Below are 72,089 nucleotides of genomic sequence, written 5' to 3'. Positions count from 1 at the left end.
CCAAATAATGTAGGGTAGAGACGCCGCATCTCCTCTTCGGGTTCCCAAGTAGTGTCTGACCCCTTTCTGTGGTCCCACTTAACCTTGACTTGATTTATCACTTTGTTCCTCAAGCTTTTCTCTTTACGATCTAAAATCGCAATCGGTTTCACTGCATAGTTGAGACTGTTATCCACCTCTATATCATCGTAGTGGACATGAGCGGTCTCGTCGGCCAAACATTTCCGGAGATGTGATACGTGAAATGTGTTACGAATCCCACTCAACTCTTCGGGTAATTCAAGTCGATAAGCTACCTTACCAACTCGTTCAATGATTCTAAATGGCCCAATGAATCTCGGGCTTAACTTCCCCCTTTTTCTGAATCTGATAATACCCTTCCATGGGGAAACCTTTAGCATGACCATCTCGCCAACCTGAAACTCGATTGGCCTATTTCTTTTGTCTGCGTATGCCTTTTGTCGGTCTTGAGCCGCTTTCAAATGTGTCCGAACTATGTCAATTTTCGCATTTGTAGCTCGGATTACATCAGTTGGTGCTAGCCCTCGAGGGCCCACCTCTCCCCAACATACCGGAGTCCGACACTTTCTGCCATATAATAGCTCATACGGGGCCATTTTAATGCTCGCGTGATAGCTATTATTATATGCGAATTCGACCAAGGGTAAATGGACATCCCAACTACCCCCAAAGTCAATAATGCAAGCCCGTAGCATATCACCCAATGTTTGTATTGTTCTTTCGCTCTGCCCATCCGTTTGTGGATGATAAGCAGTGCTAAGGAACAATTTAGTTCCCATCTGTTCTTGGAATTCACGCCAGAATTTCGAGGTAAACTGAGTATCTTTGTCTGATACAATGGATATCGGTACCCCATGCCTTGCTATGATTTCATTGGTGTATACCTCCGACATTTTCTCAGATGTATAAGTTTCACGAATCGGAATAAAGTGGGCGCTTTTAGTTAACCTATCCACGACCACCCAAATAGCATCAAAACCACGACTTGTTTTAGGTAGTTTAGTCAATAGGTCCATCGTGATTTGCTCCCATTTCCAAACCGGAATTTCTAACGGTTGGATTTTACCATACGGCTTTTGGTGTTCCGCCTTGACTTGTAGGCATGTCAAGCATTTTTCCACGTATTTCACAGTGTCTCGCTTCATTCCGGGCCACCAATAGTTTTGCTTCAAATCATGATACATTTTGGTCGCCCCCGGGTGAACGGAATAACGGGATTTATGAGCTTCATCAAGCAGAAGCTTCTTAACACCACATGTGTTAGGAACCCAGATTCTATTAAAACGAGTTCTTAGGCCGTGACTGCCCACTTCAAGGTCTTTAACTTGACCAATAATTCTTTCCTTTTTCCAGTTTCCCGCCTTTACAGCTTCATCTTGTGCTTCTCGAATTCGTTCTAGTAAACTTGAAGTCACAACCAGTTGCATTGATCGTACCCGTATCGGGGCATAATCTGTTTTGCGACTCAGCGCATCGGCAACTACATTGGCCTTACCGGGGTGGTAATGTATTTCGCAGTCATAGTCCTTGACGGTTTCTAACCACCGCCTTTGCCGCATGTTTAATTCCTTCTGGTCGAAGAAATATTTCAAGCTTTTATGGTCGGTAAAGATTGTAAACTTTACTCCGTACAAGTAATGTCTCCATATCTTTAAGGCAAACACCACCGCCGCCAATTCTAAGTCGTGAACCGGATATTTATTTTCATGAATCTTCAATTGCCTCGAGGCGTAGGCGATAACCTTGCCTCGTTGCATTAACATGCATCCGAGCCCCAATTGAGAAGCGTTCGAGTAAACCACCATGTCTTCAGTCCCTTCCGGTAAGGTCAGTACCGGAGCGTGTGTCAACTTTTCCTTGAGTGTTTGGAAAGCTTCCTCTTGCTTAATGCCCCACACAAACTTTTCCTCCTTACGAGTTAATTTGGTCAAGGGTAAGGCAATTTTGGAGAAATCCTGTATGAATCTCCGATAATATCCCGCAAGCCCTAAAAAGCTTCGGATTTCCGAGGGATTTCTTGGAGGGCTCCATTTTGTCACAGCTTCTATCTTTGACGGATCTACTAGTACTCCATCAGCACTAATAAGATGCCCAAGAAACTGTACTTCCCGTAACCAGAAAGCACACTTCGTGAATTTTGCATACAGCTTCTCTCGTCTAAGTGTGTCTAATATTTCCCGCAAATGACACACGTGCTCGGCTTCACTCTTTGAATATACCAGAATGTCGTCGATAAATACAATTACCGACTTATCTAGCATGGGTTTGCAAACCCGGTTCATGAGGTCCATGAAAGCCGCGGGCGCATTGGTCAATCCGAAAGGCATTACGAGGAATTCATAATGCCCGTACCTCGTACGGAAAGCCGTTTTGGGTACGTCCTCCTCCTTGACTTTCAATTGGTGATAACCGGATCGGAGACCAATTTTGGAAAACCAACTTGCTCCTTGCAGTTGGTCGAATAAATCGTCAATTCTTGGAAGTGGGTATCGATTCTTCACCGTGAGTTTGTTTAACTCCCGGTAATCGATACACATGCGCATACTGCCATCTTTCTTTTTCACGAATAAGACTGGTGCGCCCCACGGAGACACACTCGGTCGGATAAATCCCTTGTCAAGAAATTCCTGAATTTGAGACATCAATTCTTGTAACTCCGACAGTGCAAGTCGGTATGGCGCCTTGGCCACGGGTTTCGCGCCCGGAATCAACTCGATTCCGAACTCTACCTCCCGTTCTGGCGGTATCCCCGGTAGTTCTTCCAGAAACACGTCTTCATAATCTCGCACGACTGGTACATCCCCAATTTTGAGGAGTTCCTTTTCCGTTTCGCTCGCATATACCATAAAGGCCTTGCATCCATGTTTCATGAGTTTGCGAGCTTCTAGCATTGAGCATATCACCGGGTTACCTCCCTTTTCTCCATATATTGTAACTTGCTTTCCGCTAGGAGAAGTTAGTTTTATTTCCTTTCGGAAACAAACCACTTTTGCGTGGTAACGGGATAGCCAATCCATTCCCACTACCACTTGGAATTCTCCCATCGACATCGGGATCAAGTCTATTGCATATTCCTCGTCATCAATATTCATCGTGCAGTTTTTACATACATCACAGACAATAAAGCTTTTATTATTACCTATCTCTACCTCTAAAGGCATAGGTAATTTTGTTAGAACAAATGAGGGGTGTCGAATAAACCCATATGAAACAAAGGATTTATTCACACCAGTATCAAATAACACACGTGCGGGAATTGAATTTATAGTGAATATACCTGAGACCACGTCAGGTTCGACCTTTGCTTCAGCAGCGGTCAATTGAAAGGATCTTGCTTTGGCTTTTGCGGCTTCACCTTTTGAGTCTTGCCCTTCTTTCTTTCCCGCCAATTCTGGGCACTCTGATCTTTTGTGACCCGTTCGGTAACAGTTATAACAAACGGTCACTTTTTCCGGGCATGATATAGCCATATGTCCCGTTTTTCGACATATAGGACATGGCTTATCCTTGAAGCGACATTCACCTTTGTGATTCTTGCCGCAGATTTTGCAACTTGGTGTACCGCTCTTTGCGTCTGATTTCTTTGACGTTTCATTCGTTCTTGCTTTCTTGGTAGGGCTTGGATTTATATCCTGTGCCCTTCGTTCACCCCGCTCTATACTCTTCTTCAACTCAATCTCCCTTTCCCGAGCAGCATTGACAATCTCGGTAAGGGTCTCATACTTTGAAGGGGTTATGAACTCCCTATATTCAGCGCTCAGCATGTTATGGTAGTAATAGACTTTTTGTTCTTCGTTCGTGATCAGATCGTCACAGAACTTCATTTTGTCCATAAACACCCCCGTGATCTTGTCTATGGATTCACCCTTGTGTCTGAGTTGCATGAACTCTTCCTTGATCTTGTTTATAACCGCTTTGGGGCTATGGTGTTTAAGAAACGGCGTCTTAAACTCCTCCCACGTCATGGCCTTAGCCGCTTCGTTTCCAATCTCTTTCTTCTTATTATCCCACCAATCCTTCGCTTGACCTCTTAACTGACCCGTACCATAAGCTACGTAGTCATTTTCATCACAATGTGTTCTCTCGAACACTCCCTCGATATCGCCTATCCATCGCTGACACACGATTGGATCAACTTCCCCATTATAGATAGGCGGTTTACAAGCTATGAATTCCTTGTATGAACAAGGTTTTCGTTCCCCGGATTTTTCCTTTGCTAGATTTGAATTATCTTCTAGCTTCTTGATTCTTTCTTCTACCACTGATAAAACCGTATTTTGGATTTTATCAATGAAGTTCGACAAGCTGTTTTCGATCGCCTTTCCAACTTCTTCGGCAATCACTATTCTCATCTGTTCGGTGACTCTTGGCACCGCATCTCCGTCACCTCCGCTTGCCATCTTTGATACTGAAATGTTTACATATATTGTTAAACATTTCATTTGTAATACATGTTTTACTTGTTTTGATTTGATCAAGTTCGCAACTTGACTCAATCATTCTTGTCTCATGCTTTTCTCGTGTTTGAGTGTGCTTACACACTCTTGATTCTATTATTCTTGTTTCATGCTTTTCTTGTGTTTGAGTGTGTTTATACACTCTTTTCCATGTATATTCGTTCGTGAATTATTTCTATACTTCTAAATTTTACTTAAGCAATAACTCTTACCGGATGTTGATCAAGCTTGAACCGAACTCTTATTGGCAACCTTAAGCTCTGATTACCAACTTGTAAGACCCAGCTTATATTACCAAATTTAATAACCTAAGAACCTTGCGTTTAACGCCAAAATGACGACTTTACAATAACTTTCATAGTTTAAACCCAAAATTAACACAACCTTCTTGTATTGTTGTTACAAACCACATTCAAGACAGTAACTACCATTAATTTACATAGTTTTTAACACAAAGTTTGGATGCGGAAGCGTTCTAAAAATGTGTGTGTTCGGTTCGACTCGCTTGCTTGATCTTTATCCTTTTTCTTGGTACCTGAGAACTAACATTTAAAACAAGCATTAGTACTAACACTCTTGGAAATTACGTATTCGAATCAGGTCCGAACACAGATTCAAGAAAATGATCAAAACAACTTTTGTCAAACAGGGCTCCACCGTAATTTACGGTGTCACCGTAAATTACGGTGGCTTCTGGTCACTTGGGGTCTACCGTAACACAGTAGAGACTCACCGTAAAGAATTTCAGGCCACCGTAAATTACGGTTCTACCGTAATTTACGGTAGACTCTGCACATCACCCCCTTGTTTAAAATGCAGTTTTCTTGCTGATTCGCTATGAGTCGAAACAGCACAAATTCGCATAAATTGCTGCGCGGCTGGGCTAGTACTTCATACTTGTTTTGTTTATAACATTACTCAACTATTCTTGAGCGGGCATGCTTACGAAATCAACTTACACACTAGATTACAAGATATAATATTTGGTTGTTTATACTATTTTCATGCATCGGATATGCACCTTAGCTCCTATATTAAGAACAAGATTTCTTAATTTGGGTATGGTGTTCGTTACACGGCATACTTATCATGTAATTCACGCATTATGTAATAATGTCATACTTCGTGCTTATTACCATAACTTGTTTGACCCGTTTGGGTGTTAAACTTACACACCATTTCGGATATGTAAGATTTCATGCATTTTCACTTGTTTTGACCCATTTACTTGTTTAAGACACTAATCATATTCGTGACGTATTGGTAAATCTTGGTCGTCGTGTTTCAAAATTGACTACATAAAACTAACAATAAGGTATAATGTAACGAAACAATAAATTTCGTACCTTTAAAGCGCGCCTTTTCCCCGTGGATTCTCTCTGGCTTGTCCGCTTGATGATCCGGACTCTTTGCCTAATAAATTCAGTTTTTAACTTGTTTAGAATTCTTTTTACGACCATAATCACATCATTTATAAGACATGGTCAAATTCTGCGTTTTCATCAAATTTAGCATAAAAACCCTCACTTAGGCATTTCAACAAACACCTAACGGGTCGGATTTTCCTACCATCATTTCCAAGTTCGTGACTTGCAATTAAACCTCAAATTTCACTTTAATTAGTAAACCTTGCACACATCTTAGCATCAATTTCACAGGAATTACTTCCTATAATGAAGTTTATACTAGAATTATCATTCAAATCCTAGTGTTCATCATCATCTTATAAAACCCAAAACCTAGCTTCCATGGATTCATGAAATTTCCTGAATTTGGGCATAAATTCACATGTAGTTGTCTAGGTTTTACTCCTAGACACTATATCATCATTATTCTAACTAATTTACCATCATGCATCAGCAATCAAACTAAATTTCTCATGTTTCACAATTAACCTAGAATTTGTGATGTAACAAAATCACTGAATTTCACATACCTTTTGATCCTCACAATGAGGTGTTTACTTCTATGGCTTACCAACATACATTAATTATTCAAAATTGACCCGTTTGATCTATTGAGTGAACTTCGTCACTTCAATGATACATCGAACACTTTTATCAAACTACGACATTGCTACCAAGCTATAACTAAACATTTTAGTAAAATTAACGAAACTAATAGTTACGTGCTTGCCTATTTTATCATCATTGATTGCTAACTATAATTACCCATTCCCGGGCTTGTTCATCTTAGCGTATCACTCCCATTCCATGGTTTACGCTTTCATAACTCAAATTTAACGAGTGACGTTCTAGTCACTTCGAACACTACCATTTCGACCATTATTTTTAACCCGTTCTTTAACTAGTGAGTTACATCACTTATTATACATTCCAAACATGACTAATTAAACAATAATATTAATAAACATACATAACCAACTATTTATTTTGACCCGTTTGGTTTATCGAGTGAATTCCATCACTTCTTAGACTTACCAACGATTTCAATTTTCACTATAACAGCATTAAGCATATCTAACCAACCATTTATTTTGACCCGTTTGGTTTGTCGAGTGAATTCCATCACTTCTTAGACTTACCAAACGATACAATTTTTCCCTATAACAACATTAAACATATCTATGACTAGACTTGTCTACATAAATGTAAAGAGACGACAAGTCGCGTACCTTATAGCTTATCCTTCAAGCGCGCGTCTTTCCCAACTTGGCTGCTTGAAGATTCACCCGCTTTGCCTATAGAGTTCAAATCAAATATTGTTTAGAACTCCTTTCACAACATATCACGCATAATTTGCCATATTATTTAAACATGCGTTTTTTACCCCAAATTCACTATGTTAGCTTTCTCTTAGGCATTTTAACAAACACCTTAAGAGCATTGTTTTTAAATAGCCATTAGCAAGTTCATGACTCTACTATTTAGCCGAACTTTTACACTTTTTGCAAGTTCATTACTTCTAGCATGCATATTAATGTCAGATTCGCTTCATGCAACCCGTTAATATCCGTTTTCTGATTACATTATTGGGGTTCCCTATTATTCACAATAACCCATTTAACTCTTAGATGGGTAAACATGAATCTTCATAATCTAAGCATCAATTTCACAAATTATTAGCTTGAATTTACATCTAAACATGTTTCCAACACTAATTTCATCTAAACATCAACATATCAAGTTTAGATTTCAATTTCACCATTTATCAAGAATCTGAGATGGAACTAAATGATGGAATTTAGCATACCTTATGATCACTTCACTGAGATGATCACTAATTTATGCTTGGAAATCGATTTGGAACCTATTGGAGCCCTCAATTTGATCAATTGTTGAAGCTAGGGTTTGAAGGTGGTTTGGTCGCCCCCTTCCTGCGTTCTTTTCGATCCACACACAAAAAGTGTGTTTTGATTTTTAATTTTTTTGTTTTTATTAAAACTAGTTTGATCTTTAACATTTTTATTCAAACTCCCATATTACTATAGGATAATTAACTAACTAGGTTATTTTATTACTAGTTAGTTTACTTCGTTTATTGCCACTTTAAAGTTATAATCACAGATTTATATTTTCGGGGTGTTACAAGTGCACCCCCCTTAAAAAGGGTTTCGTCCCTGAAACCATATTTAAGTAGTCTGTAGGATCGTTTTTAGACCCGAATGAGTCGATCAGAAGAGTTTTACTCAGTTTGAACGGCGGAAACAGATAAACTGAGGTCAATTCAGCAACAATACACTTTAAACTGTCGATTTTATTAATAAGATGACGTTTTACAGTGAGTCGACACTTCGGCAGCACTTCGTGGCAAAACCGGAAAGAATCATATGTGATTTCGCTTGGGAGGTCCTATATATAGCCTCCTGATTCCACTTGAACATGTGCATGTTCATTTCAAGCGGAATCAGAACATTAAACTCAAGCGGAATCAGCTAGATACACTCGAGCGAGATTAGAACATTATGATTTCGCTTGAAATTGTCCTGATGACATTTCAAGCGTAATCACCCTAATATCCACTTTCTCGTTTTTCGTGCCCTGATCTAACTAGTTCTATACAAGATTCGATACAAGACGAAGTTGACAGACGGATGCACCAACAAACTCCCCCTCGGATGTTGACGGAGTCTTCAGTGTCGAGTCTTCGCATCTTCAGTATTTAACAGTCTTTGGGCTTCTCTTCGAAATATCTGACGCTGTAAGGCATCCTTCAATCTTCTCTCTTCTCTTCCTATCACCAACAAACTCCTTTCGAACAAATACTCTCCTCCTCGAATGTTGAATCTTTATATTCATCAGCATCAGCAATCTCAGGATCAGAACCTGACTCTTTGTCATTCAGACTCCCCCTCTCGATCAGCTGGGATCACAGTCTGGCTTTCACAAGTTCAAGATTGTTGCCTGGCTCATACTTTTCTCAGAATCGAACCCTGACTCTCTTCAATCACGAGCTTTTCAGGATCGATTAACCCATCTTTCAATCTTTTATCCCAAGATCACCTAGCTCTTATCCTGCACAAATCTCTACCCCAAACATAAGTTTTCACTTTTATAAATTTATACTCTGCTTACCACTTGTAGAGCATATCACACAATGATCTAACATTTATAGTCTCTGATGAACCACTTGCATGAATACAGAACTTAATTCAAATATCTTTTCTCATTTCATTTCAAAACATCTTAAACAGCTTCACCCAAACCATTTGTTCATCATGTTTAGCCCTTAGAATTTTGAACATCAGCTCTCCAACATCAGTTGTCGAAAATCTTTTTGAATTTTTCAAAATTTATGCTAAAACACACTAAAATCTTTTTGGATTTTTGAATAATATGAAATGCAGTAAAGCAATATTTACAGACAATATTTTTGTGAGTTTGTGTAAGAGGATCATATCAGTTTATGAGACAAATCACTAACACCGTTAAGCTTCATTTCATTTTAAGTTTTAAACAATTCGCCTAGATTGTCAGTATACTGGTCCACTTTTAAATTTTCACACAATGTTCAACTGATTCGAGATACGAATTAGTGTTTTAATGACTTAAACTTATCCGCGTGTCCCACCACTTGAATATACTCTCGTATCCAGATCCCAATATTCAGTCTTACAGGTAAGTATACCACAGATGATATCTGTAAAGGGGTTAGATGCGAAACCGTGAGAGCTCAGGTCAGAACTTCCGTTCAGCAGAGAGATGACGGCTCGACTTTTGGTGTGTCCCCTTTAGAGGATCTTTTCTTCAACAGCAATGATTATCAATTTTATTGTTTCATCAGTTTTGCTAAGGGCGGCGCTTATATTTCAAAGCGTTTGCAGAAAGTATTATACGGGGACTAGGTCAGAATTTCCATTCAGCAGAAGTCCCGAGATAATACCCCAGATATCACTGAGTATAAAGACCTAGTATCTCAGAAAGAGAGACCTTTCAAACAAGATTTCGGGGGTTACCCATATATCCAAGAATTGTTCCCCACGAGATAAGCAAGTTTGAATTTAGTTTATATCTCATCACAATCTACTAAATGTGTAAAAACCTACTGGCATATCATCAGTGAGATTGTTTATCACATTTTTAACTTTCCATTTCTTTAGCATGTTATGACAGTCCACTGATGTACTATCATTTCCTCTTTTTCACAACAAAACTCATTTTTGATTTTTATCATGTTTTTTATTTTTTTCAAATTTTCTAATGTTTTTAGATCTTCTGAAATTTTTACTCCCCCTAAAATGCAAACACATTTAAAGAAATTTGAAAACAAACTATACAGAAACTGACAACTATTTATTCAAGCCTCAATTCGCCCTCCACTTGGCATAAACAATCAGAACTCCCCCTCACAACAAACTGTTTTCCCATTAAGATTTCAAAACACTTAAGTTTGTTTTAATCAAAATGGTTTTTCTGAAAAATAAGTTTTGTTGATTTTACCACTTGTAAGTATGGGGATCAAATCATCATCTTGTTTTCAACCAGCCTCTGTACCACTTTTACGTAAAACAATCAAATACAAGTCAGGTTTTTCTATTCAAAGAATATATCCCACCCAAGCCTGACCAGCCTTGGGTATTACCGAGCTACCAACACTTGATTTCTTACCTCCCATATTCTTCTCATAGAACTCTTTAACCCCTTTGACTTTTCTATCAATCATTTTTCCAAAGATGTGTTTTACTTTGGGGTTAAAAGCCTTTTCAACATTAAATTCCTTTTTATCAGAATAGAATTGATTTGAAATCTCAATTTTACCAATTTTCTTCTTAAAATTTTCAGCCCGAAGTGGTGGAAAGTTATCATCATCCACAGTCGGAACTGATTCTTCACCATTTTCGTTAACCTGTGGCTCCTCTGATTTTGTGGAATCAGATTCATCGCCAGAAGATAGCTCCTCTGATTTTGACCTATCAGAATCATCGCTAGAACTATCAACAGACTTTTTAACAACCCATTTCTGGTTGTCAGATTTAGCTCTTTTCTTGTAAAATCTATTTGAACATTCACTAATTTCAAATGTTGAATTTTTGAATAGTTTGATTCTATCAATTGGTGGTTCAAAATCAACCACTTTTTCTTTCAGTTTAGAAACTCCCTGTTTGGTTTGAACTGCCTGTGAACAATTCATGGCAATATGACCAGTTTTTCCACACTTGAAACAGGTTCGAGTTTTCTTCTTCTGATCCATAGTCTGCATTTCTTCTTGCTTCTTTGCAAGGAAATCTTTGTTTGACTGCTTTCTGAATATCTTTTCTTTCTCTTCTTCAGAAGATGTGCCTGAAACAAATATCATCTTTGATTTAAAAACTCGAACATATTTTTCATTTTTCTGTTTTTCTGTTGGAGTAAAACCAAGACCTTTCTTTTTGAAATTACCGTTATGATTTGGTTTCTTTTGAAAACCAGAACCAGAACCGTAACCCTTTTTCTTGTTTAATCTTTGTTGCACTCTTGAGATGTATTTTTTAGGTTTATCAGTAAGATTTAAATTTTTTATTTCAGAGATATTGATTTCTGTTAGTTTGAAAACCTTTTTTATCATCTCAGTTTTCACACCTCTTATTGGAAATTCCTCATCAGAATATAATTTGTCAGAATCATTCAAAGTATATGCCACTTTAAATGTTTCATTATTCAAATTAGATTTTGATAACAGAAATTCTTTATCATAAACTCTTTTGCCCTGTTGTTCTGTTTGACTCGAAGTGCTGGACTCAGACTTTGACTCTGACATTGACTCCGATTTTGACTCCTCAGTTCATCGTTATCTAACACACGGTCCACCACTTTCTTCATCAATTGAGATTGTTGATCAGTGTCAGACAATGTAAACGTGACATCAATACTTTCTGGCAAATTGACTGAGGACTCTGACTCCCACTGTAAGTTTGTAGCCTTTTGAACTCTTTCAGAATTTGGATTTCTAGGCAAATATCCATTGTCCAGCGGGGGTGGACACTTATTGTAACTGACACCTTGTTTCTTACCAGAATTCTTCTTGTCAGTCTTTTTCTTTGTGTCATTCTTCTTTTCATTCTTCTTCTCAGGAGTCTTTTCATCAGTAATCTTTTGCTCTTCAGTTACTTCATCATCTTCAAATGCCTTCATTCCTTCAACAGTTGGATAAATCCTGTCAATGACATAAGAAGTACATGAGTAACTTTTCAACAAACGATTAACTCTTTCAGTGTCAATTCTTTGAGCCTCCAGTTTCTGTTCTAAAACAACACACTTCTCGATGTAGTTGTTCACAACTTTCTGTTTGATCATGAAAGCTCCTTGAAGTGTCTTCATTGTTGTTGCCTGTTCTTCACTTGTGTCATTGTACATATTCATGGCTTTGTTCAGCACATCATAAGACTCCTTTAATCTGTTCATGTTGTGAATCAATGAACTGTTTTGTTTCTTCATTGCTTCACAATTTTCACACATCACTGGACTCTTCTTTGCAACAGCTTCTTCATCAATCTTGAAATCTGGAACTTCCTTTACTTTTCTTCTCACCACTGGAACATCCTCATCATCGCTGCTGACCGGTGTTTTGATTTTTTTCTTTTTCTGCTTAGCTTTCTCATCTTCACTGTCACTTTCAGCCATCATCTTCAAGTGTTGTGCCATTCTTTTTGCATAATACTCAGTATCATCATCACTATCTTCTTCATTCGAGCAACAAAAGCTATGTGAACTGGAGCTTTGTTAGTATCATAATCATCCCAATTGAAATTCTCCCAGCTAAACCCTTCAGGTAATTTTTCATCATCTTGATCAATCACACATGCTTTAGCATCAGATGGAACATATTTATCCTAGTTGAACCCTGTTGATGACTTCTTCTCATCTTGATTCACCACACAAGCTCTCTTTGAAGAGTCCTCAATCACATTCCTTCCATGTGCCGTTTGTGCCTGATGTTGAGTTGGTTGTTTAGCAACTTGATGGTAGATGGCCTTCCGGTAGTAATCATTGTTGTTGAACGGATTTTGAGCTCCACTTGCCTCGCGATTGGTGCACTCCCTCTTGAAGTGTCCTTTTTCCCTGCAACGAAAACAAGTGACTTTAGATTTATCAAAACCTAAAGTAGAAACATTAGCCTCACGGAGATCATCTCTTCCTGTGATCTGCTTGAATTTCTCAGCTCTCCTCAACACACTCGCCAAACACCATTTTATGTCCATTAGCTCCATCTCTTCAGCATCGATCTGATTGTCATCCTCTTTAGTCAACATTGGATTCCCGATTCGACCTGCAACAAAACTACCATAAGATTCTAAAACAGTTCCCAACAAAGACATGTGGCTTTTTGCAATTTCTTCTGTGTAATCTTGATCATCCTCAAGATTCAAAACAATGTTGCACTGTATTTTCCTGCCATTCTTTGTTGTTGACAAATTCGGATCAGATGATGGATATGATAAAAAAACTTGTTTTGCTGCTTGATCCTTTGGATGAACCACTTGATGAACCCTTTGCATTGAATGTAGTTTCAACTTTTGGTGACATATTTGTTGTTTAATCATTCAACCCTGCTTTGTAGTACAAACTGATGTCTTGTTCACCATCAAACACTTTCATTCTTGACATCTTTATTTTCTCCATTTCCTGGGCTTCAAGCTTCTCAATGAATTTGCTAAGTGTCAGATTGCTAAAACCTTTCTTGTTCCTTAGCATCATCAAGTACGTACCCTAAGTCTCATGTGGCAATGCATCAGCCAATTTCTCAATCAACTCTTCATTTTCTTTGATAATGCTAGCCCTCTTCATGTTCACCAATAAATTGCAGTATCTTTCAATTATCTGCTTTGTACTTTCATTTTTTAAACCACGGAATAAATCAAACTCTTTCTTCAAAAGTGATTTCTTGTTTTTGATCATCTCTTGGCTTCCAACAAACTTAGATCGCAATGCTTTCCAAATCGAATATGCACTCCCAGTGTGTTGCAATAAAACCATGATATCCTCTTTAACTGCCTGTTGCAATAAGCTGAACATCATCTTTTCGTTTTTGTATTTCTTTTTATCATCAGCATTCATATCCTTGATAGCGATCAACTCATCATCATCATTTATTGGTCTAACGTATTTTGTTTCAATACATTCCCAAGCATCAAGATAGTTTGCTTGCACCCAGTTCTCAAAACGTTCTTCCCAACTCTTATACTCCTTGATGTTCATGAGTTTGGGTGGTTTTTGCATAGTTCCCGTTTCGTTCTCCAACATCGTCTGCTGAGCAACTGTGATCGGGGTAGCAAAGGCATTGTAAAATTCCTCGTCCATGTTTCGGTTTTTCAAAATTTTCAAAACTGACTTTTCAAGCGAAATCTCTTTTTCAAGCGAGATAACACTTTCAAGCGAAATAGTACTTTGAAGCGGAACCTCAGTTCAAGCGGAATCACTAAACACCTTTCAAGCGAAATATAATTTCGAACGGAATCAACAAGATTTTCAAGCAGGATCTGTTTTTCAAGCGAAATCAACTGAACTTCTCAAGCGGAATACCGGTTCAAGCGGAATCAACCAGTATTTTCAAGCGGAATATGGATTTCAAGCGAAATCAACCCTAAAATGCTGCTGATGTCATCATCTTCTCGCTGATTTTCAAGCGGAATTAAGAAAATTATCTGATTTAGATCAAATTTAGGCCTGAAACTTTCAAGGCTTTGTTAAAACACTATTACGCACATTCTGTGAGAAATTTAGCCAATTTTAACCATGAAAAGTTGTAATTTTTGAAAAAAAAATGTAGAAATCAGAAAATGCAGCTGAATTGGTAAGAATTCTCTTCCTGAGCTCTGATACCACTTGTAGGATCGTTTTCAGACCCGAACGAGTCGATCATAAGAGTTTTACTCAGTTTGAACGGCGGAAACAGACAAACTGAGGTCAATTCAGCAACAATACACTTTAAACTGTCGATTTTATTAATAAGATGACGTTTTACAGCGAGTCTACACTTCGGCAGCACTTCGTGGCAAAACCGGAAAGAATCATATGTGATTTCGCTTGGGAGGTCCTATATATAGCCTCCTGATTCCGCTTGAACATGTGCATGTTCATTTCAAGCGGAATCAGAACATTAAACTCAAGCGGAATCAGCTAGATACACTCGAGCGAGATTAGAACATTATGATTTCGCTTGAAATTGTCCTGATGACATTTCAAGCGGAATCATCCTAATATCCACTTTCTCGTTTTTCGTGCCCTGATCTAACTAGTTCTATACAAGACTCGATACAAGACGAAGTTGACAGACGGATGCACCAACATAGTTCTTTGGTTTGCACCTAACTATCTTACTTTCGTTTTTCAAGGCATTCTTTCTTTTCCGGCATAATTTTTTTTATTTTTTGTTTTGACATGTGCGTATTTTAGGCATATGTTCTATTGGACCGTAACCTTTTATCATTTATTTCCTATCTCTGTCGCCTATTTAACCGAGTTGTCTTTTGACCATCCAATCGTTGAGCCCGTCAGCGTACTTACTTTACGCTAGTTTTATATTGACAAGCGCTCTACCATAGGTCACAGCATTATTTTGATTATAACTTGTTTTATCGCCTAGACTGATTGGTGACCATTTTACCTAATACCTCGTCATTCGGGTATACTATATTGCCGTCTTCGGCCCTTTGCGTGCTTATAATTTCATATCTAGTAACTCATATTACAACGTGGATGTATTCTGTATCACTTTGGTGTCCGTGATCACATCGTGTTATGTTTAAGTTTACGTCAGCTTTTCATTATTATGAATCTTTCTTTCAAATCCATCGTCTTACACCTATCGGCGTTAAGACCTATATCCTCAGTATCAACCATTTTCTAATTTCTCGCATAATATTTATATTTGTTAGAACGTCATTTCTTACTAAAACTGATTTTTTTTGTTCAATATTTTTCTTTTTAACACATGTCAATTAATCATATCGACCAATTGACGACAAGAATTATTCTTTTCCGTTATCTCTTTATGCGGGAAATCATAACTGGTTCCCACGCTTTATCTTATCGACCCATAGGTTCCTTTACTTTGCCTCATAGGCTATTTTATTAGATCTTCACCCTTTTTAGGATGAGAGCCTATAGTTTGTTCGTTTGTATTTGCGACTCGATGGTCATTTTAGTCCCGTAGACCTTTACATTGTTTATAACCTGAAGGTTTTGGTGATCCCATAAATCGTCTTCTATTCATGCATTTATTTAATTGCATATGTATACATATAGCGTCAAGGCATCCCCTTTTTATGTTTAGAATAATTAAATTTGCGCTTTCAAAACTCACGTGACCCTGACCGTAGTCTAAGGCTACACTCATTTTATTTCGGGCGATCTTTCCGATTTTATGACTTCTAACGTCATTTTCGCGTCGGTTTGTTCTTCGCTTACCGTTATCCGGTTCATACTTATATTTTTTATAGCCCGTTACCCGGGTTTGCGTCTTCCTTTAATATCAAACATTTTACTTATTTGGTTTGAACACCCAGCTTTCTTTTTATTAGCGACCCTCAGGTCCGCCTCTTGTATTAACGTTACGAAGGTCCATTTATTAAGCCTTATTTGGTAAAACCACTACTATTGTTATATAACCTTTGGGGTTTACCCGTTTTCGTTCCATCACTTTTAAAATGTTAATTTTACTACTCTTTTATACAATCACACCCATCAATGTGATCATTGTTCTTCCTCATAAGGATTTAATTAATAACGTGTTACTTGGATGGTTACCCATACCCAAGTTTCTAAATCCGCATTTAACGATACTTTCTTATTCGCAGTGGCGAATATACGTATCATTCATTTAGTTTTTCCTTGAGGATATTTTCCGCCCAAGTCTTAATTTCTTATTCTTAGCCTTAATCCATTGTCTAATTGTTGCCCAACATTATCTTAAGGAAATTTTAATACGTGTACCAGCAATACTCACCCCAATGGGCTTTCTCTCAATTCGTTAATCTTTTCTTTCTTTGCCGTCATCATGGTGACTTATAGCCTTTCCATTATTCCGGGTTAAACGGCTTCAGTAGCCTTTCCGACTTTCCCATAGATCCTTTCGTGCATCTCCTCAGTCATGAGGGATACCGTATCGTCGCCAACTATGGTTGACATCATTCCATTGTAACAGTACAGAAATCAATTCATTTCATTTTATTATTCCATGTCGTGGTATGGAATTTTCCCACATCGTTTATCAATATAAACGATGTTTTTACATGTTTTTATTTCGTTTGGCCAAGTCTATAACCTTGTCTTCGCCATTTACTACTATTGCAAATCCCGGGTTCGAGTGTACGCGCACTCCTTCCCATTGCAATATTTATCTATATTACTTTTACCTCGGATTCACATACTCGCCATTATTTATTTATTTATATATATACTTATATATATATATATATATATTTTTCTTTTACATAATTCATTCATTTCACTAATCATATATGCCCATATGCAACTATCGTTCATTATGTGAATTATTGCATTCTACTTGTCTTATCGTAATTTATAATGTGTACCTGATTGATACTCGCCCTGATGTACTCCGCTGTCTCAAGTCATCACTTGATTTAAGTTCTTTGCTAGCATGTTCTTTGTCATGCTTCCGAACCTTCCTCCATTTAGATTATTTATCTCCCGTCATCTTCAGATGCGGTCATCATATCATTCGAACATTTCCAATTTATTATTAATCTTGCTATCCAATGTTGCCCGCATTATTATACGAGGCATTCAGATATACTTATTTCATAAGTACTTATTTTATAATCAATCGATGGTTAGGATTTATACTACCTAATCATCTTTTATTAACACTAGACATCTCGAATCTGTACTGTTTATGTCACTATAAAACATTTCATTTTATAACATATGCATCATTCGCTTTGGTTTAGCCAAGTTTACCACTTCCTTAAACCATTCATGTTTAGTGCACTTTCCGGGTTTGTGTGTGTTAACACGCTCTTCCCGCAATTTCCTTTATCTAATATTCAAATAGAATCTACTAAATGACTAATTCTTACCGGATGTTTGATCAAGCTTCGAACCGAACACACTTTGTTAACAACCTTGAGCTCTGATTACCAACTTGTAACACCCGTCTTAAAAAGTCGAGATTATAATGATAAACTAAGCATTTTACATGAAAATGCATCCATTCAAAAACTTTTAAGAGTTATCAAACATACATATTTTAAATATTCAAAAGATGGTATCAATTGTCTACAAAAGTTGTTTTAAACATAGTTAAACGACATCATCGCGGGCCGCGACCAGCGTCGCGTGACGCGACGATGATTCTGCTTTGGTGTCACGCGACGCGACCCCCTATTTTTAATAGCAGCTCATTTGGTTTGTTGTTGCATATTTCCAGCTTCACATTTTTACAAAAATTCAACTTTAAACGGTCATAACTTTTATTCTACAAGTGCGTTTTACGTAATTCTTTTTCCTACGCGTCCGTAATACAAATACGGATCTAATCATTCAATTTTCACACACCAAAACCCGATTTATAAACGAGTTGTTCAAAATCCATATTTCGATTATTCGACCCGTTTGTCACATGGCATACTTTTCATCATTCATTCATTTGATTTCTAAACTTAATTACCCATTTCCCGGGCTTGTCAACTTTGGCGTGTCATTACCATTTTATGGTTTGACGCACGTAATAGAATTCATGCTCATTTTCAATAGTTCGAGCATACCACTTGATGCAAATTTTACAAGTACATCATTCTAGTTATTTGACCCAACATCAAGGGTTCTTCAATCAACTTAGTGTATCCATCGCATGGCGATAAGCACCTTATCACTAGCATCTTTTTGTGACTTTCAAATCTCTACTTACATCGTCGTTTTAAAACATAATTATGACCTGTTTGTTTTGCCGAGTGAACTACGTCACTTCTATGGCTTACCAACATACATTAATTATTCAAAATTGACCCGTTTGATCTATTGAGTGAACTTTGTCACTTCAATGATACATCGAACACTTTTATCAAACTACGACATTGCTACCAAGCTATAACTAAACATTTTAGTAAAATTAACGAAACTAATAGTTACGTGCTTGCCTATTTTATCATCATTGATTGCTAACTATAATTACCCATTCCCGGGCTTGTTCATCTTAGCGTATCACTCCCATTCCATGGTTTACGCTTTCATAACTCAAATTTAACGAGTGACGTTCTAGTCACTTCGAACACTACCATTTCGACCATTATTTTTAACCCGTTCTTTAACTAGTGAGTTACATCACTTATTATACATTCCAAACATGACTAATTAAACAATAATATTAATAAACATACATAACCAACTATTTATTTTGACCCGTTTGGTTTATCGAGTGAATTCCATCACTTCTTAGACTTACCAACGATTTCAATTTTCACTATAACAGCATTAAGCATATCTAACCAACCATTTATTTTGACCCGTTTGGTTTGTCGAGTGAATTCCATCACTTCTTAGACTTACCAAACGATACAATTTTTCCCTATAACAACATTAAACATATCTATGACTAGACTTGTCTACATAAATGTAAAGAGACGACAAGTCGCGTACCTTATAGCTTATCCTTCAAGCGCGCGTCTTTCCCAACTTGGCTGCTTGAAGATTCACCCGCTTTGCCTATAGAGTTCAAATCAAATATTGTTTAGAACTCCTTTCACAACATATCACGCATAATTTGCCATATTATTTAAACATGCGTTTTTTACCCCAAATTCACTATGTTAGCTTTCTCTTAGGCATTTTAACAAACACCTTAAGAGCATTGTTTTTAAATAGCCATTAGCAAGTTCATGACTCTACTATTTAGCCGAACTTTTACACTTTTTGCAAGTTCATTACTTCTAGCATGCATATTAATGTCAGATTCGCTTCATGCAACCCGTTAATATCCGTTTTCTGATTACATTATTGGGGTTCCCTATTATTCACAATAACCCATTTAACTCTTAGATGGGTAAACATGAATCTTCATAATCTAAGCATCAATTTCACAAATTATTAGCTTGAATTTACATCTAAACATGTTTCCAACACTAATTTCATCTAAACATCAACATATCAAGTTTAGATTTCAATTTCACCATTTATCAAGAATCTGAGATGGAACTAAATGATGGAATTTAGCATACCTTATGATCACTTCACTGAGATGATCACTAATTTATGCTTGGAAATCGATTTAGAACAGACTGGAGCCCTCAATTTGATCAATTGTTGAAGCTAGGGTTTGAAGGTGGTTTCGTTGCCCCCTTCCTGCGTTCTTTTCGATCCATACACAAAATGTGTGTTTTGATTTTTAATCTTTTTGTTTTTATTAAAACTAGTTTGATCTTTAATATCTTTGGCCCCTCAACTATTAGCTCTTCCTTGTTTTAGATGTTTTTATTCAAACTCCCATATTACTATAGGATAATTAACTAACTATGTTATTTTATTCCTAGTTAGTTTACTTCGTTTATTGCCACTTTAAAGTTATAATCACAGATTTATATTTTCGGGGTGTTACACTTTATAATTTTAAAATGATCTAACCGGGTTTCGCTTATAAACTTCTATTAAATTCCGGTTTTAATCTGATGCAACATGTGATGATTAATTACATAATAAAATAGAGTAATATAAATTATTGTTTTTATTTTATTGATAAAGGTCCGGTTTTACAAATCCGGGTCGGATTTTGGAGGTCCGTTTTTTACGGATGTTACAGGCCAATTGCGCGTATTTTTGCCGGTTTTAGGTATTTCAAGCATATAAATGTAATGTATAAGTATAAAGCATGCATAAATGATGTTCAAAGTATAACTTTTCTCATATAAGCAAGTAATCAAGTTTGCAATGTGTAACATAAATATGTATGAAATAGTGGAGTTTCATTATGATCAAATTCTCGGATTACAATGTTGGAAAAGAAAAACGAATACGATACAATTACAAGTTTCCAAAAATAGAAAAATACAACTATACCTTCTAAATAAGGAAAGTACGAGAATGCGAAGCGTTACAAAGTTTCTGTAGTTAACAGCGATTAGCACTTTGAGCCCCTATTTTGCAAAACTGAACAATCAAGTCTCTGTGGTTAGTCGATTTGAATCAATCATGTCCCTGCTAATAGAATGGCACTTTGAGCCCCTCTTTGCAAATGAAAAACAAGAAGATGAAATCTAAGAGAGAATCGGTATCCCCAATAAATTTGGCGGTTATTGTATTTGTGGCAAGTGAATCGGTATCCTCAAGATGAAGACCCAGAAGAATTAGCTGGAATGAGTAGATGAAGATGTCGTTTTGTGGTTATTGTGTATTATGGCGAGTGAATCAACATAACTAGAAGAACTTGGGTTAAGGATACAAGAGGAAGATGTTGTTTTGTGATGAGGAGGGGTTTAGCTGGAATGAGGGTGGCCAGTGGTTGGGGTGGGTTGTGGTACAGGTAGTTTTGGGTGGTCAGTGGTACAACGACGGTTGTGGGTGCAGGTGGTTGTGGACTTGTGGGTGGCCGATGGTGTATGTGTAAATGTGTTAGAACTTGAAATGTTGGACATGAACAAGGAATTAACATTTAGGTTAGAAGTGAAGGGTAAATGTGTAGTTGTAACTTGTGAGAATAGGTCTAGAGTTCATGTTTGTGAAAGTTTATCCAACGTTTGATTTTAGCATTTAGGTTACTAAACTTGGAAATTTGTGATGTTTAGGTTTGGTGGGTTGTCGGTGACCTGCGACTGTTCTCAGGAAACGTGATGGGGGTTGATTGTTGGGCGGCAGCGATGAGTTGTAGTTAGGGTTGCAGGTGGTCTGAAAATAACCCATTGGTGAAGATGAAGATGAATGAAGGTGATATGAAGACGAAGGGGATGGTGTCTTTTAGTTGAAGATTTAGTTTTTTTAAAATTGAAATACAATAATGTAAGGGTATTTTAGACATTTCACCGGTTAACTAACAATCAACTAACACATTCTGTTAGCAGGAACGTGATTTATTCGAATCGACAACCACAAGGACTTGATTGTTCAATTTTACAAAATAGGAGCTCAACATGTCATTCAATGTTAACCACAAGTACTCAAATTATCATTGTTTAAAAAACAGGACCGGACCGGCCGGACAGGTTTGACCGCGAATCGCCGGCAGCGACGGTCCAGTTGTCCTTCTTTGAACCGTTTTACAAAGAACCGGCCAGTTCCGGTGGTCAACGGTGAACCCTCTGGCCGGAAATTGTGACTGAATCAGATATTTGCTTTAAGATCTGCAATTCCTTTGTTATTTGGTGTTTCGTATGCTCGATTTTGTGTTTTTAATGCTTGTTCTTCACTTCAGATTCAAAGTACGTCATGTACGTAAGCTCGTCTCTTACGATTTGAATCATCTACTCTTTTCATTGCGTAAGAAAGTGAAACTTCAGAGATATGATTAGTGGCGTTGATTCACCTTATTGTTCCTAGGGTTAAAAATAACTAATATGGGCCTGGAGACAAAATAGAATTCATAAGCCCAAGTTTCTTTTATACAATTTCGTTCATACAAGAGTATTTTTACTATTTTTAATGTTTGTAATTGTAATATTATTCAACTTTTAAATCAATTAATTATGACATCACCCGGTTCTAGAAAGCGGTTTGACCGGTTGAACCGGTCCGACCAGTGAACCGGTAAGACGACCGGTTTGATGACTGGTCCGGTTTTAAAAACATTACAAATTATAGTTTACTCCTAAATTTTCAAACTAAACACTCTAATTATATGGACTGTTTAATCTTTACCCAGAAAAAAATATATGATAGCCAAAATTGACCACACAATCGTATTTTAATATTTTTTTTGTTTAAATATCGTTATAGGTATAATTAATGTAGCGGTTCCATATAAATTCAAGAGAATAAATGAGTTCACCTATTCTAACCTAACCCAACCCAACACATTTAACCCCTAATATGTTGCAACATGTTCTCATCTTATCTCGTAACATACACAATGACTAAATTCAACCAGGCCATCCTATTTTAGTAGTATTTTATCACCTCTATGTATTAATTATTAAATATCCAATAATATATGCAAAGAGGGAAAAATGCATTGTTTTGGAACTTTGGGTGGCTCAAACAATCTCCAATTGTTTAGCATAAGAAAGATAGCATATCCTTAATCTATATGAATCATGCTAACCACAAATAAAGTGATGATGCTCCAATAAAAACTAGAGCGTGAAAAAGAATATGATCTCTATTCAAATGTCATAATATGATCTTAATAAGTTTATTTTTCTTTTTTACTAAGTTAACTTTATGTTAATTTACAATTAGTTAGTATGTTTCTTAAATCAGCATATTTCTTGTTGATAATATGTTTCTTGTATTGAAACATCAGCATATTTCTTAAATGTGACTAGAATAACGAACTACGCACATGTTATTCTTGGTGATTTCAGTGTTATCAACAATATTTTAATATAACTCTATATTTAAATTAAGATAAAAGAGAATTCAAATCGAACTATAGTGTAACTTATAAAAAGTTGAGTACATGATTGTACAAACTTAGCTTAATTCAAATCGTTAGATATGTATGTGTCTAAAATTAAAGTTTACACCAAGTCATTAACTTAGTAAATGCTCAACACACCTTTATACTGGTCAGCATAGGAATATTTGGGTCACCATAAACCTCGTATAGGTCGACATCAAAATGTAAGATGACCTTACAATGTCTTAAGAAAAATGTGTCTCGGTTAATGTTTGTATAGGAAGCCATTTGTCTTTAAGATAGACAAAATACATAGAGAAATCAATCAATTTGTACAATACGATCTCTCTTTATGAATTTTGCTTAAGTTATTGCCTTATTGTACATTTTTTCTATGCAATTTCAAAGCTGTTGTGCAATCCAGTCACTAAAGGGTCGAAATATTTTTTTTAAAGCGATTTCATACACGACATAATTTTTTTTTTCAGATTGTCTATTTATAGAACCAGCCTGATTAACACAAACCCGACCCGCTTAGCTAAACGGGATCACAAGTTCAACCCGAACATGTTTATACAAATACAAACCAATGAATTTCGTATTAAGTTCATGACCTTTATTGAAAAAAGAACTCCCTGAAACGGGATACACTAGTTAAATTTATATTATATTTATTGTAGTTATTATTTATAAATATATTTAATTTCGTGTGGATCTTACATTTGTTTTTGGAAGTTTTGATCAATTAAATTACATCCTTTTGACAATTATAGTTGATGCGTATACAATCGATGCATGGATATAGCTAGCCTTTTTTTCATACAAATAATAATAGAAAAATAATAATAGGACTTGTATAGTATCTAAAAAGGCACATAACAATTTTAAGCCGAAAGCTATACTTAAAAAACATGAAAACAATCTCACATGTGTTTAGCATTTTTGCTTTTTTACCATTTAGTCAAACTTAATTCCAGAAAATACGTGTTCAGTCTCACTATAAATTAACATAAAGTTTCAGGTATAGGGTTTTTACTGTTGGAATTTTTAAATATTATAAAATTAGTTAACCTTTTACACTTGGTATTTATCTACTTATACCAATATAGTTATGATTTTCTTTTCACGAAACACAATTGTATTATGGAAAAGTCTAATAACCCGTGACAATAACCGATCGTAAATTAAACATATGACATTGTGTTTTTACTCTAAATATGAAGTCACGGTTTGAATTGAAGCATTATTAATCCTCAATTATTTTCCCACAAAAGAGACTCAATAATTATGATAATACCACACAAACAATCGCATTCATGAATCCAAATTACATATGTAGTATTGGAATAAAAAATAAACCGACTTGAAGTCCTCATCTTTTTATCATGAAGCTAAAAAGGGAAATTTTTACAACAATAATGCAAAACATGTGGTCCATTTATGGTCCCCGGTAATTAATAAATATATAATTTTCTTCGAACGATCACTATTATCTTTATGGAACTTGACGTATACTTAACATGTTCCACTTACGTTTTCTTTCCTTAAATGAAACATGTATCACACGAAAAGATTTAATTCTAGATTGTATTTTCCCAAGGCAGGTAGTAAACCTAGAGATAACAACTTTACTTCACAACAAGAGATGCCTTGTTACAAAACTAGAATATTTGTTTGTTTTCAATACTCGTTATTTTTAACGAAATATCCTTTGTATGTCGATATTCTATCTTATCCGGTAATCCTTGTGCGGACCACAGTAATTGACAATGGATTATTAGTTGTGTTTAGTCGGAGTATTAAGTGTGTAACGCCCAAACCCAAAAAAATCTAATGTGTCTTGACTTACATAAGTGAAAGACCAATAAACCGTAAAGGCAAAAACTTCAATGTGATCACGTAAATCTATCTAACCGATACACGGTACAATTTATAAGTAGGTTCTCACTAATTTTACATGGAAAGCTTGAAAATCTATCTTCCAATTTCTTTAAAGTACTCTTTGGTGTTACCTCATGAGCCCGAAACATGTCACGCAAAATATATACGACTTAGGGGTTGTTTAGCAACCTCTATACCAGTAAGTGTTGAATCAGTATGAGCTCTGACTGGGTAAACACTCTGAACCAGTAAACGATGAGCCAATAAAAGTAGTTGAAGTGGGTCCCCTAAAGCAAATTCTAAGATTTTGGCAATTTCGGACAACCTTGTAGTTGGCCATCACATGGCTAGGGATATTATTCCAAAGCAATTGGCCACCATCCTAGTCAAGGATTTATGCTCGATTAATTCCACTATTTATGAATAATTGCCAGATTTGCACAAATCATTTAAATATCTATTTACCGACATATTTGTCTATGCGTATAATTCAAGTAACAATTGTTCCCCCAAGACATTTCAGTTAGTTGAGAAATGCATATATGTAGAAAATTAATGTATGCTATAGCATGAAGTTTTGAGCTATTATTCAACTAGGTATGTCAATTAGCCGGCTTCTCTCTTCACGTCCTGCTCAATGGCTTTAACCTAATGGAGTTCCATAAGATCTCTGGGTTGGGGAAGGACATGAGGTGCTTCACAGGATCATCATTATTGCTTGTTCGTCTATTTAGAAGGTTAGGAATGGGATGTTGTTTCCAAGTAAAAGGATTTCTCCGGAAGGTGTGATGGAAGATATTAAAACGGTTAGTTCTTTGTGGTATAAATATAGATAGTTAGTTGGATAGATTGGTTAATGAGTCACAGTAAAAAAAAAAAAAAGATATTGGCAAAGCTTATTTGACTAAAGCAAAAGGATACAAAACGGATTCTGTATTTGGCTAAAAACAATACAGCTAGCATGTATAGAGAAGATAGGCAAACCGAAAGGATACAAATCGGATTCTGGACCCAAACTGGGCCAGGTTGGTCAAAGAAAGTCAAACTTGTTTTGACCAAACCGGTTCAGTTTGAGGCCGGTTTTTAAGAGGGAAAAGATCAGGTTTGACAGTTTGAAGTTTAAAACCTGTTCAGACTTAAAACTATCTAGTCCGCTGCATATCAGGCTTAAAAGTACCCATATAACATTATAACCCATATGGGAGTAGAAAATTTAGCAAAAATTTGCATTAAGAAAGTATTTTGACTTATAGCCAGCTTATAAAACGCTATATAGCATGATTAACAAACAGAGTCTAGTTCACCAAGCACATTGGACATCTCTAAACCATATATCATTAAAACACCACTGGTGGAAGGGTATTAAGTCTGTTAAAACAATGATTAAGATTTCGACAAACCTAAAAATTAGACGGTCAAACAAAGTTTATCCATAACTTCAAACAAATCATATGATTATTTTTTATAGTTTACTCTTTAAAACAAGTATAGCTGTTGTATAAATGAAACCTTACATGTTTGGAACACAAAATCCAAGAGTTAGTCTAGGGCAGGTGGGTTACCATTTATGTATACAGAATTTGATACTCAAAAGAAAAGCCACTTATGTCTTCCCCAAAATAGCACCTTTAGACTTTAGTGCACGCTGATGTTCTCTTTTTTTTGTTATTAGGCATCGCATGATATAAAGACACCATTTACAAAATTATACAAACACAAATAATAAATATAGCAAAAGAAACGTTTTTACGTTAGAAAATATGCGAGCCAATGACAATTAATCTTTATAATTATGATAGGAAACACATAATAATAATAATAATTATTATGCTCAACTAGAATGTATACCATTTCCTCCAAGTGTCATGTTTTGGTCTCGTTAGCCTTTTTTATTTGTAGGGCAGCTCTTACTACATTTCCTCTTGTAATAATTCCCACCTTCATATGCACAACCACCACTTATTATTAATTAACTCCTTATAAATTATTTATAAACCAAAAGTATAAGGATCGTACCAGCTTTCCTTCACCATCTACAACCGGAAGACGCCGATATTTCGTTTCAAGTAACAATCTGACATTTTAGGATTCTTCAGTGAGTTTTTTTTTTACAGTGTTACAGAATATAAACAATCGAGAAATAAAGGTAGGTTAGACCTGGCAGCATCCTCGAGATTGGTATTTGGACGAACTACTAACGGTGCGGGTGTCATTAAATCACCAACTACTTTCCCGTCGGTTTTACTCAGCAGTTTTTGTACCTCATTGAATGTCTGCAATAATCGTATCAATTTAGGTAGAAAATTGTATGCATTAGATAGATCAATAACTATACTTGATGCGAGAGTAACAAATATAAATGGGTGTCGCGTGTTGGCTTGGCACAATAAAAGCACACGTCCAAGACAAAAAAAAATGAAAACTATAGAAAAAGATATACACATATAAGACATATAAATATAATAGAACTCCCAATATCAGAATTTTAAAAACCTTTTAAGATCATCCAATTATATAAAAATAAACAAAATAACTACTACCCAATAAAAAAAGAAAAAAAATTCCAAACAAGAAAATGAAAGAGGAGCTGCCGATTTTAAACAGCAGGCAACCGCCACCCCTCACATTGCGCCTCCCATGCGCTTTTCGAAGACAATTCAGGCGCAACAGCCTAACGTGAGAGCCTAGGTGAAGCTTTTGATAACTATGAATGGTTTACCTAGCAATTTTTTTGCATCGCAGAAGGGTAATAACCCAACAAAAACATTTTTAGAATAGATGGTAGATACTTACCTTCCAGGTGCTGTCAACTTCCGGGAACATGCTTGCATCAGATCGCATAGCGCCTAATCAAAATATGGTAATGTTTCAATCCCAGGATTGCTAACTAATTATATAAAGAAATAAGTAGGAGAAGCATAACTGATAAACGAGACTTATTAGTAAGTTGATGCTATTCACTATGGAGGGTTAAATCCCATTTACTTCCCCTTTTTTTTGCAAAAAGTCATCATGCAACCATATATATGCTATATTAATAAGAGGCGTAGTAGTTATTTTGTGAGTAGGAACAATCCAGCCATGTAAGAAGTTTAAGTAGGAAAAAATTGAAAAGATAAGAGTTGAGATTCAATAATTCAAAATACAAATGTACATATGGAATAAAATCATAAATACTAACAATCTCAGGACTGAAATCAAAGATAATATGTACCACGTAATCTACTATAAAAATTTGATATTTCAAGTTGTGGCTTACCTGATACAGAATCAAGTGCTAGTAAGTCATAATCCGAGACCAGCCCAACCTGCAGAAAGAATGAACCTTTGAAAGTTTGAATACTTCATAAGAGACGTTACTAGTATTTAAGCAAAATGCTATGCTCATCATATGAATGGATAGTTTCATGAATACATAAAAACGATATGATTCAGTCAAGTTTCTATATAATACAGCCCCATTCTAGAAGAAATCCCCAACTGAACTACAGAAAAAAAAAAAAAAAAAAAAAAAAAAAAAAAAAACCACCGAATTGCTAACCTATATCATAAGATGCAAAAAGCAAACTGGATTGTAAGTAAATTGCATTGAAAAATGGAGATGGAAAAAAAGAGTTACCAATTTCCAGTCATCGTCAATTACAGGAAAGCCAGTTATTCGGTATTTTACAAGAGCTTCCAGGGCTGTAGGATGTAAACCAATTAGAATTTAGAAGAGCCGATAAAATTGAATTGATCAATGACTTTCTTCTTAGTGAAGCAATACCTTCATCTACCGTTGTTGTGGGCTTTACTACGTGTAACTCGTCTTTTGTAGTCATAAAATCACCCACAATCAGAACTCCATTTCTTGGCTGGAAACAAGAGTGACATTCGTCAAAGATAAAAGGAAAGATAATGGACCGTATTGCACTGTAGATGCTTTTAACCACCACATGGCCAGACACTTTGTATGTTGTGACTAATGAGTACAATCGAATAAGTATATGGGAATCATTAACAAATACTTCTCCTTTATGCAGATATAAACATTAGACATTTGCTAGAATGGCATATATATGACGTCTATGTTAATTACAACAATGATTATAATGTAGACATACAATTAGAGATGCACTCATAATGAAACAACAGTCTTTTCATGGTCCCCAAAAGGCGAATAAATTGTCAACAAGCATGTACTGGTCAAGTAAAGGGGTCGGCTGGTTGCGAAAGAATCTTGCAAAACTTCACTTCAGACAAGAAGAGTGTGACTCTATTCTTGAATGTAATATTGAATCAAATATTAAGCATGTATCTGATTCTAAAAGCATCCCATACATGGAAGAAGTAAACACATAAATTTAACATTTCACTTCCTAATAAAGATCCATTAATCTCATCTACTACAAAAGGGAAGACAATTGGTGTTCGCACTGAATATTTTCTTTAGAGTGTTGCTATCAAGACCCCCCCCCCCTCCCAATCTATACAGACGGTCACCTGTCACATCATATGCGCCGTAGGATAAAAAAGGTCATACAGGCCGTATGACTTTGTATTGCCGTATGATTTGGCTCTCATACAACCCATATATGACCATTTTTCGTCCTACCATATGACCCATTTAACCACTTTTGCCCCTATCATACGGCCAACATGACATGTCAATGGTGTCTGGATAGTGTGTCGATGGTGCGGATAGTGTGTCGATGGTGCGGCGACCTTTTCTTTATTCCAATGTTTAATCATAGCCAGTTACCCTTTCCTATTTTGTTGTTGCTTTGTTCCTATTTTAATTTAATAATGGCTAATTATAAGTTTCCTGTAGCTAATAAACTGTTCAATCAGACTTTGCATGTAGATACAAAGTCTCTTACCTTCTACCCCAATTATACTTATTTGCCCACAAAGTGTTCGCTGAAATTCCTAAACGAAAATTTCTCATCGTCTTTGTTTTCAATCCCAATTTGAGACTGTCTTAACAACATATTAGACCTATACACGTGCATATAAAAACCCAAATAACACAAACACGAAGATAATTAAACTAAGTTGAGTGAGAAAAGGATGTACCGGTACTGAACTACCGGTGAAGGTAGCTGCTGCTGCTGCTGCGACGATGAGAGTAGGTCTAGAAGAAAGTGTAAAGATACAATTAGAAGAGGGTAGTGTGGAGATTCGCGAAGGATGAGATGAGATTAAAGAGGGCAACTGATGGTGGTGAGATACGGTGGATTGGGAAAGAGTTATGGGGCGGAGAAGTGAGGCCATGGTGGTGGTGGTGGTGGTGGTGGATGGCTTCTGGCGGAGAGATCCAGTGGAAAATATGGTTGCCTTGTTGATTGCTTATATGCTTTGTTTCAATCGAGATAGATAAGGTCGTTTTCGTCAAACCACCTAATTCCGTTTATCGACAGATATATTCACATCATAAAGTAATTTGTAATGTAGTTTGTGTTAAAGAGTTCGGTGATAAGTTGCGTCTGAGTTTGGTATTTTGTAGAAGCGCTACAATTTGAGTTAGAGCAACTCCAAACTCAATTTATAGCGTTTCTACAAGACAGTTGACTCAGCAAGCAAAATTTTGAAATTTAGGAAACAATTTGACGCTGAGCTCGTTATTTAGGGACGCAGATTGCGTTACGGTTTACTCTAAGATTATTAATTTATTATCTATATATTAATTAGTAGGTTTACTCCCCCTCATAATACTACTATTAACTTTCCTATGATTTTTTTTCACTTTTGTTTATTGCTTAGTTTTCTTTTACTTTTAACCACTTCACTTTTTATCATTTACACTTGTAACTCTAATAATTTCTTATCTTTTATATAACACTCATTGTTTTTATCTTTTTTACATTTTTAACCCTGTAGTTTTCATCTTTTACATAACATCTTTTTTATATAAGTTATCATAAAGTCTTTTATATAAACAAATATTATTAAGTAGTTTAAGGTAAGATAGAGTCATCAAACATAATTTAAATCAATTTTACATGATCATATGTAAATTATTAAATATGGAATAATCATACATGATTATTACCACACTTTTTATGAATGTCTGTTTGGTATATGGTAATGGAATGAACGAGAGAATGGAATGAACAAAGGAATGGACAACGGAATTAAAGAAACACATAACTAATTTAATGATTAGTTGGGCTTATGTTTCGACCATAAAGGTTAATCTTCTTAATCCTTCCTGAGCAGACGCCTTGATCTTCCTGCAAAACACTAAACACCCTGTTAAGCTCGTTAAAAGGAGGGGAATATGGGGGTTCTCCTCTTAATCACTCTCTGGCGTGAGAATAAGTATGCGTTTTGAGGAAATAAGTGTGTGATTAGTTATTAGTAGTGAGAGAGCAGAGAACATAATAGAATTAACATGTACATGAAGGTCTCTATTTTAGCCGGAGTAGTGTAGAAGGAGATGGGCTGATAGGCCTTGGGCCTGGAGTCGACAACAAGGAATATCCTTCTTGTCCCTTCTGTCATGCCCGTCAGCGTTTCTAGAATGAAGTGGAGCTGGCGCGCACTGAGTGGAGCTACATGTCCTGGTCGTCGTCCTTGTTGTCTCTCTGACATCAGCAGGTGAGTGGAGATCATGGGGCAAATGTCGTTGCACGGTGATTGGTGCCACGTAGGCGTCCTTATGTACCTTCTTGTCTCCTGCACGATTGCTAATTGTGGAGCACGATAGGATACAGCCTGTTGGACGCTGATTGGCCCATTTCTCTGCCACTCGTACCTTTCGTATTGTCCAGGATGGACCCGCGCTTCTGTCCTCGAGCAGCCTTTGGGACAAATCCATATAGCCGGCGCAAGGTCCAGGGGTGAGGGTTTTCATCCAGGATGCTAAGTGTAGAATCTGAGCTTTAACTTTATTTGGGCCTTGCGCGCGACCTAGGTTTTACCTATTTAGTCGGCGCGGGGTCTAGTAAGTTTGTCAAATTGATGTAGTAGAAGTATGGTCTTGCGCGCGACCTGATTGGTCAGTGCGGTTTTTTGGGACCATACCCTTTCAGGAATGAAATGGATCATTCTATCCTTAAAATATTTGCATCAAAATTATTATGAAGATATTCTAGGGATGGGATTGGTACAGTACCCGTACCTATACCCGTACCAGTACCGAAAATACCGGTACCGAATTTGAACAAAACTAGGTACCAAATACCGTACCAAATATATAGGTACGGTACGGGTACGAGTACGGGTACTGGTACGGGTATTTTCGGTACAGTACCCGCTTGGTACCATTTTGTTTTTATTTACTTTTTGAGCACTTGCACGAGTACTAAATAGGTAAAATTAACATGAGTACTAATATAGTACGAGTACCAAATAGGTAAAATTGGTATGAGTACCAATACGATACGGGTACCATATAGGTAAAATTAATACGAGTACACTATAAATACCATAATATGAAATAAAAGATAATACAAAAAACTTTTTAAAGGTATACATAGAATTCGGTACCAGTGCCCGTTTTTATCCGTACCCGTACCAATACCGAAAGTACCGAATACCAAAATCAATAAAACTGGGTACCGATACATTTACCAAATACTTAAAATCGGTACGGGTACAGGTACGAGTACGGGTACGATACGGGTACGAGTACGGGTATTTGGGAAAAAAAAGCCCATCCCTAAGATATTCCATCCTTAAACCAGTATGTTACACGGAGCAAATCTAAGTGGCCCAATAGCCCATTGAGATAGCTTATTTGTGCATAGGCTGAACTCTATACCCATGTTAGTCTTTTATTATCGGCCCTATATTTAAAGTAAACCAAGTTTAATTGTACGTAGGCTAGACTGAACTTACTGGCCCAAACTTGGAACTAGAGGTGTACAAAACAGGTGTTTTTTGCCTAACCGGTTTGGGTCATAAACCTAATCTGGTTGGTCAACTTTGGTCAAAACCAATTCGAAGAGAAACTGGTTTGAGTGAAAAATATTCGAACTCTATTCAAATCGGTTTGGGTCATAAATCGGTACCCAAAACCGGTATTTAAAAGAAATCGGGTCGGGTGAGACAGGTTTGTGTGGCGAGAGGGGGAACCGGCATACGAACAGACGGTTTTGGTTGGGTTGAAACCGGTTTATTAGTGCAAATCAGGTCAGGTTACACCCGTTTTTTTTTTTTTTTTTTTTTTTGTCCATCTCTTGTTGGAACTTGGAACTAGTCAACCCGCAAAGAAAGTCGTGGCCGGTCAGTGTCCTTTGCCGTGTGCCCAGCTTAAACGATAATAAATCCTACAGTCCTACACCATATTTATTCCATCTTCCTTATGAACATCCTTTTAAAAAAATCAATACACATTATATCATTGGTTCACTTGTTACTTGGTTTGTGAAAGATAACTAAATATGTTATTCTATAGACTCTAGAATTATATATTTTCAAACATGTAATAATGTTATTGTTACTGTTCAAAAAATACATGTCCCAAGTTCGTATTCAGTTTATTATAACTAGATTTCAAATATGAACACATTAAATGAGTAACAATGTGCATACCTAACATGAGAGGTATTGAGGTGACATCCTAACGTCAAACGAGATTCGTAAGATCCCTATTTTTTATAAGCTTTTGCTATCTAGTTTTGTCCCTCAAAAGTCTAGTGTTCTTCGAGAGATCTTAGAGTCTTGACTTGGCGTAAAACTTTGAGGATATCTTGAATATTTAACGTTTTCAAGAAAATGACAATATCTTACGGACATCAATTAAGCGTAGCTAAAAATGATTGAAGAATGAAAATTTACGAAGTTCAAATATGAAGAAAAATAAAACAAGTGACATTGCACTACAAATTACTATTGTGTGTTTAGGAATGGGATCAAATACAAACACTTAAGTTTGTAAGAACCATAAGAACCAATACATAATTGACAAGTGTCCATCAATAAAAAATTAGTTTAGGGGTAATTTAGACTTTTTGACCATATTTATTTATAACTAATTAAAAATAATTACAAAAAATATAATCAGCACAACACTATATAATTAGCACAACATCATTAATCGTTCTTCATTATCAGCACATCGTCCTCGAATCGTTCTCCATTATCAACATAAACGACATTAGCACAACATCTTCAATCGTTCTCCATTATCAGCACACCAGATGTGCTGATTATATCTACTTTTGGTGTTTGTTTATATTATTTTGTAATTAACACATAATCAGCACCTTATTAGCACAAATATAAAACACCTTTTGTTAACTTTTTTTAAAAAACACTTTTATAAATACAAAAAGGTATAGCAATATGGTACTCATATTAAAGATAAAAAAATACTTGATTTTATGGTATATATTTTTAAAAAAAATAATGAAGTATATAAAAGTTATTTTAGTTTAAAAAACCTTGGTGGAATTTGTATTTAATAGAAAATGGTCAAATGACTAGCAATTTTACAAAATTACCCCTAATTTGTTAGTAGTAATTTTTAATTATAAGAGTTTTATTTATAATGAATATCAACCCTTGATTTAAATTAACAATGGTTCAGATCTGTTCTTACGGTTCTTATAATTAGCACTGTTTGTACAGGATCTCAACCCTGTGTGCTTAAATCTTGGATCTAGTAAGGTGTAATTTTTGAAAAAGAAAACTTCAATAAAAACACGCCTCCGACCCAACAGGGCAAAAGGCCAAACACACAAACACCCCCGACCCAAACGGGCAAAGGGCAAACAAATTACGACATATACAACGGATATTTACACCATTCCGATCAACTAATATACTTACACGAGGATCTATTTTTAATCCACCCAAAACCTCTCGATTTGATCTCCTCTACAATATCTTGCGGACTTCGGGTAACTGAATTCGATTATTGATTTATAAGGCCAGGGGTGTGGCTTCGCGCCACCTCGCCACATTGTTTTGGTCAAAAATCACACAAGGATAACGCAACCAAATCTGATTTTGTGAGGTGTGATTCTTAGTTAAATGATCAAATATATGAACAATGAATGAATGAAATGAGTGATGAACACAAGGATTTATACGAGGAAAAAGCCCTTGATCAATGAATGATCTCCGGCACAAAAAACCTCGGGTGATGGAAACTACCGATCACCAACTATATTAAACAAACAAGGTTTACAAATCGGGATGATAACAAGCTTGGTACAAGGATCAATATAGTGCAAAAGTGTGCAATCGCAGAGAGTTCTTGAGAGCTCGAGTGTAGTGCAGTTGTGTTGTTAATAATAATCTAATCAAGCTTGTATCCCCATTTAAAAATAGAAACTAACTAGCTCAACTAACTATCCGAAAAAGGTGCAAGTCCCCCACGATCAACATAACGGTCGAAGAGCTCATGTACGTGCAGAATTATGAAGCATATTCCCCTAGAATCTCGGTTAGACCAAGTCCTATTCGAATACTCCTGCAAAACAAGTTCAAAAAATGATGGAAACAATTATTAGTGTTAGGATAATAATGAGGATCCTGGATCCTTATTCCTGCAACATTTTCTGAGGATCCTTTATTCAAACTGAATTGAGGATCCTTGATCCAAGCTGCATTTGAGGATCCATGATCCATAAGCTGTGAAAATCCATCCCTAACACACATAAGCTCCATAGCGCCCTTTGGCGCCCCACCCCCACCCAGCCTCCGTTAAAGGGGGCGCTATCAATTGATTCCGCCAAAGGGATAGCGCGCGCAAGAGGGTGAAATCAACGGGCCCCACCAAAAGTCAACCAAGCATCTTTTTTTATTTATCATTTTTTAATATAGTTAAAAGGGGATTTATAAAGGGCGTTATTCCACACCGTGTAAGTTAACGATAAAGGCCCATGCTTATGTGTCGTCTACGTGATGCTTACGTCGCGTGATAAAGCCCCTAGGGCTTTAAACCACACCCTCTAGCCTAATATCTGGAAACTTGTAATGTGACATGATACGATAATGAGTGAATCGTAGTGATCAATATATTAAAAGTGCACAAACTTTTGAGTGAACACATAGTGTCATTGTCATCCATATCTCAGATGAACACAAAGAAATAAAAATTATTTACATTGACCTAGAAATCTTAGATGAACACATAGTGTCATCGTCATTGATATCATGGTGGGTTTACAACCCAGAAAATTTAAATATCACAAAGCCAAACCAAACACTGGAAAACATAAGACATCATCGAAAAACATAGACGAACATATAGTGTCATCGTCGTTGATATCACAGTGGGTTTACAACCAAGAATATCAAAATATCACAAATCCAAAGCAAACACCGGAAAACATACCCCACCATCGAAAAACAGTTACGTCAGGTATCACTAGCAGACCCGATATCATTGATAGAAACCCATTAAGCCGATAAATGTAACCCCGGAAAAAATTTCGATCCTTTAACTTTCGTATTAAATATTCGTTAATACGAACATTATAATTTTAACTTAGCGTCATTACCGGAACAAATCTAAGTATTATATACCTTGAAACCTTCCTAAATTTAACTGAGGGATTAGAATCGTCAAACACAAAAACTCAAAGTCTAGGGACTAAAAATACCAAAAACCATAAGTTACCATGTTATGTCACCTAGTAAGACATTAATAACTTCCTAAAACGCTCATGGACACTTGTCCAAGCCATCTTCAAGCTATAAACACATCATAGGACATTAATCCTATCCTAAGACATCCGTGAACACTTGTCCTGCCCATGTTTTGTCACCTATCTTCTCCTTTGTCACACTTCTTCTAGTGTTAACACCTCAATGGACACTAATCACATTTTTAAGCCTCTATGGACACTTGTCTTGATCTCCTTAACCTCCTGTAACACCCCGTGTTTCGGAAGTCAAAGTCAAAGTCAAGATTGAAGTCAAAGAAAGAAAAGATTGCTAATTGCGATCTGTCACTCCTTGCTCAACTACTGTTTGACTTCTTTGACTTGTAATCGAATCTTTTATTTTAATAATCGAGGTTTAATCAATGTTTATCGCTTGTTTTATCGCTTTATCGCCTATCGCATCGCAATCGCATTCGCGACTCGAATCGTGCGTTCTGGATATTGTTTTACGTGTGTGTGTGCCTTTTATGTGTTACTTGTGCATGTTTAATTATGTCTATGTTTGTGGTGAATAATCGAAACGCAATCGCAACTCTATCGCAATCGAATCGCAAACGCTAAACGCAAGTTAACTATGATGATTTTATGTTAGATATAGTATTTGTGTGTTTATTATAAATCTATCGCAACGCCCGTTCGAAACACATCGCAACGCAACGCTCAACACGCGAATCGAAACGTCAAAACTCAACGGGCCGGACACCAGGATCGAGTGGCCACCCGATCGAGTGACCATTCGATCGGATTGCCATCCGATCGAGTCGCCATCCGATCGGTGGCCCATCCGATCTTTGCACCTTTCCTCTTTTGGAAACCCTATAAATACCCTCCTGTCACATCATTTGTGATGTGACAGCTCTCCACTCGACCCAGCCGCACTCCAGCCTTCTTTCCCTCGATTTCTCGCGATTCTTGTAAGTTTTCAACCTAAATCTTGTACTTCTATGATCTACATGCACTCCTTCATCTTTTTCACCTTTGAATCTTAACTTTTAACCGTGAAATCAACGGATTTGAAGTGTTCTAGGATGATGTCATCATGGAGTTCTTATGAACTTCAAGTATTGGCCTCATTCCACCAAGAACAACTCAGATCTGAATGATTTCCACATGAAACAACAACGATTTCGCATAGATCTACACAGATTCGAGGTTAAAGGGATTGAAAGATGGTTTTCTAACTTTCTTTCAACTCTTTTACACTCAATGCACTCAAAACTGATAGAATCGGAGCTTGTTCTGATCTTCTACTCTTTCTTAGTGATGTATTGGTTCAATATATAAATTCTATCTACGAGACGACCGATCTCGAGCTAAACATAAACAACCATCTCGAACCGTGAACTGACCGGACTAGGGTGATTCCTGTTCGATCGGGTCACTTGGGTTATGATGGGGTTTCTGTTGTTTAGCAAGATATCACATCGTCTCGATCAAAACTGCAAAACTTTCAAAACAATCAAGTGACAAAGACGATCAGGCCGTGGGGACGGATTGTCGTCCGATCGGATTGTCATCCGATCGGGTTGCCATCTGATCGGACAGCCATCCGATCCGCTTGCACTTGGTTCCACACTTAAACTTTTATTTCAACCTTTGCAAAGGTTCTGAACGTCGAGCGGATTACCGTCCGATCGGATTGCCATCCGATCGAACAACCATCCGACCGTGTGACATTTGGAACTACGGTACTTAATCATTTTCATACTTTTCAAAGAACGCCAGTAACTAACGGATTGCCACCCGGTCGGATTGCAATCCGATCGAGTGACGATCCTGCTGTGAACTTGTTCTCACTAAGTGCCCTACCAATCGGATCGCTACCCGATCGAACCGCCGTTCGATCGATCGGCCTGAAGGGTAGAGATACTTCTCTGTTTTCAAAATGCTACAACGAAAACTTCAAAGCCATCATACACAAACACATCCTTATCAAACAAGATGTCAATCAAATTGAATGGCCATCCGATCGGATGACCATCTACAGATTGACATCCGATCGACTGGCCATCCGATCAGATTGCCATCCAATCGGATTACCATTCGACACTTGGTGCAAAGTACCGTTTAACGCATCGTTTTACGCGCCGCTTATCGTTATGCTATCGTTAACTGTTCAGGCTAATCTCTCTCAGCGCTCCCTTCAATCCAAGAGAGTGTTTACTTGTTAAACACAATCTGTGAGTATACTCGATCCCTTTTTGCTTTACGCACTTTTGGGTGTTACATACGTTACTTATGCTAAATCAAAATCGACACACAACGCAAACACTATTTATACGCTAACAGCTATTGCATGCTACGTGTTATTCGATGAATGCTTGTATGTTAACTTAACATAGTGATTGTTTCATGACACCTTAGCAACGATAGTACTATAGTTTGGACTCAGCACCTGTCGTGGACAGGGGTTGTTAAGGGCTTTACCTCACGTGTCCTAGTGGGGATATGTGTTGCGCATTCTACAACTCGCAGTCACGTTTGTGCATATTTCTCTGTCGATAACCTACTTGCCTTCACTTTATACATGTTACATGTTGGTTATGCGTAAACTATTTTGAACTCTATTATGCTATATCAAACTTGTATGCTCACCTTTACACAATGTGTATTGACCTCTATTTTTAACGTATGTCACAGGTGTTTAGGATGCTGTGTTTTACCTGCTTTTGTGGAATCAAGTAGGGTGGAGTCTAGAAACGAACAAAGACAATTTATTTTTACTTATTTAAATCTGAGTTGTTGGAACATGTTATTTGTTTTTGAGATATCGCTGTCTGTAATAACTTATTTTGCTTGATGGGTTATGGTATGGGACATAATATTAACTATCTGGTAATGTAGTTGTTATGGAATTTCTCTTGAACAATCTGTTTCGCTCAGTGCCATACCCCGATGTTTCCGCCATCGGTTGGGGTGTGACACCTCCCTTCACTATAAATAGCACCCTTTGATCACCATTTTCTTTACACCAACTCAGAATGCAAACACTTCACTTAGAAGTCTTACAAGATTTTCTTCATTCTTACTTTTGAGCTTTCTCTTCTAGTCTTTTGGAAAAGTCCCCTAAAGTTAGTAAGTTTTTTTCCATTAAGTCTTTCAATAGGAATTAGTTTCGTAGCTTATTTCCATCTGAACCCATATTTTTACGCATAATAAAATTTCCAACGGGAACACATAAGTGTTTTTCCTGTTTTGGACAGATTCTGTGTTGTTATTTTGAAAGACCATAACTTAGTCAAAACTTAACCAAATGAAGTAAACTCTTATTTCATGATTAAGTACTCCGAAATAGGTTGAAACGATGTATAATGCACTTAAAAACACTTCTGTCTCGGCCCTTAACCGTTTAAAACCATACTGAAGCGCAAAAATGAACGATCTGTAAAGATCAACAGTTTGACCATTTTTGAACTCCAAACAGAAAAACTTTCTAAACAAAAGTTGTAGAACACACGCTAATCTAGTTGACTGGAAATGTTTATAATTTTTCGACATCGTTTACTATTTTTAAAACATAAAACAAAGACAACACAGAAGACTGTCAAAACTTATACTTACCAAAAACTAAACAAATTACAATTTTTCAAGTGTTCTTTAACACATACCCATCCACAAACATCATCGCAATAAAACCTTACTGAAGAATCCTTATTATTAGAAATTACTCGTGATCTTGGAAAACCTCAAAAAATACAAACTCATCTCAAAGACACCAAGGTGAGTACATAGCACCCCTCATTTCCTCTTTAAAACTTTTGGTGTGAAACATATGCTTATTTATAAAACAACATTTTATGGCGATATGTTCCTAAATACCTTTGTGTGAAATTTGTTTGGATAACTCCTTGAGTTGCATTCCTTAACTTTGATCAAACTAACCAGTAGTATATTATAGCACTATAGGTGTGACGACCCATCCCCTAGGCATGTGATGCTCATGGTACATGGGATGTACTTCGTGAGATGATAGAATCTGTGCCTATATGTCGACATTAGGCTTGAATGCGCCCCTCTTAGTTATCATACGTGGTTAAATGCAAATTGGTTTAGTTATCATATATTGCCATCACAAAACTTTTTTTACAATCAAAACCACTGTGTTGCAATACTGAATATTATGCCGTGTATTTGGCTTCAAAAACCTTTTTTTACTCTTCAACTCTTCTAGTTGGCCAACGTATTACAATACCAAAGCTTTTGCCATATACTTAGCCACAAAACCTATGTAACTCGCCAACTTTTTAATTGACCCTATATTTTTCGCATATGTTTCAGGTACTAGTATTTGATGATGCTATTCAAGTATGCTTCACATAGGAAATGTACTTGAGCCTTAGTTTGATTTAATTTAAAAACAATTACTTATGATGTTTTGTGTTTAAAAAACAAATGTAATTCAGTTGATTAATATAATAAAACTTTAAATTAGTGCCATGTGTTATGAACAATCTCGTAACGTGACACCTCGATGTTTCCATCACGGGTTCCACGTGGTCGGGGTGTTACAGTAAACGTCGTTTAACCGGTAAAAACCAAAAGGTTTACAACCAGATAACGTCAAAGGAAACAAAATGTCCATAACAAAAAACAGTGACCATGCATATCAAAGGAAAACATACCGGTAGGTCGTTACCCAAAAATTATTAACGTGAAAACACATAGCCGTGCATCTACCGTCAAAAGCAATAAAAATTCCCAAATAAAACAAACCGCTGTAAAAGACGACAAAATCTAAGCAGAAAAACTCTAAACGGGTGGCAATCCAACAACCTAAAACAAATTAACGTTTACCTTTAGAAGATGAGACTAAGATCACAAAACACAAAGACTACAAACGGTAGTACAACGACTGATGGAAAAGTACGCAGCAGTGGCCAGCAAATGAGAGATGGGGCGGTTGGGTGCAAGTGACATACCCCAAATGTTAAAGCCTCCTTAAATACCAAGATATGGTACAAACTAAAAAACCCTAGGTACAACCTACGTACATAAACACAATATAAACAATCAAAACCTTATATACACAAATTCTAAATTAATTAAAAGTTACTAATGATCTGTTGGATAAAAATAGACCCTTTAATAAAATACAATTCTCACTTTTTGAACTCAAATCTAACGTTGACATAATTAAATGTTTTTTTTTTCAAGTAATACTAAATAATAATTGACAATTGTTATCTCTTTAATATAAATAAATATAACTAGTGGGTTTTCTCGCGTTTCGGTCAGAACCGAATCAATTCGTATGGTATCGATTTGATTCGTCACCTAAGAAAAAACAATTATATATATAACTTATTTAGCTAGAATAAAAGTATTTTAAAGAATGAACAAAAACAAAACATTAAGACACTTGATATTCTTTAATAATTGTTTATTTATTTTATCGTACTAATATATAAAAAATAAATATAAATATAAATATAAATATAAATATAAATATAATTTTGTTTAAATCATCTTCAATGTGCATAATGCATTGTACGATAAACAATGCGTTTCCCATTTATAACATGTGTTTATTCTATTTTTAACAAGTGTAATGCATTGGATATTTATATACTATTAATTTGTAACATGTGTATGCATCTTTGTTTGTAAATTATGCTTAAATATTTGTACCTTAATTATTAAATACAATTTGTAAAATGTGTATGCATCTTTGGTTGTAAACTATGCTTAAATATTTGTACCTTAATTAAATAAATTGTATGCATGTTTGGTTGTAGTTATGTTTAAATGGTTGTATCTTAATCAAATAATTGTTTCATTACCTTACCAAATTCAATCTATTTTGTATGCATATATGGTTGTAAATTGTGCTTAAGTGGTTGTGCCCTAATCAAATAATGGTTTCATTATCATACCATGTTCAATCGGTTTGATCCATTCAAATTTGTGTTGTTTTATTTGTAAATTATTAATATTTATAATAATCTAATTAATTTAGCCAAAATCTTATATAAATATAATTTGCAACATATTGATGCAATGGTTGTTGTAATATATGCATTATGGTTTGTATAGTGGTAATGATATATGTTATATATAGATTACGATGAACTTGTCAAACGGGAAAAAATAGACATGGGTTCATCGTAACGCGCGAGTCCTAGATCAACTTAGTTTTTTTATTCTACGTTTTATGTTTCGGTTTAATTTCTTCGCATTAACACATCCTAACTTCAGTGTCGGTGGTCACTGACAGTAATGTGGCATTAGGGCTCGCCCCCGCAGCAACGCGAGGGGTGCTTAATACTAGTTTGTGTCAAAAACCTACATCCATAAGTGAGTAAATATGAATGATATCGCCAATAAAACTCAATACGTATACGTATTTCTCTCCTTTTGAATAAACAAGTTTTTATACGGAGACCGGCCCCCTTATATATCTCTAAAATGGTAGTTGTATTTTGACAAGAAAACAGAAAAACACATGTTAGGTAGGAGTGGCTCAAGTTGATAAAGGCTTTCAAATAATGTATTGGTGCCTTTTTTCCCTGAAGTTATTCCTGTTCTTTGTTTGGGTCATCAACCCAAAATATCTCCATAATCAATAACACCAAATATATGGGACCATCTCATCTCGTGCTTCGTTTAGCAAAAATCTATTACTCAAATTTCTTTCTTTTTTTGTTATACACTACTTATTGCCCCGCCCACGTTGCGAGCACCGAGCTTAACATTTCTCTCTCATAACATTTACGTCTGTGTTTCGGTTGATCTAAAAAAAATTAGATCGAGTCAACTAACTAAAACAAAACACTACATACTTTTGCTAAAAAAGACTAAAACGATGGAAAGACTATAACTTTAAACTGGGGCAAAATTGTAATTTTTCATGACAAATGAGCGTGTTCCAGGCACCCGCCTGGTACGAATAAAAATTACACCGAGTCAACCAATTAAAACAAAATACTACCTTAGTTTTGTCAAGAAAAAAAACTAAAACGATAGCATGACTGTAATTTTACACTGGGGGCAAAATCGTAATTTGACAGGGGAAAAACCAAAAATGATGGCAAAGCTGTAAATTTGCTGAGGGAAAAACCGTAATTTGTCTAGGAGGGGAAAAAAAACAAAACTAATGGCAAAACTGTTAAGCAAGACAAAATCATAATTTGACTGGACGAATTATTCCCCTACATGGAAAATTGTCTGGCACTATTCCTATACATGGAAATGTATTATTAGTAAATGAGATAATTCTCTTTTCCTTCATGAACTAATTATCATAATAATATCACATATTTCACAAACATATAAATCATAAAAGTATAAATACAAAAAGTAAAAAGAAAGAATTATTTAATTGACACTAGTCCAAGTTAACCTGTGTTCATCTTCTTCTTCTTATTTATTTTTTACATGTTTTAAAGTAATTTAAACAAATAGATAAGTTTAAATTGCGCATTAAATCTCAACATCAGAAAAATTATTCATTTGGTCACTGTCACCGATGGTCATGCCATTATTCATTAGTGTGCAATAACAAAGGTAAAATTTTTAGTAACACTTAGGTTTGAAGATTTTAGGTTCAAATCTTACAGATGACAGGATTAAAAGATTTTGTTTTTTTTTAATATTAATTTGGTCAAAATTGTTTAGTCATTAATTACCGAAATCTAACATTTACATTAACAAGGCCATCCGTGATGAGCCAAATCCCCATAACCATCCCCTCCACCACTATCCTTCTTCACCGCCGTTTTAGGTGTTGTAATGATCCTCTACATCACCCTCATCCATCATCATTCATCAAATTAAATGAAGAGAGATGTGGTCCTTTAGAGCATGGGATATCCCACGAAGACAATGAGCCTAGGCTCAAGTGGACGATGTTGGAGAGCTTGATAGCCTTAGGTGGCACCTCCAAGACCCTAATATCGGATGGCGAAATTGAGATTTTGTTTGTTTTCTTTTTTCGAACTGTTTAAATACTGAAATTTCAAAATTACATTTAGTTTCAACTTTTATGAAAATATTCATTTTGATCCCTGATATGAATGAATTTAAACTTGGAAGTATGATAAAACGTAAACATAAATAATAGGCTATGAAATTCATTATTTTCCTTCACACCCCAAGTTGTCATCATAAAATAATATCCAAAGTAAAATTTCCACGTCATCATCTTTAATTATTCTAAAACTAAACGATAATATTTCTTAAAAATAACACAGTTAGCATGGTTAAACAAGAACCATGAAACACACAAAAAATTAAAACCAGAAAACGCCAAAGAAGAAGGACAAGATCTAGATCATATGTACATTATTATCCTTGTAAACATCAAAACTTGTTTCATCTGTTTCCAAGATAACAAAACACTTCACTTAAAAAAAAAAAGAAAGAAAATATCTTCCATCCAACTGCCCCGACCGACCGACCCACCAAACCAACCCATCCTCGTATTGTATCCATCACCAATAATCTCCATCATTCTCCTCGGGTTCGGGTTTCATATTCAAGTCGGGTTTCTCCTGAAACCAACACGCCTTAAGCCCAGACCCGGGTACACGCGTACCACTCCTAAGCAACGACGTACAACTCGTCTCTGCATCCACTCTGGCCCCAACCTCTATCGCCTTTTTCCGAATACTCGCCGCCGACAACTCCCCGAACGCCACGTCAGACCCCAATAATTCGGGAAAATTCAACCTGGCCGTCGGGCCCCGTAGGTAGTATACGGCCGTGTCGTACGCCCGTGCAGCGGCCACGGGCGTCGAATAGGACCCCAACCAAATCCTGGACCGCTTATTCGGCTCCCGAATCTCCGCCACCCATTTTCCCCACTTCCTCATGCGTATCCCCTTGTACGGCCGTTGATCACTCTTCCTTTTCTCCGGCGGACGGTTGCACGGCCCATCTCCGCCGCCGGTGATGATGGCTTCCATTGGTTTTGGTGATTGGAAAAGGAGAAGATGGTCGAAAACACCGACACCTTTTAAAAGGAAAAGGAAAAGTGTGAGGTACGTATACAAGTGGTCGTGTGTATAAATAAATATTATGGGATTAAATGAAAACTGGCCGCCATGAAAAGAGATGGTTTTTATGGAGGTGGGGATGTTTGGGTCTACTGACAGATAGATGAGAGTGGGGATTTATAATCAAACTAGCTGATGTACCGCGCTTTTGGCGTGGCGATGTCCAAATAATTCTTAGCCAACTAAAAAAACAGTACTATAGTTTTGCTAGAAATAAAAATTAAAAAGAGTGTTAGGCAGCTCTTTGATACGATTTTTAGCTGGGGACAAAGTCACATTTTTATTTTTACTTGGGGAAAAAATCAAAATTTTTTCCCGATGGTAAAATCCTAATTTTTAGCTAGGGAAAAACCATAACTTTATTTTGCACTGAGGGCAAAAATGTAATTTTGAATTGAGGGTGATATCGTAATTTTGAACCGAGGGGAAGTTCGTAAATTTTAGCTGGGGGCAAAAGCATAAATTTATTTTGAACTGGGGGGGGGGGCAAATACGTAATTTTAAACTGTGGGCAAAACCGTAATGTTAAAGTAGGTATAAAATAATAAACTGGCGTAAATTCGTAATTTTAAACCGGGGGAAAAACAAAATTTATTTTGAATTGGGGCGAAAACGTAATTTTGGCTGAGTGTAAAAGCGTAATTTTTTTACGAGGGCGAAATCGTATTTTTTAGCACGGGGCAAAATGGTAAATGTATTTTGAAGTTGAGAGAAAACTGTATTTTTTAACTGGGGCAAAAACGTAATTTTAAAGTGGATATAAAATAATAAACTGGGTGTTCCAATAGGCATTGCTCGCCGCCCATTTGAACCAACGGGGGAGAAACAATATTGCAGGGCAAAAACGTAATTTTAAAGTGTGTATAAAATAATAAACCGGTTGGTCCAATGAGGGAGAGGCGGCCGCCCATTTGAAGCAATGGCAGGGTGATACTATTCTCTGCCATTAAATTTAATATCGAACTGGGGGCAATATCGTAATTTTAAATAAGGGATAAAATCGTAATTTATCAGGACTTATAAATACCTATTTTATGCAAAGAAAAAAAAAGTTGGCCGCCATTTTGGCAAACCATTTGCTTTCCCTATTCCCGCCGACATCTTCACACTTGTGTTTGTATATGTTGGAAATGGGTTTATATGTATATGTTATCTACCATATATTTCAGATGGTGTCCTTTTCAACGAATTTTATTATATTGAATTTTGATAGGTTTTGTCCTTTATAGGGAATTTTGTTGCATGTTTTGTCCTTTGATCCTAACCCAGTTAAATTTTCTTGTTAAATCTGATCACATGCAAGTCACATGAGGGTAATTTAGTCTTTATACATATAAAGGATAATTTTTGTAAATATTGATACATGTATAAATATAATCCCTCAATTCTACTTTTTTAAATTCTTTACAAAAGCTGCGAACAGCAAACAGCAGTAAACATCAATCGATCTAGAAGATTTAAAGGCATTAGTCTTAGATTAATTAGTAAGTTATATAAGTCGGTTACTGGTCACTCAAACCTGCCGGTCAAGCGGGCCCACCCAACTAAGCCGGTTTGGTTTATTATTTCTTAAAACCCTAGTTAACCATTCCATTCCACCAGAATTTCACTAAAACAGGCTGAACCTAATCGTGAACAACCATAGAAAAAATACAAGGTACTCAAGATCTAATCAGTTTGCAACTTCTAAAAAGTCAACGCTCAAAAGTCAAAGTAAGCTCAATAACCTGCAATGAAAGAGCATCCATACCTGCCCTTAAAGCAACACATGGAGGCTCACCGGAACCCAACAACACCGGTAAGTACAACCGAATGTTTGTAAGAAATCCCCAAATTATCCAATTCTTCTCTAATAATATTACTAGTTTCAAACTCTTGATAACCTAGTTCAGGATTCTCGTGTATCTTTCTCCTAATCCCAACCATCCACTCAAATACTTCATCTTTCTTCGCAAATTCAAGAAACCCCATGTAACACCCGTTCTTATAATCCATGGTTTAACGTATATTTTACGAAAACAATCATGTGATTAAGATTACATATACATCGGAAATACCGGTTTATTAAAACTTTTACAAATCATAAGTTATTCTACATAACGTGATCGGGTTCGTCGTTAAAAATTTACAACGAGGCGATGTGCGGAAGCATGTGTCTTTATCGTGTTCGGTTCTTCGTTGAGCTTGATCGTCTTCCGGCGTCCAAAAAGTACCTACATTTCATAAACATGAAATGCTTTAGTCGAACGGCGTTTAAAACATATCTAAATGAGTCCGGAAAACAAAATTAATTAAAATGCATTTTTGTACAGGGTCCACCGTAAATTACGGTGGATACCGTAATTTACGGTAGCCCCTGTTTTACTATGTTTCCACCGTAAATCAGTAGAGAACTGGCGTAACACTTTCAGGCTCCACCGTAACTTACGGTGCCCACCGTAAGTTACGGTGGCCTCTGTGACAGATTCTTCCATTTTGCCGTTTTTGACACGAAAACTTTCGTATCTTTCAAACCGCTTGTCCGTTTGACCTACCGTTTCTTCCTACGTGTTTGTAATTTGATTCCCCATCCTATGGAGTTAAAATCCAACATCCGGATTAACAAAAATTTCAGACTTTAACTCTTCGGCTTATTACTCTTTTTACCGACTTTTGACCCGTTCGTGGTTTCATCATCAAACATGGTTATGGCCCTTGTTTCTTCTATAAAACATATTATTATAATTATTTCCTATTATACAAGGTTCAATTCACGGGTCATTACACATTCTTAACCCGTTTCGCTAAAACTTCCATTTTGACCCATTAAGGGTATTTACTCATTTTTGTCTAGAACTTGTACCTTTTCTTTTGTCGCTACAAAATTCCATATTGAATTAACTACAATTATTCCACCACAACTATTTTGTGATGGATATATCATAACGAACCCCTTTTCCCTTATCTTACCCATCGGTTGATCATTTTACGCAATTGACCACTTTTGAGCATTTGACCCGCAGATGTGCATTCCTATGTCCTTTATTCATGTCTAATGATCCCATAATCTTAATGTAAGTTTCTAAACAACCCCTATGGGTCGTTTGCCCAATATACCCTTCAAGGTACTTTGGTCAACTTTAGTCCCTTACTATACGACGAAGGACTTTCGCTAAATATTTGACCAAATTGTATGTTTAACTAAAAGCTTAATTGTACATACCTGGCTCGGATCAAAGTATTGACCCATTTACATAACTTTTGCTTTAAATCTTTTTAGTTAAAGCGATGCAAGCTCATGTTATTTCCTGTGATTACAAACTCAACAAATAATTGTCAAATGTTATTGTCAAATGGTGTTAACAACACCATTTGACCCATTTAGTCTAACCGACTATTTGTCCGTATGAGATGGTATTTAATTACCATTTTATCCCCTTAAACCCTTTTCAGGTTTTCCTTTGAACTTGTTTCACTCAAACCGTTTTTATTTATTTGTCATTACATGACTAATTTACCATTTTATTCCTTTTACTATAGTCATGATTTCATACCATTTTCCATCATTCCGACTCTCATTGAATCATGTCGAAATATCATATACCAACCATTTAGTAGCATTCATATTAATACCTGAAATTAGTAACTTCGCAAATAATGTAAAAGGGGCGTAAGTTATACTTACCTCGCATCCGAACTACGCTTTTCCTTTCCTTCTTGATTCGTTTGACCCGCTCCCTCATCAAGCTTCCACCTAGCTTGTTACGCGTCAAACTATCATCATCGTTTTCAAGGTGGTTAGTTTAATCATAATTTAATACGATTATTCCACCTTACACATTTCACATTAAAAATTAGCATTTATCGTAGTATAGGTCAGTTTGACTTTTTAAAAGTCAAATGCCCATTAGTATACTAATTTGCATATTCGAGTTCATCAACTAGTTCTAGCATTCTTTAATTACCCGGTAGGCGTTATCTTTAGACCACCGTTTTTACCAAAGTTCTAACCACAATTTTCACATGTAGAACTCTTTTTAATCATATTTTGCATAATAGCCAAAACATCACAATTAGGTGTTTTAACTACAAAAATTCTAGTTTCGTGCCTTCTTTGAGGCATTTCAACAAACACTTTAAGGGCAGAATTTTACATGTGTATTTATCAAGTCTCTAGCTTATCTCTTAGCCAAAATTTCACATAAATCAACCATCTTACAAAGTGGTTAACTTCTATAATTTCTGAAATCACTTCAAAATTGTCAATTTACACTAGATCAACAATCTATTTCCTAGTGTTCATCAAATTTCACATAATTCACTAATCACCTACAATGGTGATCATAGTTTTCTCTAAAAATTTACATGGTTTCAGCTTGTGTTTGTCTAGGGTTTGTCCCTAAACTCTATAGTAGTTCCTAAATCATCATAACATACACATGCAACTAGAATCTCAGATTATTCCCAATTCATGAGAATTTCAAGTTGAAAGATTTCTCAAAATTTTACATACCTTGTAATCCCCTTGTGATGAGGATCAGGAATCTATGTTTAGAATTCGATTTGAACTTGGATTGAACCTTCAATTTGCAAGATTTCTGAAGTTCTAGGGTTTTGAAGGAGTGGGGGTCGCCCCCTGCTTGCTCTGATCGACCAGACCCCCAAAATGGGGTGTTTGGTTTAGTTTTTATTTGTTTAATAAAAATCAAGTTTCGATTTTAACATTATTGGCCCCTCTAATTTGGTTAGTTAATTAAGTAGGGCACAACCTACATTATTTCTAACACTATTCCCCACTTATTAACTAGGTTAAACATTCCTAATTGAATTAGTGGGTTTTGGGAATCTATGACTAAGTTTAGTTTAAGTCCCGTTAACTCGGGCCTTCTATAAACTTTATTTCCCAAACGCATTCTTTTCTCTTTTTATTAAATATTGGATATAATTATATAATAATCCTAATATTTTCTGGCTTAATTTTTACCACTAACGGTTCCTTAGCCGTCTGTTAGTATTAGCGTGGTTTGATCACCAAACCCGTTTTTGGGGTGTTACAAGTCTACCCCCCTTAAGGAGGTTTCGTCCTCGAAACCTTTTCTTACATAATTCATTGAGTTTAAACTCAATGCATTCTACCCGAGAAATTACATATACTTTTTAACCAATCGTTAGTATTACCCGAAAAGTATGGTAACATCTTTTTGGTTACTAATCATCTACATATCTCATACGACATAGTGTAACTTCGAAATAACGTAATCTCGTTATTTCCACTAGTTTAGTTAACTTAGCGATATCCGTCGCTTTCATATACTATCGAATTCCTTATGAATCCGTTACTTTGAACCGTTTAAAGGTCTTTAGTGAAATCTTTCACTTTTAGCAACAATTTCTTTTGTTTTCAAATTCATTTATTCAGTTCAGTTATACCGAATCCACCGCTTACAAGCAACCAAATTACTTAAATGACCTTAACCGGTCTCGCTTACTAGACTTATTAGTCCAGTTACTTTTTACCACTCACTCGGTTATAATGTGATTCTACTTCACATTACATTTCTTGACCGTGATCGTGTCACATTATGTTTAATTTATATCAACTTTTCATTTCCCGAAAATATTTCTTTTCGAATATATCGTCTTGCGCCTATCAGTGTCAAGACTTGTATCTTTTAATATTAACCTTTTCTTAACTTCTCTCATAATACTTATATATTTGTTAAACGTCATTTCTTACTAAAACTAAATTTTAGTTTAACGTTTTCTCTTCACCTTGTCTTATATCCTTTTATTACTTCTAGGAATTTTAAGTCCGAGGATTCATTCTTTTCCGATATTATTTAATCCGTGGAATTAAAATCAGTTCCCACACTTAACTCAACCGACCCGTAGGTTCTTTTACTTAGCCTCGTAGGCTATTCCTTTAGAATTTTGCACCTTTTTAAGGCGAGGCCCTTATCATCCTTTTTGCTTCAATTCATGACCCGTGGGTCATTTTGGCCCCGTAGACCTTTTACACTAATTAATATCCCGTAGGTTATGATGATCCCGTAGATCATCTTTTACCCTAGTCTTTATTCAATTGTCTATTTATACATATATAGCTTTAAAGCATCCTTTGTTATGTTTGGAATCATTTAATTTTTTCTTTTGAACTTTAGTTGACCTTGACCGTAGTCTAAGGTTTCATTTGTTTACTTTCGGACTATCCTTCCGACTTTACGACTTCTAACGTCATTTACACGCCGGTTTGCCTTACGTTTACCGTTACCCGGTTCATACTTATACTCCTTTACAACCCATTACTCGGGTCCTTCTATCTTATTGTTTTTAACATTTTTGTTTCGCTAGTTTGCATTTTTCATATATATATTCCTTTATGACCCATCATGTAGATTCATTAATGTTTCGCGATTCCATTATTCAGTTTGCCCTTACTTGCACTACCAAGTTTTTATACCTTATTTTCTCGTTTGACTTGTTCGTGTGAATTTCATCACTTGTGGGCATCAACTCCATTCTTTATTCGACCCGTTCAACTTTAAAATAGTTGAGCGTAGTTATTAACATTTCTGTTTGCAAATTCTCATTGTCTTTTAGTCATGACTCATATTCCGAGTCTTTTGACTTTCTATTTCGCGTCCCCGTCTCTTGGTTTACGCATTCTTTCCATATCCTACCCATTCATCGGGTATTTTACCGAAACTTTATCATTGCACCCCTTCCGGTATGCATCAAGACTTCGTTTCGATTTACTTGGTCATCTTAGCGAAATCCGCCGCTTTCATTCGACCATGTCTTTTATTCTTTACGTGACCACCATTGGCGGCTTTATTAATCATGAGTGACGATCATCATCGTTATCCTTGCTTTACTATAACTAAAGTTAACAACCTTGAATATCTTTTTCGTGTGGGCAACACCTTTGTTTTTTTTTTTTTTTTATGACCCGACGGATCACCTATACTTCGGTTTTTACTTGCCCATTTTGTTTACTATGGCCCTTTCGTCCAAGATGACTTATTTCCATGAATTTTCTTTTGATCAATCATTTGTATCCTCATTTACATTTATCCTTGTCCCTTCTCTCGGGCTCATTATTCTAATGTAATACGCTTCCGTCACCCGGCTGTGCGTTTACCTTATTATCAACTATTTTGTTCATTTGTTTCATTTGGGTCTTTTTAGTTTGTCCCATTCACACCGTCCCTACTACATCGAATGTAAATATGTTTATCATAAAAAGTTCATGACATCATGTGTTCACTACTTACTTGGCCAGAGTAAGCGATCAACACATGACACACATGACCTTTTCATAATTTCCACACTACACCCCATGTAAGTGACGCCTCTAATCTTTCTATATTCTTGACTTTCATTGGCAACCATTTATTTAGTTACCATTTAACAATTATTTGATTTACATGTTTCATTCATGAACATATACAATGTTTTTTTTTTTTTTAAACTAATATATAATCACATTTGTTAATGTGATTGCTACTTTTCTCAATAGCATTAAATTGAGAGTTTTCCACTTGGATAATTACCCCAATCCAAGTTTCCATATGAACTAATCTTGTTACTCATTTGTTATTCATCATCGTGAATAACACATTTTCTATCAAATTTCTCTTGGAAATCAGGTTTTCTAAGTTTATCATATGTGTATGCAACCGTCATTACTTACGTGTTTGTTGCATACTACTACTTGTGCAATTAAATTTAAAAGTGTGCACCTGGTAATGCTTGCCCCGACGGGCGTTTCTTGCCTTTAACTTTGTTCGCGGTCGTTACGCGATTTAGTCCTTGGTGAGCATGCTCCTCTCGTCATACTTCAGACCGTTCCATCATTATATCCACAATTCGTTTGACTCTCGTCGTCTTCAAACGCGAGTGTCCTTCAATTAAAACATTCACAAAGTTAGCAACGTCAACTTCAATAATCGCCCGTATTATAATACAAGGCTTTTTCTACTATACGCGTCAACGCGCGTATTTTCGTCAACTATATCAATCATTTTAATTGTGGTAACGTGTATCACACGATAGCCCTATGTGTTGTTTACAACACTTTAGCATGCTAAACTATTAACATCCTTGTACTTACCGGGTTTGCGATCAAGCTTCGAACCAAACACTATTCTTTGTCAAGAGCATAAGGTTTAAGTCCAAGCATGGTTTTTCCCCACCATACTTGAATCCCTTAAACCAAGGCTCTGATACCAACTTGTAACACCGTTCTTATAATCCATGGTTTAACGTATATTTTACGAAAACAATCATGTGATTAAGATTACATATACATCGGAAATACGGGTTTATTAAAACTTTTACAAATCATAAGTTATTCTACATAACGTGATCGGGTTCGTCGTTAAAAATTTACAACGAGGCGATGTGCGGAAGCATGTGTCTTTATCGTGTTCGGTTCTTCGTTGAGCTTGATCGTCTTCCGGCGTCCAAAAAGTACCTACATTTCATAAACATGAAATGCTTTAGTCGAATGGCGTTTAAAACATATCTAAATGAGTCCGGAAAACAAAATTAATTAAAATGCATTTTTGTACAGGGTCCACCGTAAATTACGGTGGATACCGTAATTTACGGTAGCCCCTGTTTTACTATGTTTCCACCGTAAATCAGTAGAGAACTGGCATAACACTTTCAGGCTCCACCGTAACTTACGGTGCCCACCGTAAGTTACGGTGGCCTCTGTGACAGATTCTTCCATTTTGCCGTTTTTGACACGAAAACTTTCGTGTCTTTCAAACCGCTTGTCCGTTTGACCTACCGTTTCTTCCTACGTGTTTGTAATTTGATTCCCCATCCTATGGAGTTAAAATCCAACATCCGGATTAACAAAAATTTCAGACTTTAACTCTTCGGCTTATTACTCTTTTTACCGACTTTTGACCCGTTCGTGGTTTCATCATCAAACATGGTTATGGCCCTTGTTTCTTCTATAAAACATATTATTATAATTATTTCCTATTATACAAGGTTCAATTCACGGGTCATTACACATTCTTAACCCGTTTCGCTAAAACTTCCATTTTGACCCATTAAGGGTATTTACTCATTTTTGTCTAGAACTTGTACCTTTTCTTTTGTCGCTACAAAATTCCATATTGAATTAACTACAATTATTCCACCACAACTATTTTGTGATGGATATATCATAACGAACCCCTTTTCCCTTATCTTACCCATCGGTTGATCATTTTACGCAATTGACCACTTTTGAGCATTTGACCCGCAGATGTGCATTCCTATGTCCTTTATTCATGTCTAATGATCCCATAATCTTAATGTAAGTTTCTAAACAACCCCTATGGGTCGTTTGCCCAATATACCCTTCAAGGTATTTTGGTCAACTTTAGTCCCTTACTATACGACGAAGGACTTTCGCTAAATATTTGACCAAATTGTATGTTTAACTAAAAGCTTAATTGTACATACCTGGCTCGGATCAAAGTATTGACCCATTTACATAACTTTTGCTTTAAATCTTTTTAGTTAAAGCGATGCAAGCTCATGTTATTTCCTGTGATTACAAACTCAACAAATAATTGTCAAATGTTATTGTCAAATGGTGTTAACAACACCATTTGACCCATTTAGTCTAACCGACTATTTGTCCGTATGAGATGGTATTTAATTACCATTTTATCCCCTTAAACCCTTTTTCAGGTTTTCCTTTGAACTTGTTTCACTCAAACCGTTTTTATTTATTTGTCATTACATGACTAATTTACCATTTTATTCCTTTTACTATAGTCATGATTTCATACCATTTTCCATCATTCCGACTCTCATTGAATCATGTCGAAATATCATATACCAACCATTTAGTAGCATTCATATTAATACCTGAAATTAGTAACTTCGCAAATAGTGTAAAAGGGGCGTAAGTTATACTTACCTCGCATCCGAACTACGCTTTTCCTTTCCTTCTTGATTCGTTTGACCCGCTCCCTCATCAAGCTTCCACCTAGCTTGTTACGCGTCAAACTATCATCATCGTTTTCAAGGTGGTTAGTTTAATCATAATTTAATACGATTATTCCACCTTACACATTTCACATTAAAAATTAGCATTTATCGTAGTATAGGTCAGTTTGACTTTTTAAAAGTCAAATGCCCATTAGTATACTAATTTGCATATTCGAGTTCATCAACTAGTTCTAGCATTCTTTAATTACCCGGTAGACGTTATCTTTAGACCACCGTTTTAACCAAAGTTCTAACCACAATTTTCACATGTAGAACTCTTTTTAATCATATTTTGCATAATAGCCAAAACATCACAATTAGGTGTTTTAACTACAAAAATTCTAGTTTCGTGCCTTCTATGAGGCATTTCAACAAACACTTTAAGGGCAGAATTTTACATGTGTATTTATCAAGTCTCTAGCTTATCTCTTAGCCAAAATTTCACATAAATCAACCATCTTACAAAGTGGTTAACTTCTATAATTTCTGAAATCACTTCAAAATTGTCAATTTACACTAGATCAACAATCTATTTCCTAGTGTTCATCAAATTTCACATAATTCACTAATCACCTACAATGGTGATCATAGTTTTCACTAAAAATTCACATGATTTCAGCTTGTGTTTGTCTAGGGTTTGTCCCTAAACTCTATAGTAGTTCCTAAATCATCATAACATACACATGCAACTAGAATCTCAGGTTATTCCCAATTCATGAGAATTTCAAGTTGAAAGATTTCTCAAAATTTTACATACCTTGTAATCCCCTTGTGATGAGGATCAGGAATCTATGTTTAGAATTCGATTTGAACTTGGATTGAACCTTCAATTTGCAAGATTTCTGAAGTTCTAGGGTTTTGAAGGAGTGGGGGTCGCCCCCTGCTTGCTCTGATCGACCAGACCCCCAAAATGGGGTGTTTGGTTTAGTTTTTATTTGTTTAATAAAAATCAAGTTTCGATTTTAACATTATTGGCCCCTCTAATTTGGTTAGTTAATTAAGTAGGGCACAACCTACATTATTTCTAACACTATTCCCCACTTATTAACTAGGTTAAACATTCCTAATTGAATTAGTGGGTTTTGGGAATCTATGACTAAGTTTAGTTTAAGTCCCGTTAACTCGGGCCTTCTATAAACTTTATTTCCCAAACACATTCTTTTCTCTTTTTATTAAATATTGGATATAATTATATAATAATCCTAATATTTTCTGGCTTAATTTTTACCACTAACGGTTCCTTAGCCGTCTGTTAGTATTAGCGTGGTTTGATCACCAAACCCGTTTTTGGGGTGTTACACCCCAGTTGAGATTTGAGGTTTAAGATGGAAAACGATCAAGATCATAAAAACCCATTTCGAAACATTCATTTTTCGGTGCGAATTGAGTTTGCGAGACCAAATTGGCATAAGAAGTGGATTTGCTGTTGAAAACACCGTCTCATTATACATGCATCCAATTTTCTGAATTTATTAATCTAAGACTAATGCCCTTAAATCTTCTAGATCGATTGATGTTTACTGTTGTTTGCTGTTTGCAGCTTTTGTAAAGAATTAAAAAAAGGAGAATTGAGGGATTGTATTTATACATGTATCAGTGTTTACAAAAATTGTCCTTTATATGTATAAAGACTAAATTACCCTCATGTAACTTGCATGTGACCAGATTTAACAAGAAAATCTAACTAAGTTAGGGTCAAAGGACAAAACATGCAACAAAATTCCCTATAAAGGGCAAAACCTGTCAAAATTCGTTGAAAAAGACACCGCCTGAAATATGGTATAAAGATAAAGGACAAAACTTGTAATTTTTCCTATTATATATTATATTATTGGGTTGTAATCTTGTATATTACACGGGTGATATAAATTTAATTTTGTATAATAAATAATAAAAAATATATATTTTAAAAAAAACTCATCTGTTGCACGTGTTGGATAAAATATAATGTCATATGTTAACACAAATAGTCATCAAGATTTTTTTTAAAATGAACATTGATGTACTATTTACTTAATATAACATTTTACTTTTTTTGTATTTTGTATAAATGAAATTTTATACAATAAATAATAAAAAACGTCATCGACATGAATAAAATATAATGTCATATGTTAACACATACAGTTATCAAAATTTATCTTTTAAAAATGAACTTTGGTGTACTATTTACTTATTATAACATTTTACTTTGTTTTTTTATTTATCATTAGGTTAAAACACATGTATTACATGTCACACCCCGACCGCGTAAAACAACAAACCGCGACGGAAACGTCGGGGAGTGGAGCGACAGAATTATTGTTTCACAACCATGGTAATTAAAGTTTCGTTTTATTTGAATTAAAAAGATTACATTGTCTTAAATCAAGGAAAACATAACATAATTTAAACCAGTCTTGCATCTTTTATTGTCACTAAGGCCCGAGTCCGCCTAAGTGTGTCACGATCAACCCTATGCATCAGCTCCTGAAAACACATGTAAAAATAGGTACGTCAGCATAAAAATGCCTGTGAGATACATAGGTTTTGTTGTTGAAGGATTCATGACTTGTATTTGAAAGAAATGTTTAACAAAAAGTTAGTCATGAATCTTATTAAAAGTGTTTTCTTTTATAATTCATACGCAAATCTGTTAAGGAAATCAAGTATTATAAAAGAAAGGTGTAAGGTTAAATGATTAACCAAGTAAAATGAGTTTGTATAAAATATGTCGTTTGTAAATCAATGTCTTTTGTAAATGTGTAGTTTGTGTAAAATGTGTCATGTCTTTGCCTAAGTGATTTAGATAACGCTACGATATGTAATATCATAAAAGCACTTATATATAGGAAGTACCAGCGGCGTATCCACCATGCTTCTATCATATTACACACGTCTCGTTACGTAAATCACTTATCAATAATCATCAAAATGACTTGTTTAAACCAGTGTCAGAATGTTTATGTATAAACAATGTCTAATGTCAAATGTAAATCATGTCTTGTATAATCAGAAATTATGTATGGCAAGTAAGAAGTACCTACTCAAACCATATGTATAATGTAAATGTGTAATCAAATGTAATGTATGGTGAATAAACAGTATTTACTCAACCCCATAGCCCATAGGTAAAATGTACAAAACAATGTAATTGATATAAATCATAGTTTAAATCAAAAATTATGTTTTGCAAAATCAATGCTTTACTGGTACAAACATTTATGTGGTAATGTTAAACGCATACATTCAAGCCTTGAGACTGTAGGATAAACCTTTAAACAAATCAAAGGTTTAAAAAAAATGTTTTCGGATTCTGTCATTCCTTACGTCCAAACAAACCTAGGATTCCAGGAATGGGGGTTGTCAATTCCCTATGGTACCACTACATACTACCGAGAGGTATAATCAATGTTAATGAACGTATTTTAGTTTCGTTAAACAAACCAAATGTCATACCAAATGTAAGCATGCTATGTGAAAACAATGTACTAAGTATGCTAAGTAAGTATACGAAGTAGAAATGTTCATGTAAATCAATGTGCTAGCATGCTCAGTAAACATACATAACAGAAATGTAATGTAAATCAATGTGTCCATATGCTGAGGAAACATATGCAACAAATGTGTTTATGAAATCAATGTGCTAGCATGCTCAGTCAACATACATAGCAAAGCATAAATGAAATCATGTACTATATGCGTAATAATGAACATAGGAAGTATATGTCACGAAAGCACGAAAAGCACGAAAGTAACATGTAGGCACATGTGTATCACCCTAAAATATTTGAAAACAGTAAAAGAGGGGACTATGTACTCACATAATCACCTTGAAAACATTTAAAAAGAGGGGGTCTATGTATTCACTTGATAATGCTTAATAGTCTTGAAACAACAATCAAACAAAGCTTGAAGGATCACGGAATCAATCGGCACCTAATATAGGTAACTACGTTAATAAACCGGACCTAAATCGGAAGATCGGATAGAATGAGGTTTCGTAAACCAAATGAGTATTGGAACTCATGTGATATGGTTTAACAAAGCCTACATTCTAAATTGGAACCTATCTTAAGTGCTTATAACCCATTATGATCCGTTTAGGTAGCTTACGCTACTTTAACGTCATTTGCGCAAAAGCGCAAAAGAGTAGCCTAACTAGTCCTATGACAAGTATTATATGCCCTAACATGTTAAATAATCAGTTTATGTGACAAAATTTAAGTTACATATGCTTAAAATGAATTATGCGCAAAAAGATCATTTTGGTCATTTACCTAAGGCATATAAACCACCTATCATACAACTAAGTAAACTAAGTGACCATAAGGTATAACCTCGAAAGGTTATTCCCTATACAACTATGGTCACAAAATATGTTTGTTCGGATCCTAATGATCGACCAAACGGGTCGGATTCGAAAGTCTAAGCGGTTGTTTAGATCGCTTATCTTACGACCCTATATAAGCACTAAACTAAAAGTGACGAGTTAAACATGTTAAAACATGTTTAACTAAGTTAGAAAACAAGTTTGATATTAAAACAAAGTGTTTTGATACCCAAGAATGGCTTCATTGCAAAATACGCATAAACACGTATTTTGACCGAAACTATGACTCGTCACTACGCCTAATCAACGTGGTAATCAGTAGCTATAGTCACAAGAGACTATAACCATCGTGATTACGCTCACGTTGCAAAGTTCAAACGAACTTTGTGTTGACCAAATACTGGTCAAAGCAGAAAGTCAAACACTGTTTGACTTTCATGCTTGAAAATGCATAAAAAACATGAAAGAAGCTTACAAAAGGTCCAAAGCTTGAAGATAGAACAAGAAAACTTGAAGAAATGGGGCCTTCAACCAGAAGGGATAGCCCCAAATGAGCAGGAGAAGAAGAAAACCAGAAATGAGCAAGTTGGGTTATGAGAAATCTTAGGTTTATACAGATTTTCAAGAACTGTTAAGATCGTTATTCGTAATTTGAGCTTTGATCTGGACCATACAAGTGTTACCCATTGTTTTGTATACCATGGGAGCTCAAATACCAGTCCATAGTGTTGAAAAACCATGAAGAAAAAACCCAGATTTCAGCTGCTGTTTGAGAAAACAGGTTTTTGCCCAGCTTCATCTGTCGCGGGCCGCGAAGACAGGAGCACTGGGCTTCGCGCCCCGCCTAGACTTCAGATTAGCAACTTTCAAACATTGTCAGAACAGGCCCCTGCCTGCATAAAAGATAGTTTTTGACACGTTTAAGCCCCGTTAACCCATTTTCAAGGCTCAATAATGATGTCAAAGTATAGGGGACATGAAATATGCTTGAAAATATCTCGGATGTCGGTTCATTTGGTCGTACGGTCACGTTATTCGGTTAATTACGACGAAACACGAACGGACGCGAAAAACGATTCAAATTGCGCGACGAATGGAATTTTTGCATTCCTATCACTAAAATAAAATATTTTAATGATTACAAAAAGTTTTGGATGTCCGGATATGTTCAGAACGTAAGATATGCGTGTAAATGCGAACTTATGCGCTTTTGACGCTTTTAGTCCCTGATTGACCAAATAAGTTTATTTTAGCATACCGAACCCCTCAAAACCTATTTCTAAGCTATGTAAAGGATATTTATGGTATGTTTAACTTATGTTCATGTTCCGGAATGTTCGTTACTATACGAATCGGTAGACTTTCGCAGTTTGTCGCAAATAGTCCCTGCGATCGAATAAACTTGTTTTTGCCATACCAAACCCTTCAAAACTTATTTCTAAGTTATGTAAATGTTACTTAAGGTATGTTAAGAATATGTTGATGTTCCGGAGTGTTTGTCGCATTAAACTGATTACGTTTACGCATCAGTTTGCGTATAACTTTCCAGAAAGCGATATTGAGTTTGAAATCGAACAAAAATCAAAACGTGCAAAATGTCAAACATAAATAAACAAATTATTAGACTCACATTTTTCACGTTTATAAAATGACATGCAAATGACAAATTAAAATACAAACTTTTAAAATATCCAAACTTTTCGCGATTTAAAGGTTGTAATACTAACAACATTAGTACACAATTTTAACAAAATTTGGGCATGACCCGTCCGTAAGACGAGTGCATCCCTGTTTTATACAACACCGATACGATAATGCCCATGACCCGTTCATACTAGACACGACTAAAAACCATAACATCAAGTTTAAAAAGTATAACTACTACTAAGGGTGTGCGAAATAAAACAAGCGTTTGACCCAAAACATTAATACAAACTAGCGGAAGCGCTTGGTATGTCATAATATGTGCACGTGCTCGCCCCAAATTGCCAAGTCGCCTAAAATGAGGATTTACCTACATTTAACAACAAAACTTTAAGAAGTTAGTCTTTAAATTTATTCCACTTACAATAACCAAAATTTAGTTTCATTCCTTTATTTATATACTTTCGTTTTCCTTACGCATTCGGTTACCCATTTTAATGGGTATAGCATATACTCTCACGTTGAGATTCAAGCATACCATTTGTGACCTGATAACATCGGGTTATTTGCTTTTGACATACATCTTTCGTTCTATCCGTTTAACGGATTGAACATCATACATACCACATTTGTGGTTGCATTCATAACCATCCATTCTAAACGGGTGGAACCTTTATTCTTACTTGACTTGTTCAACTCGAACCGGTCAAATTGCATAACTTGCCATAACCTTCGTTAACATAACCAAATCCTCAAGGGATTTGCTATCTACTTATTAACCACCGTAAATAATTATAACAAAGGATTGTATCTCGTAATTAATAGCAAAATCTAAGTAAAGTTTTGTATGCAACGGAACATACCTCGATCTTGTGAGCCTTCCGATTTCTTAGTACTTGAACCTTCTTCCTTTACGCCTATATCAATACATTCATTCATTCGTTTAGTACCCCAAATTTCATTCCATTATTTTCCAATTTACACATAATTATTCTTTCAAGCATTTCACCAAACACTTGGCGGGTTTCGCATTTGTGGGACACTAAGTACAAGCTTTTAAAGCATAATTCCTACTAGTTCATTTCAAAGTTGATCAACAATTAATCAAGTTCATAATATTCTCTTGTCCTACTTAATTTGTTTAAGATTCAAGTACTACAACATCATCATATGTCAATCCTACACATGATTCCTACCTATTATTCCCACCTTTCAACATTTCTAATTATTCATATCAATGGGTTATGCAATTAGCTTTTCATATAATCAAATTCACACATAAGCATACATGATTCTTGTTCTATAGAGAAGTCCTAACTCCAATCTATACAATCTCTTGCAAAATTTCGAGATTGGGTCATAACCCACTTCCTACCATACATCAAAAACACCAAATTGATTTACCACTTTATAGATGATGTTAGGTTAATCGAAAATCTGGTAACATGCAGCCGATTAACACTGAATTTCCTTGTCAATTGATGAGATTTGCAAGAACAAGGGTTACCTTGTTTCTCCTGCTTCTGTTCGATCCCCAGAACACACACATGTGTGATTTTGGGGTTTCCTTCCTTCTAATACCCTTACTTAACAATTTGTCATGATTAACCCCCATAGAATTTCATTTATTTCATTAAACACTTTCCATCCTTTAACTAGCTTTTGTAACATTTTACTAACTTAGTTAATTCTTTTAATTATTTAAACTTAGTTTCATGTTATCCTATTTTGGGGTGTTACAAGTCTACCCCCTTAAAGGAGGTTTCGTCCCTGAAACCTTTCTCATTCCAACTAGACCAATTCTACCATTACTTTTTCATCTATTCATTCACGATGCTTACTACAACCTAGATGCATTCGGGATCTTGGCAAAAGTTTCATTTATGCACAAACATATTTGTACGCATTGTCCCTCCGTTCTTAAATTAAGTAAATTACTTTCATAATCGCATATAAGTTAGAATCTGATCCAGAGCTCTTATTAGTGTCGTTTTCACTTTATAATGCTAGTTCCTAGCATACATCATCACTAACAGTTCGTTCATTGAAATTTATTTCAAATGTATTCTATTGGTCGTAAAAACCTATGTTTACGGCTTGTTTCTATCTTTCTAATTCATCATAACATATTCATACATTTGCTAACAAAAATAAATCGATTTATTTCATTCCACTCATGTATCATACACGATACAATTCATTATTGTAACCATGAGAAAACCCTATCATCCCATTACTAACATTCTTCTAATTACTTTCTTATTCATATGAGGGCTTAGCATATCATTATACGCATACTATAAACATTTAATGACTTAGTAGTATCAAAGCTACCCTCTTCCTAATTACTTTTTCATGCTTACTATGAGCATAAAGCATCGTTCTACGGTTACTATTGTTACTTGAACTAATTACAACTTTTGAGTTTAGCCTCAAATTTAATCCTTCGCAACACTTTATTATTAGCTCTTTGCATGAACTACTTATTATACTAACCTCGACTTTATCGCATAAATCAGTTATCTGTGTGCCGGATCGATCCGCTTCTTTATATGTACCTTCCGTACCAGAATTGGTCTCATTCGTTCATGAAATATGCTCCCACTCGTGAGCATCCTTCCACTAGCTTTATTACTGTCATCTCCCTAAGAATTCCATCATGTTTATTTATAAATAAATAGTTAGCACATAACCTTTCATAATTGCGTCCTACATGGTGTTTGTTCGCCTATTGTCTCTTTCACAATTTTCTTACGTACATGGTAAAACATATCATACATTCCATTTCTTACATACTATCCCTTCATTTTATTGGTTATTTCGCCAACTTTCGCAGTTTGACCTTTCAAGGTCAGACTAACACCCCTTACTTATTATGGTCGTATCGAGGTACACGTTCGTACTTTATACTTGCATACTTGCAAGGACTTCATTCACTTCGTTTGACTTTTCGGAAGTTTAATTGTAAATATATTCTTACTTATGTGAATCAGTTATCCTATTCTGACACGTCATTCTCTAGTTGAGCCCTAAGCTCCTATTAAAAATATAATCTTTTATACATATCTGGCGCGGGTCAAATCCCTTGACTCGTTATTCATACTTTGCGACAGTTAATACTTTCCAAACTGCGACAATGCATGCCCATACATTATGCTCACCTACAAGTAACAAACTTGACAAATCGAACATTAAATACCGGGTTCAAATGGCGATCGCCATTTGACCCGTATGACTCATTTGAGTTTCGTTTTCTAGTTTTTATTCTTATTTGTTTAATCCGTCTTCACTTACGGATTCGAAATTTTAATTATTACCTTTTATTCTTACTGGCTTGATCCGTGCTTGCTTACGGATCCAACCTCTCATTCCTTACATGGTTGAATCCATTTCTCATATTCAAACATTTTCATCTGTACCTTTCGTTCTTCTGTCGTATCATTTACCATGTCATTTGTTATGATATGTTTTCGTATTAATCTTCCTCATTCAACATCAAGTGTTGGGTCCTAGCACTTGATTCCATGTCCTTATTCATGTAGCGCGTCTCAACGCAACACTCTACCTCCTATTTCTAGTGGTGCTCCCACCCTTCTTTCTTAAGTTTGTTTTACATTCAACCGTAAGCTTAAACTTTTCATTCTTGTCTTTCTTTCTTATATTGAGCCGATCCTTTAAGAATCGTTAGACCCCTCTTTTTTTTACTAGCTTGGCGGGCATAAGTGAGATGATTCTCGTGTTTTTTTTTTCTCGAGCTTCGGTCAATATATGATCATCCCTTAATATACCATTTCCATTTGTTCGTTCACCGTATTTGGTGTTAATTCACCTATGTTCTCTAACATGTCTCTTATTAATGAGTATCCTACATGACACGTTGCATTTCTTACGTAATGTTTCCAAAATTTGTAAATAATTATTATTTACTTACTTCTACGATTTGACCTTTTAAAGTTAGTCACACTTAGTACTTATTGTATATAAGTATTGTTGTACGCGTTGTACTTACTTTCAATTCGAACATATTTACAAAATGTCTTTAGCTAACATCTCAACTAATATTCTTTCCATACCTTTCATCAACCATTACTAAATTCTCATTTCCGCCTTAGAACTTCTCAACTAAAATTTATGACCGATTTACCCTTATAATGAGGTCTTATCGGTTTAACATTATGCCAACAATTTCAACAAAACGTACAATAACATTTCTCATTTATTTATACATTTCACTTTGATTTCTAATATTCAAACACGTATACACCTTCATGTAAATAAATTCGAAGTGATTGCGAAATCACTTACCTTTAGTGTTCATGTTCATGCTTGCCTCATTGCTTCCTCTTACCCCGTTCGCCATCCATACTTGAATCAACTGACAAGATTTCCATCCTTACATATTATTATATTCGTAACATTGTTAGCTTATGTGAGCATACATACAACTATTCATTTTCTTTTTATTCATACGTTAATTGACTTTCGTTAGTCAAATTTCGTATAAACGAGACATTTATTATTTGTTATCTTATTTCCAATCCATACAACTAAACTATCGTCAAGCATAACACGTAAATCACTTAGTACATAACACATTAACTCTTTATTTTAACATTTGTGTCTAATGGCCATTCCATGATATTCCTATACTGTTGACTTTTAGATAGTCAACTGTCTTGCTTACACTTCAAACTTTTAAACATGTAATCATCTAAATATGATAGACCATAATATTAATACTCTACGTATTTCATACACACAATTTACGTAATCCTCCAAACAATACACATATATACATTCACTTTCACATACTTTCACATACTAATGCTTCATGATTCTACAAATAGTAAATATCATTCAAGTTAACTATATAACATAATTCCAACATATCCTTTACTAATAAGCTCGTATGATTTGCATTTAGCACATATTCGCCTCTTAATCATAACCAGGCAAATCATTAAATACACATAAGCATCACACCATTCAAGTACAAGGTACAAGCCTCTAATGCATAATTCTGATCAAAGCATACATTCATCCGAATTTTCATACGAATTCCATCTAACTCACATTCTTCAAATCATTTTCACCATTAATCTCATCATTTTTATATTCATTTATTAACAATTTCGGTTCCTTCACATATCCAAGTACTTTACTTCCTTCATTATTCGTTATCATACGTTTCCAACTCCACTTTATACATTCGTCATTCATTTCATGCCATTACATATGTTACATTTTAGAAATTTCATCCCGATACTGTCATTTCTTTTATCCTTACTTAGCTTAATTTGCCTCATAAAGACTCAACGGGACCGCGAATGAGGCTTTCGAGAAGTGTATATAACTAATTTTGAAAAATATGGAAGCTTTGGCGGACTGCCTTTACACAACATCATGTTTTGCGTTTAATACGAATCATAAACTTTTCAATATATCATAGTTCATTAGTCCGTAATTACTTCATTCGCATTCTTATAATTTAAACTTTACTCGCCTTTTAAACTTTCATCATTCATTCGTGTCATTCGACACATTACCTTCGAATTTTGTAAATTTCTTTCTATCGTAACCACTAATCGTGGTTACATATATCTTACTAGGCCTTATATAGACCCTACACGAACATTCAATAGGCCTTCAGACAATTCGGAAACTCAAAATACGAAAAGCAACAGAAAACAACATACTGAGTTTACACTCGCCGTCGGCGACGGCCCGAAAGCCCGTCGGCGACGGCTTCAGGAAATGTGCATCGGCTGAAAACCCCGTAGACAGGGAATTAGGGTGTCGGCCCAAGTGGGGGGGGGGCGTCGGCGACGGACAGGAATGGCGTCGGCGACGGCCTCCCCTTTGTCATTTCGCTGCAGACCTCTTTTTGGGTGTTTTAATCCTTTTTCGGGTCCGTTTCCAGCCATACGGCTCTTAAAACTTCCCGTTTCACCTCCCATTATTACTCCTTCACATACTTAACTTAAATATTTATATCGTAAGCACACTATACATACTTGCATTCACCAAAAACTTAAATTCTTACCTCATTGGCGATCCTGGAGCGAGCACGCTTTCGAGCGAGCCGTCGGTTTGAGTTCAAGCACTACAACTTGTGCGCGAATCTCTCAAACCTCAGCTCTGATACCAACTTGTTAGACTCACATTTTCACTTTTATAAAATGACATGCAAAGGACAAATTAAAATACAAACTTTTAAAACATCCAAACTTTTCGCGATTTAAAGATTGTAATACTAACAACATTAGTACACAATTTTAACAAAATTTGGGCATGACCCGTCCGTAAAACGAGTGCATCCCTGTTTTATACAACACCGATACGATAATGCCCATGACCCGTTCATACTAGACACGACTAAAAACCATAACATCAAGTTTAAAAAGTATAACTACTACTAAGGGTGTACGAAAATAAAACAAGCGTTTGACCCAAAACATTAATACAAACTAGCGGAAGCGCTTGGTATGTCATAATATGTGCACGTGCTCGCCCCAAATTGCCAAGTCGCCTAAAATGAGGATTTACCTACATTCAACAACAAAACTTTAAGAAGTTAGTCTTTAAATTTATTCCACTTACAATAACCAAAATTTAGTTTCATTCCTTTATTTATATACTTTTGTTTTCCTTACGCATTCGGTTACCCATTTTAATGGGTATAGCATATACTCTCACGTTGAGATTCAAGCATACCATTTGTGACCCGATAACATCGGGTTATTTGCTTTCGACATACATCTTTCGTTCTATCCGTTTAACGGATTGAACATCAAACATACCACATTTGTGGTTGCATTCACAACCACCCATTCTAAACGGGTGGAACCTTTATTCTTACTTGACTTGTTCAACTCGAACCGGTCAAATTGCATAACTTGCCATAACCTTCGTTAACATAACCAAATCCTCAAGGGATTTGCTATCTACTTATTAACCACCGTAAATCATTATAACAAAGGATTGTATCTCGTAATTAATAGCAAAATCTAAGTAAAGTTTTGTATGCAACGGAACATACCTCGATCTTGTGAGCCTTCCGATTTCTTAGTACTTGAACCTTCTTCCTTTACGCCTATATCAACACATTCATTCATTCTTTTAGTACCCCAAATTTCATTCCATTATTTTCCAATTTACACATAATTATTCTTTCAGCATTTCATCAAACACTTGGTGGGTTTCGCATTTGTGGGACACTAAGTACAAGCTTTTAAAGCATAATTCCTACTAGTTCATTTCAAAGTTCATCAACAATTAATCAAGTTCATAATATTCTCTTGTCCTACTTAATTTGTTTAAGATTCAAGTACTACAACATCATCACATGTCAATCCTACACATGATTCCTACCCATTATTCCCACCTTTCAACATTTCTAATTATTCATATCAATGGGTTCTGCAATTAGCTTTTCATATAATCAAATTCACACATAAGCATACATGATTCTTGTTCTATAGAGAAGTCCTAACTCCAATCTATACAATCTCTTGCAAAATTTCTAGATTGGGTCATAACCCACTTCCTACCATACATCAAAACACCAAATTGAACTTACCACTTTATAGAGGATGTTAGGTTAACCGAAAATCTGTAACATGCAGCCGATTAGCACTGAATTTCCTTGTCAATTGATGAGATTTGCAAGAACAAGGGTAACCCTTGTTTCTCCTGCTTCTGTTCGATCCCCAGAACACACACATGTGTGATTTTGGGGTTTCCTTCCTTCTAATACCCTTACTTAACAATTTGTCATGATTAACCCCCATAGAATTTCATTTATTTCATTAAACACTTTCCACCCTTTAACTAGCTTTTGTAACATTTTACTAACTTAGTTAATTCTTTTAATTATTTAAACTTAGTTTCATGTTATCCTATTTTGGGGTGTTACACAAATATTGGGATCAAATCACATTGTCTTATTGATAATTGAACTATTCAGCTTTTGTACAATGATTACAAGCACAGATGTCACAGTCTCCCCTACTTTAGGAAATTTCATCCCGAAATTTATTTAGAGGAAACTTGTGAGAATAGATGTGGATATTTCGCTTTTATTTGATCTTCACGTTCCCAAGTAAATTCTGGACCACGTTTAGATTCCCAGCGAACTTTGACAAGTGGAATGCGCTTGCGTTTGAGCCATTTGACTTCACGGTCCATGATTTCCACAGGCTTCTCAACGAAGTGCATCGTGTCATCAACACGAATTTCATCAAGTGGTATTTGGAGGTTCTCATCAGCTAAACACTTTTTAAGATTGGACACGTGGAAGGTTGGATGAACATTTCCAAGTTCAGGAGGTAACTCAAGTCTGTAGGCCACTTTTCCGATTCTTTCGACGATCTTGAATGGTCCAACATATCTAGGTGCAAGTTTTCCTATCTTTCCAAATCTGATCACACCTTTCCAAGGTGAAACCTTAAGTAAGACGCGATCAACGACTTGAAATTCCAAAGGCTTGCGTCGTCTATCCGCGTAACTCTTTTGACGGCTTCTAGCTGTCTGAAGGTTATCGCGAACTTTCTTAACCTTATCTGTAGTCTCTAGAATGAGCTCAGGTCCAGTAAGCTGAGCTTCACCAATCTCATTCCAGCAGACTGGTGAACGACATTTTTGACCGTATAAAGCCTCGAAAGGAGCCATGTTGATGCTGGAGTGATAACTATTGTTGTAGGGGAATTCAATCAACAGAAGATACGAATCCCAACTACCACCAAAATCGATCACACAAGCTCTAAGCATATCCTCCAATGTTTGGATTGTTCTTTCAGTTTGACCATCTGATTGCGGATGATAAGCTGTGCTCAAATTAAGCTGAGTTCCCATTGCAGATTGCATGGTTCTCCAAAAGCGAGACGAAAATCGAGCATCTCTGTCAGAAATAATGTTCAAAGGAACACCATGACGGGATACAATCTCATCCACATAGATTTTAGCAAGCTTGTCAGCAGATAGATTCTCACGGATCGACAAGAAATGTGCTGACTTTGTAAGACGATCAACAACTACCCAAATGGCATCATGACCTTTCTTAGTGCGTGGTTGCTTGGTAATAAGATCCATAGCAATGTTTTCCCATTTCCAAACTAGAATCTCTGGTTGCTCCAATAATCCAGAGGGATATTGATGTTCAGCCTTAACCTTAAGACAAGTAAGGCATTTGGATACATATAAGGCAATGTCTTTCTTCATACCCGGCCACCAATACTGGGTTCGAAGATCCTTATACATTTTGTCTGCACCAGGATGAATAGAATAACGAGACTTATGAGCTTCATCCATTAGCAAGGTGCGAAGATTGTCTTGACTTGGGACCCACAAACGACCCATGAAATAATACAATCCATTGTCCTTCAGTTCAAGATCAGGCTTAATGTCACATGGTACTTCCTTACCCATCAAGTCTTGTGAGACACAAGTATGTTGAGCCTGAGAAATGCGGGTTTGAATATTAGATCGAATTTGAACACAATGAAGCTTGACTCGTTCTTTACGACTCAATGCATCAGCCACAACATTCGCCTTACCAGGATGGTAGCGAATTTCACAATCGTAGTCGTTTAGAAGTTCAACCCAACGTTGTTGCCTCATGTTAAGTTCTTTCTGATTGAAGATGTGCTGGAGACTTTTGTGGTCACTTTCCGAATATACCCTTTTCGTACATAACTTGAGTTCTACAAGGTCTTTTGACCCAATTCCAGTTGCTACTGATTTTAAATAAATAAATAAAGTATTTTGGACTTTATAAACTGTTCGGGAAACTCAGATTTCCTGTAGAACTCAGAAACCTCTTTTATAATCTTTAAAAAGACCGAAATACCCCTACGGGGCATAATATGAACTTAAACTCGTTACGGGCGTTATGGAAGGTACCCTACTGATACCACAATCCCTTTAAAGCATATTGACTTAGGAAACCTGTGTAGGACTCTTACGGTTAACCGTTACGCCTTTTGCGCGCACCGTTCGACTTATGTAACTAGTTTACATAAACTAGCCGAAACGAGTCAAACCTTATTGTTTTGACCTCAAAATCCAGAGTGTGGTTATTATACCCATATAAAACAAGTCTTCAAACTTGTTGGGCCCAAATCACATTCCATTCCTGGTTTTCGCCTTTCACGCGATTAAACCGTAATTATCCTTTGAAACTGACCGGTCTAAGCTACGGCTAAATTAAAGACCCGTTAGGATTCTAATAGGTTATTTTAAACCTTCGTTCCAGAATAGGAGA

General features: G+C 35.9%; 2 protein-coding genes and 2 long non-coding RNA genes across 4 annotated transcripts; all 4 read right to left on the bottom strand.

Annotated features, from left to right (window-relative positions):
- Positions 1–26,842: 26,842 nt before the first annotated feature.
- Positions 26,843–30,795, bottom strand: LOC110878746 (CBS domain-containing protein CBSX1, chloroplastic). Its single transcript, XM_022127109.2, has 8 exons — positions 30,357–30,795; positions 29,068–29,155; positions 28,921–28,985; positions 28,561–28,609; positions 28,095–28,147; positions 27,459–27,574; positions 27,318–27,375; positions 26,843–27,239 (listed from the first exon to the last, which is right to left on the bottom strand). Exons 1-8 carry the CDS (start codon positions 30,552–30,554, stop codon positions 27,165–27,167), a joined length of 702 nt encoding a protein of 233 aa, XP_021982801.1. The 5' UTR covers positions 30,555–30,795; the 3' UTR covers positions 26,843–27,164.
- Positions 30,796–45,047: 14,252 nt separating this feature from the next.
- LOC110878745 (ethylene-responsive transcription factor ERF011) lies at positions 45,048–45,995 on the bottom strand. Its single transcript, XM_022127108.2, has one exon. It carries the CDS (start codon positions 45,802–45,804, stop codon positions 45,331–45,333), a length of 474 nt encoding a protein of 157 aa, XP_021982800.1. The 5' UTR covers positions 45,805–45,995; the 3' UTR covers positions 45,048–45,330.
- Positions 45,996–47,906: 1,911 nt separating this feature from the next.
- LOC110874690 lies at positions 47,907–50,541 on the bottom strand. Its single transcript, XR_004867503.1, has 3 exons — positions 50,387–50,541; positions 49,097–49,647; positions 47,907–48,107 (listed from the first exon to the last, which is right to left on the bottom strand). It is a non-coding gene; the product is annotated as an uncharacterized LOC110874690 (long non-coding RNA).
- A 3,589-nt stretch (positions 50,542–54,130) lies between these two features.
- On the bottom strand, positions 54,131–55,436 carry LOC110874689. Its single transcript, XR_002556142.2, has 2 exons — positions 55,339–55,436; positions 54,131–54,349 (listed from the first exon to the last, which is right to left on the bottom strand). It is a non-coding gene; the product is annotated as an uncharacterized LOC110874689 (long non-coding RNA).
- Between the last annotated feature and the right edge of the window lie 16,653 nt (positions 55,437–72,089).

The sequence above is a fragment of the Helianthus annuus genome, chromosome 9 (assembly GCF_002127325.2).
Source record: "Helianthus annuus cultivar XRQ/B chromosome 9, HanXRQr2.0-SUNRISE, whole genome shotgun sequence".
In the NCBI taxonomy this organism is placed as follows: domain Eukaryota; kingdom Viridiplantae; phylum Streptophyta; class Magnoliopsida; order Asterales; family Asteraceae; genus Helianthus; species Helianthus annuus.
Note: the sequence above shows the minus strand (reverse complement) of the source record. Positions and strands in the feature narration are given on the sequence as shown.

What these genes read in the sequence shown, in the direction of transcription:
- LOC110878746 (XM_022127109.2), bottom strand. Translation starts at nt 30,554, where the DNA reads ATGGCCTCACTTCTCCGCCCCATAACTCTTTCCCAATCCACCGTATCT. An exon ending in AGCACTTGATTCTGTATCAG is followed by an intron (nt 28,148 to 28,560) that starts GTAAGCCACAAC and finishes TATTTTGATTAG; the next exon opens with GCGCTATGCGATCTGATGCA. An exon ending in AATCTCGAGGATGCTGCCAG is followed by an intron (nt 27,376 to 27,458) that starts GTCTAACCTACC and finishes CTAAAATGTCAG; the next exon opens with ATTGTTACTTGAAACGAAAT.
- LOC110878745 (XM_022127108.2), bottom strand. Translation starts at nt 45,804, where the DNA reads ATGGAAGCCATCATCACCGGCGGCGGAGATGGGCCGTGCAACCGTCCG.